The sequence below is a fragment of the Nomascus leucogenys genome, chromosome 19, assembly GCF_006542625.1.
Source record: "Nomascus leucogenys isolate Asia chromosome 19, Asia_NLE_v1, whole genome shotgun sequence".
NCBI lineage: Eukaryota > Metazoa > Chordata > Mammalia > Primates > Hylobatidae > Nomascus > Nomascus leucogenys.
In genome coordinates, this window is record NC_044399.1 from 19,701,853 (window position 1) to 19,769,598 (window position 67,746).

Consider the following 67,746-nt stretch of genomic DNA (forward strand, 5'->3'; position numbering starts at 1 on the left):
ACACCACACAGCACACTCACAACACACACACATCACACTCACAACACACACACATCACACTCCACAACACACCACACACCACACCTCAACACACACACACACCACACCACACCACACCACAACACACACCACACTCACACCACACTCACACACACACACCACACCACACTCACCACACACACCACACTCACACCACACACATACCACATACCACACTCACCAAACACACATCACACTCACCACACACTCCCACCACATACACACATTCATAACACACACTCATACCATACTCACAACATAGACATCACGCACACAGCACACTCACCACGCACTTGCGCCATAAACACACCAGACTCACAACACAACAGACACCACACTTACCACACACAACACACACTCATACTATACTCACAACACACACTGACACCATACACATACCACACTCACCACACACACCACGCTCACAACACACAACACGTGAAACAACACACACCCACACCACAGACATGCCACACAACACACAACACACACTCATATCACAGTACACACAACTCACACCATACTTACCACCTCACAACACACAACACACACTCATTCTATACTCAACATACACTGACACCACACACACACCATACTCACTACACACTCACATCACATACACACCACACACAACACACATCGCACACTCATACCACACAATACAACACACAATACACACTCACACGACACACCACATGCGTATACCACAGTCACCACACTCGCACCACACACAAACTCAAACACACATCACACACACCACACATTCATACCACACTCACACAAAACACACAGCACACTCAAACCATACCCACACCACACACACCACACTCAATACATGCACCACATTCATTACACACTCAACACACAACACACTCATACCACACTCACAACACACAACACACACACCACACTCATACCACACTCACAACACACAACACACTCATACCTCCCTTACAAGACGGATTCACAATACACACTCACAACACACTACATACAACACAGACACTACACACACCCACACTCACCACAAACACACTCATAACACACACCATACACATACACAGCACACACATACACACATGTATTCATGTTCACACCACACCACAGACATACACACATGCACTACACCCCACATACCCACACCATATACACACACCACATGCACATACAACACACACACACACCACACATATGCACCACATATATATACACACTCACAAAACATACACACACACACACACACACACACACACACATTGTTAGCTGCAGCAAAGCAGGACTGACCCCTTCCACTTGCTAACTCAGCTCTTTTCAGGGGATGGGGATCTTCAGCCCAAGACTTCAAGCAGTGCTCCCTGTCTCTGAGCTGAGAGGCCAAGCAGGAGGATGTGGTCATAACTGCACCGGCCTGTGTGCTCAGCTCCCCACCCCGCCCCAGGCCGCTGTGTCTCTGTGCTCTACGGTAGAACCCACTTAAACTCTCCCCATCTCCTGGGGGCTGACCCTGCCTGCCAAGGACATCGTGAGGGAGCAGGGTTTAAATGAGATGCACTCTCATTTAAATTAGACAGCAGGAGCCTGTCACAATCTCAAGGGAGAAAGACCTCAAAAATCTGTGGATGCTCATGTCTGGAAAAGGGTGACTGTGGTTCATACCAAACCAAGAAGAAAGAGATTCATGAGCCCAGCCTGCCCCACGGCATTGATCAGCCTGTTACTCACATCCACAGAGCAGGGTGACACAGCCACTGTCTAATGCTTACTCATGCACTGCCTTCTAGCCTGGGTGTCTGATGTGTGTGTGTGTCCTTCCTGGATAAACTGAAATCCCTCTACAGCAGAGAGACCTCTCCTTCCTCAGTGGCCTCATGGAGATACAATAGGTGCATAATAATTACTGCCTGCCCCGCTCAGAGCTTCTGAGCATTCCAACTCCAATGTGTGTGTGTGTGTGTGTGTGTGTGTGTGTGTGTGTGTACAAGGAAGTCTAGCTCCCATATCTGCTCTTAATGGTGTCACAATTTTTTTTTTTTGAGACAGAGTCTTGCTTTGTCGCCCAGGCCGGAGTGCAGTGGTGTAATCATAATTCATTACAGCCCCAAACTCCTAAGCTCAAGCAATGCTCCACCTCAGCCTCGCAAGCAGCTGGGACCACAGGCATGCGCCACCCCACCTGGCCAGTGTTACTACCACTGCACACCTTCCTGTCAGTCCTCCAGGCACATACAGAGAGCCCTGAAGTAACCACAGACAGTGGTCATGTCGCCCAGCCCATTGGAAGCCTCAGTAGAAGGAGGTCCCCTGTGGCTCTTCCACTCCATTCCTCTCACCCCCTTGTCCCCAGATGTCCTCACAGGGACCCATTCTTGAGATCACAGGGGAGCAAGCCTCCCACTCAGGCCTCCCTCTGTATCCAGGCGTGGCCACTCAGGCCTGCTGCTCCTCTTCTCCAGGCCCTGCCTTGGCTGTTATATCCTATCCATCCTTTCTCTGTGCCCAGAGAACGAGCGAGTCTGACTTCAGATTTCACAGACAGAAGATATCCCAGGAATGTGTCCATCACATCGCCAAGCTGGCCCGTGTCAGCACACAAGGCCAGCGTGGAATGAGGCTGAGTTTCTCTCTCTTCACCTGGAGTCCAATGCCCATCCGTGGCCATCGCTGTGTGCCAAGGATATAGGGGTTGGCCAGGCCCAGGAAAGGGGATGTGGGCAGTGTGGGAAGAAAAAAAGCCCTCCAAATACCTGAAGATGGGCACAGTGGGCTCCATAAGCCAGCCACAGCTCACCTTGCCATCTTTACCTATCCCAACTTGGTGGGTAGGGTGGGGGTGCCCTGAGCACTGCACAGGAGGGAGGGCGCTGCAGGGCCACCGCAGCTGTGACCAGCATTTGGCTGAGAGATAAACCCTCCCCAGCCAAGAATGCCGCCCCTGGAGCCTCCCCTCCCTGAAAGCTTAGTGGCAATTCTAGCAACACGGGGGTCGGGCAGTGCTGGACTGGGGCGAACTAACAGAGCCTCCTCCATGGGAGCCTCATCCCCTAATACCCCCTTGAACAAAGGCCTGAGATAGCTGTCTGCTGGTCCACACACCTATGGAACACCACCCTACCTGCTCTCATGCTTTCTCTTGGACTCAAAGGCCCCAGAGAGAAGCCCCATTCACGCAGCTCAGCCTGCACCTCTGCTGCAGGGCGCTGGGCCACACCTGCCGCCCCATGATGTGGTCCCGTCTCCAGAGCACGGGGCTTCAGGGTCCTCCCTGCATGGCGTGGACAGTTCTGAGGGATGGCTGTGACACGCAGCACGAGGCCACCCTGCTTCCCATCAGGGAGCTCTGACATCAGGGGCCAAAACATCTTTTTTAGATGAGTCGGGGGCATGGAAGAGACATTTGGACATTAGAGTCGTGGTCTCCAAAGTGGGGACTGACCCAGCTGCTGGGCCTCCCTCCAGCAGCCCAGCCCTGGGTGGACAGGCTGCTTTTATGATGATAGTTAACTTTTTATAGATATTCCTCCTGCAGCAAGTTAAATTGCATCTGCTCGGGCAAACATCCAGGCCAAGGGCAGGCAGATGGAGCGGCCGGGCCCCGAGGCTCTGGCGGGCAGTCCTTCCTGCTGTAAAGCTCTGTGTCTGATAGGAAATCCAGGCTGGAGTGTGGGCACAGGGCAGCTTGGGTTGCTTCCTAAGGGTCTAAGAGCCTCAGACGAGTCATCCTTTTCTTCTGCAGCCTCTTCATGTGGCTCTGAGTTCTGCACCCGGGCAAACTTCCTTGTGGGAGAAGTCATGAGTGGGTAGAACGTGCAGTCAGAGCTGTATGACCAGTCAGGGAGGGGGTCCTCAGCCAGTCAGCTGTAATGGGGCAGGGGATCGAAGCCTCACCCGGTTGGTGGGCAGGGATCTGGCCCTGAGGAGCAGGGCCCCAGAAGTGGGACCCTCATCCCACAGGACCGGCAGCACTGGGCAAGTTATTGCCACAGGGATTTGGCCATGGAATATGGGGTACAAACCAAAACAGGACCACCCCCAAACTCAGCCTGAAGTGACAGCACTGCCCTCTAGGCCTCCACTCCCCACAGGGAGAAGGGCTCCCACACTGGTCCCTCTGATGCCTGCAGAGCCACTTTTGATGGGGCCACTTCGCCTCCCGGCCACCCCGCCCTCAGTCCAGGGCATTGGCTACTCGGCAAGATACAGAGTTTGACTTTCAACACACATTTATTGGACACCTAACTCCCCATAGGTTGTGTGTTAAGTTCTGGGGCTTCAAAATCTGCCGAATACAGCCTCTTCCCTGGAGGCTTACCTGGGCTGTGAGGCAGCGAGAGCAGTAAATAGTCGGGGTGACTCCGTGAGGATAACAGAATGCACAGAGCGAGGCTGCGGTCTGAAGAGACGCCAGGCTGCAGGGCCTGCTGGGACCACTGCTATCCCAGCCCAGCCTCCGCCTACTGCTCCCAGTTCCTCCTCATGCTCCCCACCTCTTCCTGGGACGCCTGTCATGACCAATGGCCAACCGGAGAAAGAACACCTCCCTATCTGGTCTTCCCCCACAGGGACTGGTTCTGGTCCGGGGACACACGCCCTCTCCAGAAAACCTGTGGACCCACTGGGCTGGGGCAAATAACCCTCTTCTCCAGAAAGCTCCTAGCAACTTAGATGGCTAAGCAGAAGTCCCATCTGTTCCCAGTTACCCCATCACCTGGTCAATTTGCAGGTCCCATACATTCAGTGTTGCCAAGTACCTGGCATGTGAAAGGTATTATACCAAGTGATGCTTACAACTTCCCTTGAGGGTAGGCAGGGTGCCCAGATATTACCTAACACTGCATAACAAACCACCCCAACACTTAGGGGTTTAAAACAAAAACAGCAGTATTTATTTTGCTCATGAATATGCAAAGTCGGCAGGGCTGGGTGGGCAGTTGTTTCTGCTCCACTTGGCTTCAGCTGGGGCAGCTTGGAGGCTGGAGGCTATTATCATCCGAAGCTGCTCATTCACTCGCATGCCTGCACCTGGGGTGGGAAGACCCGATGGCAGGGGGCAGGCACAGCTGGGGTGCCTCACACACCTCTCTCTATCTCCTTGCAGCCACGCCTCCCTCCAGCATGGCGGTGTCAGGGTAGCTGGACCTCTTATGTGGGCTCAGGGCTCATGGGGTGTGTGTCCTGAGCAAGAGCAAGCCAGGCCAAAGCCGCATTCCCTTTTCTAACCTAGACCCTGGAGTCACGCAGCACCATTTCTGCCTCTATTAATTAGAAGTGTCTCACCAAACCTGGCCCATACTGAAGGAAGGACAATTGGATTCCATCTTTTCATGGGAAGAGTGTCAAAGGATATGTGAACACAATTCTGAGCCTGTTTTTAAATCACCACTTAAGACAAGGTTGTTGCCTTATTTTAGAGAGCAAAAAATAAAGTGGCTTGTCCAGTTCATGCAGCAATTTAGAACTGATGAGAATTCTAAGCCACATCTCCCAGCTCCAAGGCCAAGGCCTCCTTCTAGTCACCATTTAGTGCAATGATAAAGGGATCAGAGTCCCTCGGAGCATCTGATGAAATCCACAGACAATTTTCCTGGAAAAAAGAATGCACATGCATTAAATCTTGGATCTATATGTGTGTGGGGGAGCAGAACAGTATAACCAAAAATATAAGGCTGGGCTAACCAATTGTGAGCTCAGCCTGCCCCTGGTCCAGCCACCGCACTCAGGGCAGCCAGTGCGCAGCGCAACTCAGCCTCGGGTTTGGAGAAGGCCTTGCTGTGGGCAGTGCCCTGTGGACTTGCTGTGGAAGTCCCACGCTGTGCTGTGTCAGCCAGCACCTCCTCCCCATACACACCATGTGCAGGAAAACAAGTGTTTCCTTCCTGCTCCTGACATGGGCGGACTCCAGGGTTCTGGATGGAGAGATCCAGAATCCAGACTTCTCTACAGCAGCCCCCAGCCTTCTCACAGCCCCAGGGGCAGCTGGGCAGGTCCCCAGGGCAGCCACACAACAGAACAAGAGTTCTTGTGGGGCCTGTTAGTCTCTGCATTTGACACAGCGAGGGGTGGCGTGGTGGTCCCCGCCCTGTATTCCTTCTACTCACACCTGAAGGAGGAACAGGTGCATCGGAACTGCAGGAGGAAGAGAGTTTGGAAAAGTCCCTGGAGTGACTGTCATAGATAATTCCCACCTTATCCTTGCCCTCGAGAACCACACATATAGTAGATGACATAGAGGCGTTTAACAATTTCATATAATTTAATTGTTTTATTAAACAATTGTGTTTATCAATTGGCTCAGAAAGTCCCTTGAAAATAGGACAAGCTGTTCTCATGAGTGTGTGCAAGTTGTCTCTAGCACACCGCTGATTCAAACCCAGGACCTCTGACACCAAATGTAACCCCCACTCAACACAGCCAAAGGTACTGGAGCTCCACAGGCAGTAAGTAGTGGGGCTGAGATTTAAAGCTAGTCTGACCCCAAAGCCAAGTGTTAACCATTATCATTTGGATAATGATCTCCATTGGAGGGCCTAATGGGAGAAGAGGAGAAACAAGGACGCCGACCCAGAATGCCTGTGGGCTTTACTTCCCTGATCCCAGGACACTGGGGCAGGTTGAGGTGGGATGGTGGGGGCGTGTCATTAAACCTCAGGCATAGTCAAGCATTGCTCCCTCACTGCAGAGGGGCAGATCTGCCCAGGGTCACACACAAAGCATGGGGCTATGCTCAGACTAGAACCCGGGTCTCCTCAGTCACCCTCAAGCCAAGGCATATCCTCAGCCCTGGTGACCTGTGCCCAGTGGGGACCAACCAACAAAAACCACTACTGCAGACAGGTGTGAGCTGTGAGGAAGTCCCACAAAACAGAAAGGCTGATGCCTGCTGTAGCCCATCCTGGGCCAGACCCTCTTGGGGGTGCTGCAGTTTTAGAGAGGAGGGCACCAATGAATCAAACAAGAGCCCTGTTCACAAGCTGCACTGTCTAACAGAGTTGCTACTAGCCGCATTTGATGATTTATATTTAAATTCATTAAAATTAAGTACAATGTAAAATTCAGTTCCTTAGTCACAATAGCCACATTTCAAGCACTCAATAGCCACCTTTGATTAAAGGCTATTGTGTCAGATAGTGCAGATAAAGAACATTTTCATCAATGCGGAAAAATCTGCCGGACAGCACTGGCCCTAGAGGAAAGTCAGATAAAATGAAAAACAACAATCTCGCCGGCCAGAATGAAGCCAGCTGCCGAGGAGTGTTCTTGAGGAGGAAGGTATTGAGGTTCCAACTCACAGGAGCCCTGCCCACCCCCAGGTCTGGGCCCTCCCTCTTCTCCCCTCCAACCCCAGCCCCAGGCCTGAGCATGCTCTGGTTTCTTTCCGGCTGCTTGTGTGTGGCTGTCCTCCACCACCGGGGTGGAGAACGGGGCCTGTGGGGACCTGCAGAGAGTTGCCCAGGAGCCAGCAGACGTGGGAGCAGCTGAACCTTCTCAGGCCGCCAGGGCCGCGGCCCACTTACCTGCATCCCTAAGGCTCAGAAAAGGAGGGCTCTGGGGAGCTGCTGGGGGTTGGAAAGTCACAGTGATGGTGCAGGCAGGGGCGGGCGCTGTGTGTTTGTCTCTCGGCATCTTTGATGCGCCTCAGAGTCTTTCATGTCGGAGGCTGTCCTCTGCCAAGGGCCCCATGTGCTGTTTGCTCTTTTCCTTTTATTCCTTTTTTTATTCATTTCATTAAATTGGTCTGTACAGGGCAAAAGAAGAGCCCAGCAGACAAGAAATGCTCTCAGGTTATAGGTGAAGAGAAGTGGGGGTGAGAGCTCACTTCTGGCTGGGCAGGTGCAACTGAAAGCAAAGCACTGGCTCATCCACCCACACTTCAAGGCTTCAGCTGCTCACACACTAAGGCCTCTTAGAATCTTTATAGAACCCATGCCTACTTCTTGTGGATGAACATAAAATCCTTATGCGATCTTAATGGAATCCATGTAGAAGCTTCATAGAATCCTCTTGGATGCCACATAAAAATCCTCATAGAATTCACCAAATTGCTCATAGAAGCCTAAATCCCCACTGCCATACGCACAACACACATGCATAACATACACTGCACTCCAGTGGAAATAGCAAATTATCTTGAACTCCATCTCCTTTCCTCAGAGAACAGCCACTTGACAGATCTATTCTGTAGATGGAGGGACTGGGAACATTGCCCAGGGTGAGGCTGCAATGCAACCTTTTGTGGCCTGACCTGGGCAGGCCTCTGCGAAGGCCCCTTACTCTGCAAACCAGGTCCCTTGGGAAGAGGAGAATAATTTGCAAAAGGATCTCAGGGCTTCTGGGAAGAGAGGAGAAGCCAACTCGTGTATGAAAATTCATCATGGTTGCCCCGGGTGCTTGACCTGCTGGGACGGAAGCCCCGTGATGCAGCAGGATTGTTGTTGGTGTTAATGTGTCCCAGCACCTACTCCTGTGCCTGGCACACATGGTAGACCCTCAATACGTAAATGAATGAAGGTGTGCTAGCAGGAGAGGACCCCCAGGGCCCTAACGAGCACCCACCATAGGACAGGGCAAGCAGCAGGCCACCACGAGGCTGCACCAGGTACTGGGCATTGTTATGGGCTGGGTGGGGACCCAGACAAACGAGACCTTTCTGCTGAGTGGATGGATAGCGGCCTGGCTAATGTGGGGAGAAAAGGGGTCCTGACAGCAGGAGGGTGAGGTCTGTCTGGCAGGCATCCTGGTGGTTGATGACCAGGAACTGCACGGCCAGTTGGCCCCCGGCATGCAGGCTGAGACAGCTCCGAGGATTATATCCTTGCAGGGCCTGGAAAAGTTTTCTAGTTGTTTATTAGCTTCATGTCAAGCAGAATGGCTTTCTTTCATTCTTCAGAGTTGTACTCGGCCAGAAGTCCCCAAATTCAACCTTTAGGAGCTTTGTAGGGACTTAGAGACGGGAGCCACCCAGCAAACCTGACTGTGGAGCTCGGATTGTAAAGAGGAAAGAAATTCTGCCTCTTCCAGTTACAGAAGGCAGTTGATCCTTAGAGGGAGCCCTGGGCTCCGAGAAGCCCCTGGGGAAGCAGTGGAGCTGACACTCATCTAACAGGCCGAGCTCTGTGTGTCTGTCGTCTGTCTGTGCGGGGATGATGGCACCCACACTCCCAGCAGTTCTCTCTGCACACCGTGGTGGAGCCCCAGCTCTGTGCCCTGCCCTGGGCATGGCTGAGAATGGACAGGTGCCCTCCGCATTTGGGAATTAGTAGTTTTAGTCTCTCAAGAGCAAAGTACGCCGCGGATACATGTTTTAAAAAAGAAAGGTAAGAAGGAAAAGACCCCTTTCCCCGCAAAAAAAAATCAGGCCAGGTTGAGCCACTTCTAGCCCAGAACTGTTTGCACGGCAAACCCTAATATCCTACTTCCGCCATCATTCAAATTCAGGTAACTTAGAGGGACAGCTAAAATCCAAATGAACAAAAAAACCATATCCAGGTTGCCCACCAGTGCCTCCAGCATGCACAGAGCCATGCCCCATGCAGCAACATCTCTGAGCATCAGGGAGTGGTGGCAGTCACCAGATTCCTTAGGTGATGCAGTCTTCAGCTGGAACCACATCAGGAGGATATCGGAGGAGAAGGCAGGAGCAAGTAGGGGGCACACCACAGAGGGCCTTGAGACTTGGGCTGAGTCGAGACTTTGTATTTAGGTGCTGGGAGCCTTTAGAGGCTTTGAGCAGGGGAATGACTTTTCAGACACATGCATTAGAAAGGGCTATATTTAGGGAAAACACATGCTCCATATGCCTGGCTCAGTCCTGGTTTGCCTGGACAGTTCCAAATTATGCCCGCTTTGCCTAGTAAATTGATTGCCCATTACACTCTCAAGAGTATCCTGGTTTTACCTACTGGATATTTTATGATATTAAAGAATTATTTTTAATTTTTAAAGTATAATAATATTATAGTTACATTTAAAAAAAAAAGAATTCTGGGCCAGGCACAATGGCTTATGCCTGTAATCCCAGCACTTTGGGAGACCAAGGCGGGTGGATCACATGGGGCCAGGAGTTCAAGACCAGCCTGGCCAACATGGCAAAACCCTGTCTCTACTAAAAAATACAAAAATTAGACAGGCAAGGTGGCACATGCCTGTAATCCCAGCTACTCGGGAGGCTGAGGCACAAGAATTGCTTGAATCCAGGAGGCAGAGGTTGCATGAGCCTAAATCATGCCACTGCACTCCAGCCTGGGGGACAGAGTGAGACTGTCTCAAAAAACAAACAAACAAAAAACAGTTCTGCCAGGCATGATAGTGCATGCCTGTATTCAGAGCTACTCTGGAGGCTGAGGCAGGAGGATCACTTGACCCCAGGAATTCTGGGCTATAGTGCGTTATGCCAATTGGGTGTACACACTAAGTTTGGCATCAATATGGTGACCTCTTGGGAGCAGGGGACCACCAGTTTGCCTAAAGAAGGGGAACCAGCCCAGGTTGGAAATGGAGCCGGTCAGAACTCTTGTGCTGATCAGTAGTGGGATTGCGCCTGCTCTGGGTACGTTGCCCAGGCTGGATCCCACTACTCTTACTGTGTTGCCCAGGCTGGAGTGCAGTGGAATTCAGGCTTCACTCCTTTCAGTGGAGCCACTGCAATCCAGCCTGGGCAACATAGTGAGACCTCATCTAAAAAAAAAAAAAAAAAAGAGTTCTTATCTTTTAAAGATAGATAGATAGATTGATCAATCCATCTAGTGCTCTGGCAGCACGTATACTAAAATTGGAATTATACAGAGATTAGCATGGCCCCTGCACAAATGATCACATGCAAATTTGTGAAGCGTTCCATATTTTATGATGAATGTTTGAGAGATGAATATGTCAATTACCCTGATTTGATCAGTACATATTATATGCCTCTCAACATCACTATGTACCCCATAAATATGTACAATTATTATGTGCCAACTAAAAAATCTAAAAAATAAAGACATACACTTAGATATTTATAGATGAATATCATCTAGAATTTGCTTCAAACCAGTCTAGCAGCGGAAGTGGTGGCAGAATGTGAGTGGGAGTAGAGACGAAATAAAATTGGTTGAGTTGACAATTATGGAGTTTTAGTGGTGGATACATGGGGTGGTGGTGTGTTGATGATACTAGTCTCTCTATTTTTGTATTTAGTTAACATTTTCTGATACGTAAGTTTAAGAAGAAAGTGTCCCAGAGTGGACAATAAATATGGTCACTCTAGTTCAATGGTTCTCAACCTGGAGAGATTTTGTCCCTAGGGGACAGTTGGCAAGGTATGGTGGCCTTTTGGTCACCACAACTTGGTGGCGGAGGGGGTGTATACTACTATTATCTATTGGATAAATGCCAAGTATTGGTTTTTATTGCTAAAGGCTGCAATGCTCAGATTGCCCCCCACCCCAACAAAGAATTCTCTGGCTCAAAATGTCAATAGCGCCAAGGGTTACGCCCTGGGTTAGTGCAATGTCTGTGACTTACTTCAAAGCTCCATTGTATGAATAGAAGAGATAGTGTCTCTGTGTGTGAGCTAATTGTAATGTATGCTCTAGGGGCGATGAGTTAACACTTAAAGTAACTCACACCCTAGAAGTGGCTAGCAAGGGCTTCAAATATAGTTATTTAAATCTGCTCCCCAAAATTCATTAACTAGCATAAACAATATCCAGGTAATTTGTTGTCGGTGAGGTGAGTGATGTTCAAGAACTATATTCAGCTGGAAAGATGGTTTAGGCACCTATGTCTTTGCTTGAAAAAGACAGAAGAATCCAGCAAACCTGGGTGCCTGACAAGCAGGGACTGGTGCTCTGGGTCTATTTCCATTTGATTCTGAGTCCCCTCTTGGCCTTGACAACTCTGTCTCCTGGCCCAACCAGAAGCTTGGCTGGTCCTGCTGACAGAACATCACCATATCTTTGAGTTACTGGACTTCCCATGTGAGTGCTTATCAGCATGCCTAGTGGTAGAGAAAGGGGATGCCCCAAGTTTAGTGGAGGGGCCAAATGACTATTTTTGTGACTATTTGCTAATAAAAGTATGTCGTTGTGGCAGAATATGATCTGAAATTTACTTTCATTGTAACATATCTCCTTGTGGCAAGGGTGTGGCCTGAAGACCCTTTCCCATCTTATCTTTGGGGATTAGGAGACACTAATGTTTACCCTAAGAACCTGATCATCATTGAACGGCCAAGTTGGCTGAGATCAGGAAGATGATAATGGTAGTGTGTGTGTAGAGAACAAACTGAAGATGAGACTAGAACCTTCGCCTCCTCCATGATCTGTGTATCTTTCTCATGTGTTCCAGGAACACCACGTACCTCCCTAACACCACCACCATGTATCATTGAACAGCTAGACTGGCTGAGATAGAGAGGATAATACTGGAGGTGTATGTAGAGGATAGATGGGAGAGGAGATTACAACTTTTTCACCTCCTTTAGGATCTTTCTAATATCTTCCATACACCTGTCTGGCACCAACACCATGTATCACACGCACTTTTCCTGCCCCACCAGCGTCTCACCTATGTCCCCCGACACCTATATCTGTGGCTTCAACCATGGCCATGAAGTGTCTTCTTGTGCCCGAGGCCTCTCAGGTGTGTCAGCAAGTACGTAGGAGAGTCTCATGGCTCAGTCTGGCCTCAGAGGCTGGAATGTGTCATGGTGGCCATGACTGGTTTCAGCTGCCTTTAGTCCACAGCCAGGCAAGTCTTCCATCTCCAGCAGAACCAGGCAGGAGCAGGCTGCCTCTGTGTCCTAGAAAGCCAGGGCCCTCCCTGGTCATAGCTGAGGCCATGCATGTAGGGACAGGAGGACTGTCCTTGGAAGGTGAGAGTGGCTGGGAGGGCCACACAAGAGGCCTCATTTTCAGCCACCAACAGCTCAGGAGAAGTGAGTTTCTCAGAGGATATTCTGAGATCCTGTTTGGATGAGGAGAGGCTGAGAAGGCAGGGGCCACTGGGCATTACAGTGAGGGCAGGTGTGAGTGGGTGTCCCCTAGGAAGGGGAAGGAAGGGTGGCATGCCCGTGAGGAAGGGAGAGGTTCCCAGGGCTGTCATGAGATGACCGTTACCAATTTCACTGTTCTGAGGAGGAACATTGCTGCCCTAGCCAGCTCTCAGTGCACATTCATGCACACACAGATACAGAGAGACACACACATGCACGCACATGCACACACACATACACACACGTACACACACACACACATACACACACACAGGTCCCTGAGCCGCATTCCTTGGCCTCAAGGTCCTTTCTTTCCCAAGGTCTCAGATTGCGTGTCTGACATAGATTTTTCCTAGCTGCCTATCCCATGGTGTGCAGGCTCCCATGGGGCCCCACGAATGCCCCACAGGCCCCAGGGCAAGCTGCCTGATGCCTGGAACTCTCCCTCAAGGTGCGGCTCTGAAGTAGACCAAAGAGCCCTCGCTGAGGGCTGGGACTCTTCCCAGGAGACGAGTGTTCCTCCGACAGGGCGCTTAACAGGAGTCTGGCACCTGTCTCTATGGCTGTCTCTACTCAGTCCCAGCTAGTAGCAGCACCGTGGGGAAGCCTGGGGTAGGAGGGAGAAGGGGATTCTAGGCCTCTGATCTCTGCAACTCGCCCCCACCTAAACCATGCCAAATATACACACGCTGAAAAAAATCACACAAATCAAACGCAGTGTGCCGCTTCAAGGCCCTTTTCCCACCAGCTGCCTCCTTGACCCTGCCTGTCTGGGGGTCCTGGAGCCACCTTGGTCTCAGCCATGGTGGTGCTGGGCTTCTGCCGGGCAGTGCACAGCTCATGCTCTCTCCTCATCCATCGAGGGCTCTCTGGGCCCAGGGACTGAGCTGGGCATTGTTGATCTCTGTCTTTCTCATAGCAAACTCAGCCCAGAGCCTCCTCACCACCCCTCTACCCGCCGCGCTCAGAGAATGTCAATGAGCACGGGCAGAATTTAATTGCCTGGCAAGTTCAGATTTGCACCTTTGATCTGCAAACCTGGCAGAGCTGGGTGATGGGGAGAACATGGCATTTGGGTGCAGATGGACCTGGGCTTGAAACCCGGCCTTGTCATTTCCATCTTGTGACCTTCAGCAGCTGCTTCACACGTAACATCCCTCCCCATCCCTCTCCTGATCCCATGTTCTCATCTGGGAAGTGGGGAAAATCGTACCTAATTCACAGGAGAACATGTGAGTGTACAACCAGCCCAGCCCATCATCTGGTGGCCACTCATCTTCCTTTTGGGGATGAGCTGGGAGCCAGGATGAGTGTTTCAGTCTTGGTTCGGGGCAATGGGCCTGGTAAGCACTTTATATATATCCTAATCCTCCCAACAGTCCTGTGAGGAGGGCACTATCATCATCATCAACACCTTTGTACAGCCCAGGAAACTGAGGCACAGAGAGATTATGAAATTTGGCCAAGTTCACACAGCCTGTAAGTGACAGGGCTATGGTTTGACCCAAAGCTTTTGGACCCTGGGGCCCACCCTCATAGCTATGTTACTAAACTGCTGGGGGTTTACCCCAAGACAGGAAACCTACAAAGGGGTGTGCTTTGAGTCTATCAAAAATATTTACTGAGTTCCTCCTAAGGAATTAGGAGAGGTGGTCTCAGCCCCACTGCAGGCTGCTCTCTGTGGGGTCCTGGGGAGCAGCTCCGGCCCTGGGCCTGCTGGCAGAGCTTTGCTGAGACCTGGCAGAGGCAGCCCTGCCCTGTCACGTCTCCCTCCACAGCCCACTTGCCTGCCAGGGTGTTTGAACAATGATTAACCAGCAGCGGGCAGGCCAGTGCAGGCCAGGCTGGGCACGGCGGGTGAGCTCACCCCTTGCACAATGGTGGCCACACCCGCCGTCCGCACCCACCACCCGACTCAGGGGCCAGCCCAGTGGGGCAGGGCCAGGTGAGCTCCCAGAAGCAAGGGACATTAAGCTGGAGGGAAATAAGGGACAGCCCAGCCAGATGTGCAGATGTGACTACAATCACATTTGATGCCATCCCCCCACTCCAGCCCATGCAGACTCCAGCCCCTCTTGCCAGCCATCCATTGCTGGGATGAGACCAGCCTCGAAGGAGATGTTCCTCAAATAGTGTCACCTAAGCCTGTCCCAAGCTGCTCCAGCCACAGAGCATCAGACTCCAGACTGGACTGGAGGACGCAGGAGGACCTGCCCACCCCAGGCCCATGGCAGACAGGGAGCCACGCCTCAGGCCCCTCCTGCTCTTTCTCCATGAACCCTCTGAGCCTTGTGGAGCCTGGTCTCTGGCCCTGGCTGCTCGGGGAAGCACAGGTATGTGCCCACACCCACACCAGCCCCTGGGCCCCTCCCTGGGAGCATCTGGGGTCTCAAGCACCAGAGCCTGCATGGTGGTGGTGGTGGTGGTGGTGGAGAACTCACAGCTCATTCGGAGCCAAATCTGTCTCCAGATTCGCCGATGTTGCCACACCTGTCCACCCCAGCCTCGCCCGAGGCTTCAGCCTTTTATTTGCTTGTTGAGTGGAGCACCAAAGTCCTTTATCCTAAATAAACTGTGTGTCCACTTCAGGTCCGGCTTCACTGCCTCAAAAGCTAGGAGGACTGAAGAAGGTTGGGATGTGCATCTGGGGTTCGGGGGACAGCACTACATGTGGGGGTGAGGAGGGGGAAAGATAATTTTCTGTGAAGGTGGGAGGGATGGAGGTGCCTTTACCCCACCCCCACACCCCCTCCTCAGCGTTCCGAAAAGTCTGAACCCTGCTAGTCTGATGAGGGCTCCCAGCTGATCTGAGGGCTCAGTCAGCCTTGCCGGGTGCCCCTCTAAAAGAACCCAGGAGTCTGGGTGCCCAGGCCTGGGCCTGCCGGAGCTCCCTGGCCCCTCCTCACAGCCAAGAGACACTGTGATCTTCAGACTCTCTGAAGGCCCCTCAACAATCAAAAAAGGGTGGGCTCCTGCTTATTGACAAGTTGTGCCTTTTTTCGTCCTAGATTCACCTGCCCAGCCTCAGGGACCCCAAGCTCTGAGTCATGTGCTTGGGACATCCTCACAGCCTGGCCCGAGAAGAGCTGGGTGTTCTGGCTCCCATGGTGCCCTCGTTCTCTCAGGACACCTGAGGCCCTGGCCCTGAGGCCTGTCACGCGGCCTTCTTGCAGCATTGCTGTTTGTTTCCTGAGCGCCTCTCTGGGCTAAGCCCTGAGGATGAAGAGAGTAGAGAGGACGCACTCGCTGCCTCAGGGGTCTGCACCCTGGTGGGGGAGCCAGGCATGGATGCGGGCTGCATGGGCGCCAGCTACCATGATGGCTCCCTAGCAGCACCGTCTGTATACCACACTTTGTTCTGAGCAGGTCACATGTGTTTGTTTGTTTATTGATTTATTTATTTTGAGATAGTCTTCCTCTGTTGCCCAGGCTGGAGTGCAATGGCGCAATCTCAGCTCACTGCAACCTCCACCTCCCAGGTTCAAGTGATTCTCATGCCTCAGCCTCCTGAGTAGCTGGGATTACAGGCGCACGGCACCACACCAGACTAATTTTTTGTATTTTTGTAGCGATGGGGTTTCGCCATGTTGGCCAGGCTCATCTCAAACTCCTGACCCCAGGTGATCTGCCTGCCTCTGCCTGCTAGGATTACAGGCATGAGCCAATGTGCCCAGCCAATATGTGTTTAATTATTTATTACATGGGCTTCACAAGCCTGTGAAGCACATAGATCATTCCATGACCACCGTTTTAACGATGAGGGAAAGGCTAAGGCATAAAGACAGTAAGCAACTGCCCAGGGATGTACAGCTAGTAGGTGGCAGAGCCCGGCTAAGACCCGCTGCCTCCAGCACCCGTGCTCTCAGTCTCTACGAGATGCTACCTTTGGAGCAACATGCGCCAGGAAGGCAGCGCCAGGGGCAGCTTTCGGAGGGTGTAGACCAGATGGCAGCAGCGCTTGGCCCTGAGGTGTGATGGGATTTTGTGAAACAGAAGCAGCACAAGGCAACGCAGACAGAGGAAGCAGAAGCAGTATCTGCAAGGCTCGGAGGTGTTAATGGCAATCACCCAAGGAAGGAGGTGGGGACAGGGAACTCCTGTACATTCCCCCATACCCTTGCTTTGTTTGAATATTTCATAATGTGCATATATTCATTAATTACAGGTGAATTTAAACACACACAAAAATACAATGAAGACTGAGTTGTGTGTCATAAAGCCATACAACTCAGCAGGAGTTGGCCAACCTTTCCTGTAAAGGGTCAGATGGTAACTATTTGAAAATATTTTCAACTACTCAACTCTGCCACGGCAGCACAAAAGCGGCCATAGACAAGAGGCACACAAATGGGCGGGGCTGTGTTCTAATAAAACTTTATTTATGGACATTAAAATGCCACATTTTCACATGTCACAAAATATTCTTCTTTTGAAGTTTTCAATCGTTGAAAATGTAAAAAGCATTTTTCCCTCGCAGGCCATACAAAAGCAGGCATGGAGGCAATACTGTGGCCTCTGGGCCATCGTTCGTACACTCCTGCCCCAAAAGGCTCAGATAGGCAAGAGAGCAGGGAGGCTCCAGAGAACCAGTCACTCAGGTTGGCTGCAACCCAGGAGTCCCAGGAGCGAGGAGCAGCAGGGCTGGGCCAAGAGTGGAGAGGGCTGAGGACAAACCCATAGGGCCTCGAAGGCCCCAGGAAGAGATGTTGTCACAGCTGACTCAGCCCCATGCTCAGCCTCCAGTGTTACCAGGTCCGGAATGTGAGACGCAGGCGTCTGCTTCTCCGAGCTTCAGTTACTTCAGCTGTAAAATGGGACACTGGCATTGACCTTGAAGGTCATGATGCACACAGAAAGAGAGGGTTAGATCTTGTGAAAGGGGCCGAGGCTGGTGCCTATCCTGCACCAGAGACCCACGGGGATGACGATGGTGTTTGCCATTCATTCACACAATTGTTTTGGTTATTCTCAGGATGTTAAGCAGGCTCATGTCCAGGTATGTTTTAGAAACGTCTCCCTGGTGCTATATGACAAATATGTCTGCATCTCTGTATGAACATCCTTCCTTCACCTTCCAGAACCTTCTCTCGGCTGCCCTGTACTAGGAAGACCAACCTGAGCAGACAGCATCCACAGGCTCCCTCACCCTCCTGTGGACAGACAACTCAGCTATTGGGGACCCCCAGCAGGAGATGAGGGGAGGGAGGAGAGCAGGGTTCTCCCTAACTCCCTCCTGCAGGCCATGTGCAAGCTGGCTGCATCTTTCCGGAAAAGTCACAGCACTCTCCCAGCTCACCTCAGAGATTCAAGGGGTTTTCTTGCCCCTTGCCCACATCTTTGTACACTCTTCTCAAATTATCCAAATTTGAATTCGACCTTCCTGATTGATAGAGGGCATAAGACTGGGGAAAGATACCAGCTAGGAGACTACTGCTATCATCCTGATGAAGGAAAATGAACCAGTAAACCAGGACAGTGGTGACGAGGGTGAAGGAAGAGCTGGAACCAAAGCATATGTAGACATTCAACAGGTGGAACCAGGAGCATTCCAGAGAGGGAGGAATCTCCAGGAGCAGTTGCATCTCTGGCTCAGGCAATGGAAGGGATGGAGATGCTGAGAGAGGACACCCAAGGGGAGAGGCTGGTGTTTGGGATGGAAATGATAACTTTGAGGCAGTGCCTGCAAACATCCAGGTGGATAAATGCACATGTATATCTAGCCTTCCTGAAGCCCTGATTTTCTTCCATGTTTAGCCAGGATCCATCCAGTTCTCCCAGACAAGCCATGTCAGGAATGGCCTGGGAGCCATGGAGAGGGGTCAGTGAATAGATGGCTGCTGGCCTCGTCCTTCCCCTTCGGATGCAGGAACAAGGCTCTCAGATGCATGAACTCAGCCTGGAGTTCTTGGGTCTCCTGCTGCGCCCACAGGAGAGGTCTGGGAGGACTCCATCCCCTGAGGTGCCAGCAGTTAAACAAAGCCAGAGCTGCCAGCCAAAAAACACCTTTGCCCATCAGCCAGGAAAGCTGAACAGGCTGGAGTGCTTCCCTATGGGAGGCACTGGGCTTAGATCTTCCTTTAGCCATCCATACCTTGGGGCTTTCAGGGGGCAGGAGGTCAGTTCTATGCTTTCCTCGGAGGTGGGCGCTGGTGCTAGGGCCTTGGAGATGGGCCCTGGTGGGGCCCTTTGGCAGAGGGTGGGGGCTTAACTCCTCAGGCCTCACTGCTCATTCCTAATTGGACTGACTTCTGATTACAGTGTTCTTTCAGAAACAAGTACTCGATGGCATATTTCTCAATTGAGTCACTGCTCAGTTTGCCTTCTCCCAGGAAAGCAAACACTTTCCAGCTTCACCTCGGGCCATGGCTGTCATTGACCTTACTTACCTTGAAGGGCTCAGCACTGGGTTCCCGAGGCCCTTTTTAAGATCCAATTTCCCTAGTGCTTTGAGGAGGGTGGGGGGCATCAGAAGGCCCTCTTGCTGGGAAGATCCACTTCCCGATGGCTCCTCCTTTAACGTCGTGAGCCACAGGCCACGTGGCAGCAACTCAGAAGAGCCCTCTGGAGTAGGAGAGCCTGGATCCCGGTGCCCAGGGTGGGCACAGCCTGCAAGCAGCTCTGCTCAGAGAAGTCCCGCTTCCTAGGACTCATTCCGACTGTGCACATGACACTTTCGGTAGTAGGTCAAGAGTCCCAGGGGTCATTTGAACAGGAAGTCCTCAGGTCACATCAAATGTTCCATGTTGCCAACCCTCCGTGTAACCCCTTTTCAGGAAGTCATCGGTCTCACTGGCAGGGCGGGGAAGGGCCTGGCAGTGTAACTGTCATGAGTCCTGTCTCCAGTGTCCCTCTGTTCAGTGCATTTGGCTTAACCCCCAGCTGTATGCACTGGGCCCCCAGGGCTGCCTCCCCCGACATCTCCCCCAGCAGCCCAGCATGGGGAGAAAACATCCTAAAATCACCAGGGGCTCCAGGGAAAAGCTGAGAGGGGGCACCTGGCTGGTATAAGAGCCAAGAATGCCCATGTGTTCAGGATGGTGGAGGCAATGAGGAAAGAGTAGCCCGATCTTCTCTCTGTCCCCTGCCTGTCTGTGTCATCCCCACTGGGTTCTAAATCCCCCTAGCATGTTCACAGGTAGCTCGCTGCACCCAGAGACCCCACCAGGCAGATAAACTTCTTTGTCCCACAGACAGAATCCCTCGACCTAGTCCTGCCTTCTTCCCCCTGCTGTCGTCCTCACCCCACTTCCAGCTGTGCCTGAAGAGAATCTGAGGGTCAGAATGGAGGGCGGGGAAGGAGAGGCTGAGCTGCCCCATTCACAGCCTTCAGGACTGTCTCTGCCCCAGGTTCCCTGACTCCTGGAAGTTTCTGGAATCCTAGACAGGTCCTCTTGGCACTTTAGGAACCAGCTCAGGGCCTGCCTCTTCCTGGAACCCTTCCTGTGAGTGCTGATGGTCTTGGAAACAAAGCGCAGCTGCTGAGGAAGGAACTGAGAAAAGCAAAGGCCAGATCTGCAGGGTTGAGGAGGAGGAGACTGAGGAGAAGCCCACAGTTCATCTCCGGGGCTCCTCCAGGTGGCTGGCTGAGTGGCTGAGTGGCCCGAGGACTTCCTTTCCCAGAAGGCTGCCAACACAGACTTGGAGCTGTAGGGTGGGGTGGCAGGTGAGAGGGCAGGCTCTCTCCTGGGCAGCATAAAGGAAGCATCCAGGGGGGCCCAAGACAGCTGTCTCACTGTGCGGTCTGAGCACCCCCAACCTGGGCATGTGAGCAGAGCTGACTAACTCTTGCAGGAAGTGGCCTCAAGCTGGGAGGGAATGGTGGGAAGGCCGCCTGGGAAGCGGGGCTCAGAGGGTACTCCCCAGCCTGGCCCCTGACTCATGAGAGCACACTGTACCCTTTGAGGGTGGCCTGCTCTAGCCATCTCTGTGGGTGCTGCAGGGGAACAGGGAAACGGGGAACCAGCATCTGCCCACAGCCTCCCTTCTCCCACAGAGGCAGGCTCCAGGCCTCAGCTCCCACCCTTCCACCAACTCACCTCCCCGCCTGACCTGGTTTTCCTATTTTTTTTGTTCTCCAGACTTTTCCCATGGGAAAATCCCACCCACCATTCCAGGCCAGCCAGAAAGCCTCTCCTTGACACCTGACCAAGCGTTCCCTGCTGGCTCACAGGTAGCCAAGCCCCCCAGGTCTGATATATGACTTCCCGGCAGGATGCTGGGTTCTCCAAGGGCAAGGTCCCTGGAGGGAGCCGGGGCTGTACAATGTTGGCGCTCAGCGGGGTCTCCAGGCAGGACTGCTTCCTCGGGCCGGCCTATGGTTCCTCCAGCCTGGCTCCCACTCCCCATCCCCCCTGGCCTCACGGAGCTGACCAGGCCAGAGGCCCCTGAATTCCTGCCCGAGGGCTCACCCCTGCCCTCGGTTTCACAGACCACCTTTGTGTAGGTCACTGTTGCTGAGCTCTTTCTAGCCCAGCACAAACCTGGGGCCCGGTCTTAGTGACTGACCCACCGGAGACCTCCCTGTAACTCCCAGTAACTTCTCTCTGCCAGTCATCGGCTGCTGCTCCTGTCCCTTTGGGGAACTAACGACTGTTCTGTGAGTCAATAACCAGGGGCAGAGGGAGGGGTGACAGACTCATTGCAGATATCAGGTGATCACTGCAGGTATCATGTGATCGCTGCAGCCATGGAGCCAGAGGCGTCCCTGTTTCTGCTTCCCCAAGAGGACATTCTCCTCCCATGGGGAAGGCCCCCACTCACTATACATTTGTGGCATCTAACCTAGATGGGCTCGAGAAAGCCACTCCGCACAGCAGAAAGAGCACTGGCTGGGAGCAAGGGAGTCTGGGCTCCCCATGGCTGGCAAGTGACTCCCCTTCTCTGAACCTCAGCTTCAAGGGGGTGGCCCTCAGAAACCCTAAGAATGCTCACAGCTTTGTGACCTCTTGAAGTCCATGTACCTGAAGCAGCTGTGGGCTCAGCCACATCCTGAAGAATCCCATGAGGGATGAGTCCTCGTTAGCATCTGTCTGTCCTGGCTCCTAGAGGAACTTGTGATGCTGTGATGAAGCTTTGAAGTCAGGCAGTCCTGGGTTCAAGTATCGGCTCTGCCTCTACCAGTACATTGTGCACCTTTCTGAACTTGATTTCCAGATGAGGAGATCTGAGGCCCCAGGAGGGAAGGAAAGCACCCAAGATACCAGACGGGACCCTGGGCCTGCTGGCGTGCAGCTCTGCACTCCTTCTCCAGAGGGCTTGCCCTAGAGGGCCAATAATCAGAAGAGGGGCCAGGGTGCTGGGAAGGCTGTTCCACTTTCAAGGGCTGAAATGAATGTGGTTGTGTCTCACAGCCTGGCTGGCAAGACCAGTTCCTCCACCCCGGAGCATCTGTAGATACACCACAGACACAGTGAGGGGAGCAGACAGGCTGGGACCACCTGGCCCTGGAGGAAAGCCCTGGGAAGGCTGGCTGGGCTGCCTCCTGGGGCTGCAGCGGGTCCTGTGCCTTTCATCTGCGGATACCCAGCCTCCTTCCCCACATGGTGCCCAGAAGGCCTGTGGGGGCTTCCCCTGCTGAAAGCTGCTGTCAGCAGATGGCCACGCCTCCCATAGCCCTTGAAGGGTGAACATTTCTGCTTTCATAGCACACTCACCCCAGTCCCCAGTCTTTCACATCCCTTTAAGAGATGTCCATTACCTGAAGGATGGGGAATGGAGCGGCCCTTGGGTGGAGGAAGGGCAGACGGGGTGTGGAAGCAATAGTTGTGTTTGTACAAATGGAACCCTCCCTGCCAGCCACTAGAGGACGAGGTCGAGGGTACAGGTGCGTCTGTGCAGATTGGTCACTGCACCTGTGCGGTGTCTGCTTGAAGCAGTGTCCTCTTTTCTAATTTCAGTAAAAGCCATGCCCACTCACCAAGCCAGGTGCCTGTCCAGAGGGGATCTTCCCCAAGGGAGCGCTGTTTCTAACATGCGCAGAGGTGCTCCCTGTGCGCCTGCCTGCCCTTTGACTGTGCCTGGGGAGAATTTGGGTGGGGAGGAGGGCTCGGAAGGTGCACAACAGGTGGGAACTGAGTTCACAAACAAGCTTCTCCCCAGAACAGAACATCCTTTTTCTAAATCCCAACCCAATTGTTTGGTGACCACTAGCACTTCCAGCCAGGAACCTGAGTCCGCTGCCAGCCAGCACAGTGTCCAGGAGCCCCATGACTGCCTCCAGGCCAGCCCTGAGCCATCTTGAGAAGCCAGAGAGCAATGCTGCCTGGATGAGGCAGGTCCTGCCTCTTCAGTGCCTCCCTCCAGGGAAGGGTGGGGCAGAGGTCCTGGAGCCCAGCCCCCTCCCACAGCCACCCCAACTCTCCAGGCTTCAAAGGCCCACAGGTCATTTCTGGCCCGGAGGCCAGCCCGGACCAGGCCAAGCCCCAGTGGGCTGTGGATCCGCCAAGTCTCTTTTTTGGGATCTCACATGCTCTATCTGCAATATGTCTTGGGCAGGAAGGATGAAGGCTGAGTTCCACCGACTGGACCTCATGCTCCACCCTTCCCGTATTCTCACTAATCAACACCCCCCTCACTACAATCCTGTATGTGTGTGTACTTGCACATGCACACGCACACACACACATACGATTCTGCGGGGAAGACATGGGAGATCCAGGACCTAGCCCAGTCGTGACTCTGATGCACTGTGACCTGGCCTGGAAGCTTCCACAGAGTTAGCATCAGTACATGAGGCAGGCGCTGTGGCTCCGGGATCCCTATGGCCCCTGTGCAGTGCTTCTATGGCCTCCTTAGCCCCTCTTTTTTCCGCTCCGCCTTCTCCCAGGGCCAGGCGCAGGGAGCTGGGTGAAACAAGAGTTCATGAATGAACAAATGAATGGATGGAGTGGAGTCCCTCTCCACCCTCACTTCTGATCCCCTAATCCCCTTCCCATCCCCATCTCTAGGCCTGGCTTGGGGGCAGAGCCCCAGGTGTTTTTCATTAAGGGTTTTACTGGGATTCGCAGGCTCTAGCTGAGGAAGGCTGAAAGAGCCACCTAATCCTCTGCCCCACCCCCAGGCTGAGCCCGACACAGTGGGAGTCAGGTTACACAGTGGCAGGCGGGGCCTATCCTCTCCCACTACCCAGACCCTTCTTGGGCAGCCTCTGGCCGTCTCCAGGAGGTCACCCAGGGCCCAGCTCCAGTCTCCAAGCCCATTCCCCTCCACCTGTTCTTTATACTGCAACAGTCAGGACATCCTTCTAAGGAACAAAGCTAATTATCCCATGCCCTTACTTTAGAATCCACCCAGGCTGCCCCCTTCTTTTTTTTTTTTTTTTTTTAACAACTGGCTCTGATTTGTGGCACTTGCCAATGTCCATGGTATAAATATTTCCATCATGGCCAATTTCAAACTACCTTGTGAGGTCACCGAACTCATGAGCACAGTCAGCTCTCAAAAGCCAGTAGAGCCGGCTCCCTCACGCCTGTGCCCTTGACCTAGAAAACCAGCCCTCCTTTACTGGCTCCAGTTGTCCCTCCAGCCTCACTTCTCACTGCTTTTCCACCCCCAGTACAGATACTGCACAGTGGTGGGGAGATCTTGTGGGTCCCTGGGTGCACCTCGCACTTTCCAAGAATACTTCTCTCCTTCTTTTTTGCCAGGCCAGCTCCTTTGACAAGACCTCATTCACATGCCTCCTCCTCCAGGCAGTCTTCTCTAAGTCCTCAAGCTGGATGGGGTGTCCTTCATCTGTTTCTACAGCACTGCCCTTGGACATCTGTATTGTTTAATAATGCGTGTGTGTCCTTGCCACAAAACCATGGGCTCTTCAAAGGCCAGGGCTGTGCTCCTGATATCTCTGGGTCCCCAGGCCCTGACCCAGAGGAGGCCTCAGTGACTGTGTTGAAGGAGTGAGACGCATGTAGGAACATGCTCAGGGCACAGGGCTCCAAGGGAAGAGCCACTTCGGAGGGCTGGAGCTATTCTCTTGGGCTTCCCCAGCAAAGGCCAGCGCCGCCTATGTAGCCAGCTTCCTGGGAGACAGAGGGCACTGCCCATGCTCCTCCCACCATGGGAGAAGGGAATTGCTCCCCAGCTTCTGGATCTGACGTATTCCAAGTGACATCCTCCCACCTGCCCACTGGCTCATAGGGACACGGAGCTGCCTGGGGCTGGGCAGAAATGAGCTGCCATCTGCCCCCTGGTTGTTTGTGTACTCATGACCATGGTTCCCTGCAGGGCATATCATTATTAACTATGGTGCCAGCACCCAGGCGTGTCAGGGAGGCCACCCTTTCCCATGCCTGGGAACCGCTTTGGGGCTTGCTGGGGCAGCTCCAGCCTGGAAGAGCCTCTCCCACGCCTGTCCAGGTGTCCTCTGGGACAGAATGGATGAACAGGAAGCAACTGCGGCACAGGAGCAGCACAGACCTGGGTCTGCACGTCCGCTTGGCCACTCAGGAGCTGCATGAAGAATCAGTTTGGATCTCAATTTCCTCATTTGCAAAAAGAGGGTGGGGATTCCTGCCTGTCAGGGATTTTGTGACCATCAGAGTCATAGCCACTATTCATGCAATGCTTGCCGAGTGCTCACACCAAAATGCTAAAGAGTTTACCCCCATTACTTTATTTAATGCCCCTAGAAGATGAGTTCATTTCACAGATGAGAGAGCTGAGGTTCTAAGGAGTTTATGGTCACACGGCCTGTAAAGTGGGGTCTAACCCCAAAGTCCCTGCTCCTGCCACTATATTACTCTGTGTCCCTGAAATTGGAGGGTAGGCATGGATAGAGCCTGACACATTCTAGGCACATTGGAAATGGTAGTCCTTATTCACAATTAACCAGAATCTTGGTGCCTGACATTTAGTGGCAGGCTGCGTTTTCTTAAATCTCCTTCCAAGTCTCATCTGCGCCTGAAGGTGAGCACCGGCCCTCCTGCTTTCCCTATAAGGAAACGGAGGGGTAAGGAGATGCAACAGCTTCACGCAGTCCCTCAGCCAGGGTGGGCAGAGCCTGCTGAGCGCCAGCTCTGGGCTCCCGGCCTGGCCTCTGGCTCCTGGGAGAAACTTCCCTTGTCTGGGGTGCAGGCAAGGAGGGAGTTGAACAGACAGGGCTGGGAATAAGGGCTGCCCGTCAGGCTCGGACGCGGAGTGTCTGAGTAGCAAGGCCAGCCCCCTCAAGCTGCCTCCACTTCAGTCTCCACCAGGGGCCACAAAATCAAGTCCAGCAGGTCCCGAAGATCCAGGCCTGCCACCTTGAGCAAACCCTTATCCTCTCCAGACCTGTTTCTTCGCCTGCGAAACAGGAGTGATAATAACGCCTGCACCACCACACAGCTCGAGTTGAGGGAAGGATGGTGATGGCCCCGAGCACTGTGGGTGTGAGCGCTCTCTGGGGAGGGGCCGCCCCTGGCTGGTCAGCCTTGTGTGGCACTGTACCGGAGAGGCACATCTCAGGGACAGCTAAGCTCCCCCTGGGGAGCAGGGACTTTGCCCCATTTCATGCACAAAGCATGCTTAAGTTCCCTCTGCGAGAAGCCCTGCTGTGTGTCTGGATTCTAAGGCCTGAAAGGCCTTACCTTTCACACCAAGCGACCAGTCTTTTCTAATGAGTTCAAGTGGTAGCACATCTGATAGGGCAAAAAGCCTCATTTACAAAGAGAAAAATAAATAAAAATGTTATGTAGCCTTGAGAATAAGGACAGACAGTCAGCCCAAGGTCCCTGGAGCAACACATAGAGAAAAAGAGTTGGTAAAAGTCTTTCTTCTTCTGTGGACTCTGTCCGGGCAGTCATGAGCTAGAACTCAGCCCAGCCCTCGTGCCACGGGATATTTTCCACCCTCAGAAGTAACCGGGCTGGACCCAGAGGGGAGGCCAGGCTGCTCCTGCACTGGGGACCCAGGGGCCCAGTGTGGACCCTCTTCCTTGGCCGTCAGGCTGCAGGGAGCACCTATCAGGAGGATGGGGCTGGGATCTGCATCCTTGAGGCCCCCCGGCCTGGTTCTCACTAGACCTGGTCACCCTGGCCTGGCAGAATCCTGGGAAGTACGAGAAGTCATCTCACCTAAGGCCACATCTGATGGGTGAGGGGAAGCTGAGGATCAGAAGGAGGCAGCCCTGGTTAACGGATGTCACCCTTGGGCTCCACACCGTCTCAGTCTGTGGCCCTGTCACTGGTCCAACAATAACATCTGTCAGGTGCTGAGAGGCAGCAGTAGCCCATGTGCGGCCATGTCATACCTCACCCAGGCTTGCAACAGACACCCTGTGCACTAGTCACGAGGCTGGAAAATGGCAGGACCAGGATTTTGAGCCCAGGCATCTGGCTACAAAGTTTTTCTCTGAACCACCATGCCCTCCCACCTCCCCCATGAGTTCTGAAGGGGTGACCATATCTCCTGCTCCCCAATGCCCACTTTCCCTTTAAGGGCTAACACGGGGGTTAAAAGCCCCACAGAGGGAAGCTGTTCGCCCTTAGAGAAGGTATCCCAGCTGATGGCCCAGGCTCTGTCCTCGAAAGGGTTCTGCAGATTTGGGATTGAAGATGCTGCCTTGGGCTGGGCTCAGGGGCTCTCGCCTATAATCCCTATTTGGGAGGCTAAGTCAGGATGATTGCTTGAGGCCAGGAGTTTGAGGCCAGCCTGGGCAACATAGACCCTGTCTCTAATTTAAAGAAGAAAGATGCTGTGCCAGAAAGGTCTTTCTGAGGTCCAGATTGCCCACAGGGGGCTCTGAGGCAGCCCAGGGGAACCCCAGCAGGCTTGCCCTGAGGCTCTGAGGGCAGCCAGCCCATCTGCTGCCTCCTGGGTCTGCAGGTCTGAGGACTTTTCAGCCTTAAATCTAGTCCAAACTTAGACTGTCCACGTGGCTGTGCAGGCTTTGCTGAGGTCAAGGAGCAAGTAGGGGGGCTGAAATCCTGCTGTCCAGGTGCAAGGCTCACAGGCCTGGAGGACAGAGTGACTTTCTCTTACTGATCAGAGGTGCTGTCTGCTAACTGAGCTGCACCCCACCCGAATGGGGATGTGCAGAGGCACCATGTGGACTGGGGCTAGGCCTGCCCAAAAGAAGACCAGACAGTCAGCCCAAGGTCCCTGGAGCAAGTGTCCTCCTGCCCTCTGGCCCTGCGCCTGTTCACCTTTGCAGGTTCTCCAAGGTTACTTCTCAGCCTCAGGCAAACAGACCGTACTTTCTGGATTCTAAATCAAGATTCGTAGGTGGACAAAGGAAGTGTTTCGATTTATGAATCTAGAAATAAGGAAATGCTCATAGTTGAAGAGCACTTGCATTTTTCTAGTTTTGAGTGGTTACAAAGTCATCATTTCCACACCACGGAACACTACTCAGCAATGAAAAGGAACACATTCCTGATGCACACAGCTTGGATGGAGCTCAGATGCAGTCTCCTAAATGAAAGAAGCCAGACTCAAAAGGCTTCCTACTATATGATACCACTCATAGGACATCTGGAAAAGGCAACACTTACAGAAAACAGATGAGTGGCTGCCAGGAGGCAGGGGTGGGGAAGGGGTTGACTACAAAGGATGCAGGGAAGTTTTGGGGATGATTAAACTGTTCTAGATCCTAACTTTAGTGGTGGTTATACAATTGCATGCATTTGAAAAAAGACTGTATAACAATAAGGGCAAATTTTACTGTATGTAAAATATACCTTAGTTTTATTTTTTTAAGAAAGGAAAAAATTATATTTCCTTTTTAACATTACATGCCTCCTTTTTTCCACTCATTTTGACTGTAGCATAAATTTGAATTATTAAAATATTTCAGACCGGGTGCAGTGGCTCACACCTGTAATCCCAGCACTTTGGGAGGCTGAGGCAGGCGGATCACCTGAGATCAGGAGTTTGAGACCAGCCTAGCCAACATGGTGAAACCCCATCTCTACTAAAAATACAAAAAAATTAGCTGGGCGTGGTGGTGCATGCCTGTAATCCCAGCTACTCAGGAGGCTGAGGTAGGAGAATTGCTGGAATCCAGGAGGCGGAGGTTGCAGTGAGCCGAGATCACGCCATTGCACTCCAGCCTGGGCAACGAGAGCAAAACTGCATCTCACCAAAAAAAAAAAAAAAAAGAAAGAAAAGAAAAGTATTTCACCTAGTGGATACCTGTGAAGCACTCCCTGTGAATCTATGTGCTCTGCACGTAGCAGGGAGCTGGACCCAGAAGGCCCTCCTCACACCTCCTGACCCTGTGTACTCAGGCCCTATACGCCCCTGTTTCCCTTCCTGGGGAATCTGTATGGCTTCTTGCTTAACAGTGACCCACATGGCTCAGCCAGTTACTATGTGCTAAAATACTGGAATTTCTGAGATGTTTCCATGGCTTATGGGACCATAATATTTGAAGTGGGAACCTAGGAACCAGCCTTCTCCTTGTCACCCCATCCCTTCTCCATCAGGGAAGAGGAGAAGCAACACAAGCTATCAGGCCATGGTCCAGCGGGGACTCTGGCCCGCTGTGTGACTTATAGAGAATCCTGTGTCGAGATATCTTAGCTGATGTGCCCCTGCCGCGGGAGGGCCATTGGCAATGTTTTGCTTTATTTTTTTTCATTGAACCAAAGTGCTCTGGACTATCGTGCATAAAATCAACCCACTGGTTGTTCCTCTCAGTCCTCTTTCCTGAGTATCTTCAGAATCCAGTCACAGCTCGCTTCCTGCAGCCACCTCTTGTTCCAGGCCACGGCCCCTCTCACAAGGACCCCGCACAGGCCTCCCAGCTGACTGGCCCCCAAGCCCCTCCCACAGCAGCCAGCAGGATCATTTGGAGACCAAAGCTTGCCATGCTCCTCCCTCAAAGTCATGAGTACATGAGGAACCCACACCCATTAGCAAGAAAAAGAACAAAAACCCCTTAGGAAGAAGGGCCAGAAAACAGGACAATGCAATTCCTCTAAGAAAAAAGTGACCGGGCGCAGTGGCTCACGCCTGTAATCCCAGCACTTTGGGAGGCCAAGGAGGGCGGATCACGAGGTCAGGAGATCGAGACCATCCTGGCTAACATGGTGAAATCCCATCTCTACTGAAAATACAAAAAATTAGCCAGGCGTGGTGGTGGGCGCCTGTAGTCCTAGCTACTTGGGAGGCTGAGGCAGGAGAATGGCATGAACCCAGGAGGTGGAGCTTGCAGTGAGCTGAGATTGCACCACTGCACTCCAGCCTGGGCGATGAGCGAGACTCAGTCTCAAAAAAAAAAGCAATACAAATGGCAAAAACGTATGAAATGGGGCGGTGTGGTGGCTCACGCCTGTCATCCCAACACTTTGGGAGGCCGAGGCAGGCGGATGACCTGAGGTCAGGAGTTCGAGACCAGCTAGGCCAACATGGTGAAACCCCATCTCTACTAAAACTACAAAAACTAGCTGGGCATCATGGTGTGCACCTGTGGTCCCAGCTACTTGGGAGGCTGAGGCACAAGTATTGCTTGAACCTCACTGGAGGTTGCAGTGAGCTGAGATCGTGCCACTGCCCTCCATCCTGGGCAACAGAGCAAGACTCTGTCTCAAAGCAAAACAAAACAAAACAAAAAACATATGAAATGATTCCTAACCTTATTTGCAATTAAATAAAAGAAAATCAAAACAACCATGTGATACCATCTCTATCCTCCACTCCAGTGCAAAGAAGAAAATTGAACCATTTGAAGGTGTGGTCTCTGGGACTCCCACCCGAAATTTGGGCACAGTGACAGGTGTGGCCAATGGGTGAAGTTTTTGGAGGACAATTGCAAAGAACACTCCTTTCCATCCAGAGTCCACTGCTAGAAAAGCCTCTGAGGTGTTTACTGATAATGGCTTACTAAAATACCCACCCAAGACCTTCAGTCCTGCACTGTGTACAATAGCAGAAGCCTGGAAATAAGGTGCTCACCAATAGGGAAGAATTGGGTCAATTACAGTCTGTCCGCACAACTGAATGCTCCGCAGTCATTATACGAATGGGGTAGAACTGTCTGCACGTGCCGAAATGAAACTGGGTCAGAAAAAGGAGCTGTAGGTCCCCCTGGATAGACCCATCCCTTTGGTGTAACTTTTTAAAAGCATAGACTTATCCTCACAGGTATGTGCATGGAAAAAATTTCTGGAAACAGCAACCAAAAACCTATTAAATGAAATTGCCTTTGGCAAGAGACAGGTGGGGAGAAGGAGGATTTCACTTTTCATTTTGGACTTTTCTGTTCTGCTTGGATTTCTAATCATGCGCACATGCATATTTTAATTTTTTAAAGGTCATCAGGAAATATCTAGTTGGTGAGATTTGAGGTCAATTTAATTTTCTTTTTGTACTTTTCTATTTAAAAAAGAATCAAAATCAATGTGTTTAAATGTTTCAAAACAAATAAAAACCTCCACTGCTCTGGGGATAAAGTCCACAGTCCTGAGCATTACACCCAGGAGGGAGGTTCTTCCGGCTTCACCTCCAACCTCCTCGTGCTGAACTCCTGGCCCCAACCCCAGCCAACCCCATCAACTCTCTACACTACAAAGCTCTGTGCTGTCTTACCTCTGGGCCTTTGCCTATGCTGTTCCATCTGCCTGGAATGATCCTTCCCCTCTGGGTCATCCCTTCATTTGACCTTACGTTTCCTTTGGCTTGATGCTAGGTGCCTGCCAAGTGCTCGGTGGTATGAGCCTGCCTGATGGCTCCCCCTGGCCTCACCTCCATACCCTCAATGCTCCTACTATGCTGCCAGCCTCCCTCACTACCTTGCAACAGCCTTGAAGGTAAGGACGGGGCCTGGGTCACTGGCAATGTACAGGGCCTGGTACTATGCCTGGCACATAGTAGGTTTCATAAACATTTGTTGACGGAACTGACAGATGACTGACTGACTGAATGAATAAACAGTGGCACCCCAGGCTTATCCTTAAGCAGTCCTGTTTGTGGGGTGAGATTCCTGGCCAGGCCCCAGACGCCGGGCCTGGGCACCTGCGGAGGCAACCTGGAGGGGCAGACACAGCCGCTGGCAGCAGAGCCGCCCGCTCGACTCCAAGGTGGCTTTTATTTCCTCTTCTTTGGGTGCCAAGTCCCTGAACAAATATTTTCCTGGAGTGGAAGAACGGCTTAGCTCCCAGCCTTAAGTGCTGGAAACACCGGCTGGGTAGGGCAGGTTCCAGGAACCAGAGGAAGCTAAGGCCTGGCTGCAGCTGGGGGAGGGGGTCCCGAGGGCTGCCCTCCAGGCAATGCCCACCCTCCCACTGTCTGAAGAGGGGGCCCGCTGTGCCTTCCCTGTCAGGCTCAGGGAAACCACCACTCGCTTGCTCTGCTCAGCACACAGCTGCGAGAGGCTTTTGCCCCGGGCCTCTCTGCCCATAAATCAGAATCCTCTGGGATTCTGGAGAAAAAGTACGCCATGTGGGCCTCCCTCATTTTTGCTGAAAAAGCTGCAGTGAGATTTAAAGGAACTAATTCGAATCTCAGAAGCCCTTTTATAAGCGTTTTTCTTCCCTTTAACTTTCTTATTGAGGAATAACATACACAGAGTGCACTCATTTAAGTGTATAGCTTGATGACTTATTTACATATATGTTCACCCTTCTAATCACCACCCACATCAAGCCAGAGAACATTTCCGCACCCCAGAAGGTTTTTTGTGTCCATGCCTAGTCAATACCACACCCTCAGCCCGAGGAACCCACTGGCTTCTATTATCATCAATTAGTTTTGCCTGTTCCTGAACTGCCTACAAATGGAATCATGCAATGTCGGCTTTGTTGTGTCTGGCTTCTTGTGCTTAATATACATACCCATGATGTTCATCTCTGTTGTACCCGTGTCCATAGCTTGTCCTTTTTTGTTGCTGAGTAGTATTTCACTGTGTGAACACACCACAATTCATTTATCTATTCCCACAGCGAAGGACATTTGGGCAGTTTCTGTTTGAGCTCTGATGAATAAAGCTGTTACATGCATTCTTATACACACCATTCAGCAGATATATGCTCCCATTCTGCTTGGATCATTGGGTAGGTATATGTTTAGTGTTAGTAGGTATTTCCAAGTAAGTTTCCAAAGAGCTCCTATCAATTCTCACTCCCTCTGACAGCTTAGGGACGTCTCCCCACAACACAACGTTGCCCATCCCTAAATGCAGACTTTCTGGTGGTGGGAGGTGGGTGTGGTGGTGACTTGCACTGTTAAAAATCTTCTAAATGTTGCTTGACTTCCAGAGCAGGGTAGCAGTACCAGCCAGCCTCAATGAGCACCCCAAAAGCAGAGCCCCCCTACTTGCAGTGAGCCCCTGAATGCCATGCCTCCTACCAGGCTGCACAAGGAAACATCTGCCCTCCAGGAGCACCCAGGGTGGCAGGAAGCCAGAAAGATACCTGCTGTCATGTGGCAGGAGGTGTCCAAGAGGCATGACCTGAAGTTATGAGAACACAAAGGACTCCAGTGCCTCCCCCAGCCTCGAAGGAGAGCAGGTGTGGGGCGGACCTGCCGAGGACCTGCACTGGGGCAAATCCACCCTTGCACACGTGCACGCCACGAGTGGGCGTGGCTCACGTACTGGGGAGGCGCAGCGGTGTTGGGGGCGGGAGGAAGGGAGAAAGCCAGGGGAGGGCTGGTCCCATGGCCAGGCAGAGTCTGCAGAATGGGGGCCTCCAGCTCCAACAGCTTTAGGGCCTGTGGGCCCAAAGCAGTTTCTAAGCCCCTCTAGGCTCCTCACTCATTCAGCTCCAGGTGCCAGAGGCTCACCACCTCCTGAGGCAGCCCAGCCTCCTTTCTCTTCTGCCAAGCTGGAGAGAAGGGGCAGGGGATGAGGGTAATTGGGGTGAGGGAAAGGGCGCCTCAGCGGAGGGGGCGTGGTCCTGGTCCCGGGTTCCTCTGCACAGTCGGTACCTGCAGATCCATTTAAAAAACCCTTTCTCCCAGATGCTGTGGGGGTCCCGTGCACCAGCAGTGCCTTACCTGGGAGGGAGCCTGAGATGGCCCACCTCAAGGCCCAGCTCTGGGACTACTGTCCCTTCTGCCCTAGATGGCCCACTCAGAGCACAGCCTCATCCCCAGGCTCCCCTGTAGGAGACCAAGGCGAGGCAGGGGCACGCCGCCCAGGTGCTGTCAGTTTTGCCTCTTACCAGCCCCTCCTCCCCACCCATCCTACACAGTCATCAACCCTCACCTCTGCTCCGTGGCCAGGCCTCAGGCCCCCAGCCCTCTGCATCTTCATCTTTCCTGCAGCCTCTCAGAGGCACCCTCTCCCTTGTGGGCAGCCCTGCCGCCCCGCATTCCAGCCCCTCCCTCCTGCACCTGCCGGCACTTCACAACCTCTATTGACATCCCTTCCCCGCGTGAGAGACTGACTTGAATTTGTCCTTCCAGATCCAGTTCAGCCACCCTCTGGCACCTCCATGACCCAGATGCTGTGCAGGTTAGGTGCCTTGTTGCCCCACAGCCCACACAGTTCTCTGTCATTTGTCTGCTCCCTCTGGCCACAACCTCCCTGAGAGCAGAGCAGAATAGAAGGCAGGGTCTTTATTCTGGCTATGAAAACGTATCCCAAGCAAAACCCCCGAGGCAAGCGAGGCAAAAAAAAATGCTATTTAAAACAGAAGCTGGCTGCACATTGAGAGTGCAGCACGATCTGAGAGAAGATGGCTCGTGCGTTTAGAAGATAACTTGGGAGAGGTCTTAGTAGAAGATCCAGTGAGTCGCCCATGCAATGTACACACACACTCTCCCCCACACCCAGGCCAGACCGTGGGCAGGATGTAAAGGGGTCGGAAAAAGGAAATAGCACCCACTGCTCCCCTCCCAGGCAGGGCAAGTGGGAAAGTGAAGAGATGGGGATTAGGCTTTGCGACACAGGACAGCAGGCTGAGGCCCAAGGGGAGGTGGGCAGTCACTGCTTGAGGAAGGGGTGCCCAAGGATGACATTTAAACACCTCCACCTTTTTTACTGTTAGTCTCAAACATGCGGCAAAGTCTGTTTGATGGCACAGCCCTGTCCTGGGGGTGCCCTGGGGTGGGGGACTCAGAATGGAAGCGCAGAGTTGCGAGAGGGCATTAAGAACGAGCAGAGCCAAGAGGTGGGACGGGGTGCAGTTTAATTGATTCGGATATATGGGGACAGGCAGCCCAGGGGGCTGGGGTCTTGGAAACTTGCAGGTCCCATGTGGAGGGTTATTAATACGTTATTAATAAAAGTATTACTATCTGATGGCAAATTCTACAAGTGGGCCCTCCCTGTCCAGTCCAGGAACTGGCAGGAAATAGGCACTGGTATTTTCAGTGTTCGTTGAATGAATAAATGACCTGGAGAGCTTTATCTCAGCCTCCAAACCCTTTGGAACACAGTGTGTCAGGGAAGAATAGAATTCTCCATCCTGCAAAGCCACCTGGAGTCAGCGGTCCCTGCTCCATCAGCAGGTGCAGCGGCAGGGAAGAAATGGTCCCTCCTGCTCTGCAGGGCCCAGGCCACGCCTGGGGTCTAGGGTCAGGGGCTGACCTCCACCAGGGACACAGTTGGCCAGCAGCCTGGACAAGACTGGGCAGCCAGCTATAATAGATGCTCTAGGACACTAAGGACCCCTGCAGTGCAGTGTGCTGCATCAACCTCCAGGTCTTTCACTGTCATTTTTCCCTACTCTGCACATGGTTTTTTTTAGGCCTCTGGCACTTAAGACTGTTGCTAGTGAGTGTACAGAAATCACAGTGAGCAAACAATAAACAGCAAGCTTTGAGAATCAGTAGGGAGCCCATCACGTCCTTGAGGAAGGGAATGATCCAGTTGGAGCCTTAAGGAACAAAGAGTGCTGGGCAGGAGGGCCGAGAGCCCCGGGAGGAGGAAGGCGAGATGCTGAATGCCTGCACAGGGGTTTGGGGGAAGAGAGCAGAGATGGACTCTGTCTTCTGCGACAGGAGGGACCAGCATGAATTCTGCTGTTCTGTACCAAGCCAGAGCATTGCCCGGAACCAGGCTCCCACCCCTAGAAGGTGACACAGCAGGACATCGCCAGGCCAGGAAGAGACTCAACCACCACCACAGCAGCCGTTACCCGAAATGACAAGTACCGTTTATTGTCGTTACACAAATGGACCCAGCCTCTGGCTTGGGCACCGTCCCACGTACCAGCAGATGAGCATGGTCAGCCACCCCCGAGTCACATGCCGTCATACACTCCAGGCAGAAAGTTGCAGTATCGAATACCGGGCACAGGTTCCCTTGGCTTGGTGGTGCATCTCTGATCCACAGACTGGCCCACCTCTCGGAGTGGCCAACAGAGCCGCTGAAACGTTGTCAAATAAGCAAGTGCAGGAGCCCTGGGCTGGGGGCCTCTGGCCTCTGCAGTCGGGTGGGAGGATGTCCAAGGTGTCTGTGGGGCAGGCCTCGGCTCCACACCTCCGCTGTGACCACAGCCTCAGGTCAAGCTGTGCTGGGGCCATCCACCTTCCTTTGCCATTTAGAAGATGGGGCTTGGAGCTTGGCAATACAGAAATTGACATCAGCCTTATAAAACCTTGGCTGAACCTACCGACCTCCAGGAGAATTTCAGCCAAAACAAAAAAGCAAATACACAGAGGGACCCTGGAACCAGAATCCCTCCCCATGGGAAAGACGAAGGCACAGAGATTCGAGCCAAGTTTCCCAACATGTTGGTGTTTGCAGAAAAGTCTGGTCACGTCACACACAGCACAGAGGCAAGAAGCGAAGGCAGTGGCATTCACAGGACTACTTTATATTAAAGTTTATTACATTTGGAAAATCTACTGTACAGGGAAAAACCCATTGGATTAAGTAGAGTTTTGCCAAAAGCAAAAGACTATCACTCTTTGGAAAATATTCCTGATTCCAGCCCAGGGCCCAGGGCGGGGCCGCAGGAGCTAACAGAGAACCTGGCCTTGGATGGAGGCGCTCAGAGCCAGCTCTGCCCAAGACACCCCTTGTCAATTTCCAGGAGGAAGCAGCCCCCGGAGACGGCGCCACAGGCAGGACGGGTGTGGTCTGCAGGAGGATCTCCAGGCCCCTGCCACCCTCCCTACAGTCCTCTCTGTCTGAAGGCTGAGTCTCAGCATTCACTTCTCACACGGACTTCTCCAACGTGGCAGCGGCCCAGGCCTCAGCATGGCCCTGAGCTCATGGACACAGGCACAACTGCTTGAAAGAGGCGGCGGCCCCACGGCAGCCTGGACTGGCCAGCCCGCCGATAGACCACCAGAAACGGGGCCACCAGACAGTCCATACCCTGTTGCACACATGAGCAACAAACTCAGAGACAACACACAAACTAAGCCTACATTTTGGCTTCCAGATTTGGTTCTCCTAGTTTAAAAAAAAAAAAAAAAAAAGTCTTCTTAACCCTGATGCTGTCTCCCGACCATAGATTAGGGAAGCAAGATGGGGGGATACTGAATCAACTTACTTAACTTACCTCAGAAGTAACAAGGTCTACTGGGCTATGAACAAAGAACTAGAGGAAACATGTGCAAAAACAAGTCGATATCTAGATCAGACCTCCCCACGAAACAAAGTGGACTCCTGTCCCCTGCCACTCAACGGCCACCCCCACAAGATGCTTGGTCCTACCAGTAAGTGCTATAGATGTGTGAGCCCCAAGCCCCACCCGCAGGATCTTCCAGCCACATGAGGCCATTTAGGTCCAAAGCAGTCAGATCCCCCTCCCCTCCAGAGCTGGGCCTGGGGAGAGGCTGCTTCAGTTTGGAGAAACCGAGTCAGAATGGTGCGATGCCAGGTGCTGGCTGTGGTGGAAAGGTCCTATGCGAGAAACCCCTGGTGCCCCAAGTCTCCAGGCAGAAGTCAGAGAAGCAGAGTGGAGCTCCCAGCACACCCCAGGACTCCGTGGGCAGGAGCGACCAGAGGGGCTGGAGTGCTGGGGAGGTGGCCTGGTGGCAGGGGAGGCCAGGGTCTGCAGTTCTTCAAGGAAGAGGCAAGTGGGGGCCTAGTGAGTGGCAGGGCGGAGGGGGCGCATGGCTCCCTTGTCAGGCGTAGAATTCCTCCTGTTTGGTGGGCTTCTGGTAGGCCCCGCCGTTGGCTTGTTTCGGCTCCTCCAAGGAGTAGCTGCCTTCGTCCTTCTTCTTCATGCGGTACAGCATGAAACCCACCAGGCACGCAGCAAAGATGAGCCCCACGAGGCCTCCGGCAATGACCCCTAGGGCAGGTAGACGGGGCCAGCTCAGCTCAGCGGCTCCTTGGGCTCTGCTGCAGACCCTCCCCCAAGCGGGTCTGCGGTCAGCCCCACCCTGACCCCACAGCAGCAATTCACCCCAAACTATCCCCCTGAGAGAAAACTCACCTCCCAGCACCTCCTTCCTGTCCAGGAGGCCCTGTGAGGCCCCCGTGGCCCCCTGATCCACTGGGGACTGGTTCCGGTGGTCAGGCTCCATGGCCACTACAGCCGTGTTCTCCCCGGAGGTTTCAAAGGTGAAGTCCTATGGGAGGGCAGGGGCAGATCGGGTTGGCCAGGTCACCACCAGCAGCAGCAACCAGCTCCACTACAAGACCCAGAAGCAGCTCCTGCCTCCCTGATCTTTGCCACCACCCACTCAGATGCACCGAAACCAGGATCGCACAGGGCCCGAAAGCCAGGCCTTCTTGCCACATCAACTCTGGACCCTGGCTGGACCGTGGCATGGATATCACAAAAAGTGATACAAGGCACACATTTTTGTATGGAAATAAGCAGGCTTATTTTAGTGTAAAGCGTAAAATTCCCACGAAGCTGTAAGATAAAAAATAGGACTTGGTATAACGTTCACTCTTGCAGCAGGGGCTGCAAGTTTGGATTGCAAGTTTGGGGAGCCCTCTCTTGGGTGATCTTTAAGGATGCTTTTGCTCTGATCTCATAATTAGTCTGTCCTGCTCTGGGCGAGGCCCTGGGGGTAGAGGAAGGTGGGCCCCTGTGCCCTGTCTTCCTGGTGAGGAATACAGGATGCCCGCAGGGCACAGGTGTAGGGCCTGCCAGGTGCCAGGCATTAGGACCAACCCACCCAATGTCCCAAGGAATGCAGAGGCCACTCACCTGCTCCCCAGAGCCCTCTGCTGCTGGGAGCTGACTGGAGGCTCCATCCTCAGCAGCCCTCTCGGTGGCAGAAGGACCTCCATCCTCTGTGTGGGGAGTGTGAAGGTCAGCTTGGCTGGGTCCTGCAGGGGCTGAGGTCTCATGGTGGCCAGGCTGCATGTCCCTGTGGGGGTGGGAGGTGGTAGGCTCCTGGGCCGTGGTGGCTCTGGCCGTTGAGGCCTGATGAGTGGTCGGGAGCTGTGTGGTCTCCCTGGGTTGGGGGGTGGTCTCCCTGGGTTGGGGGGTGGCCTCCTCCTCCCGGGCGGTGAGGCCAGGCTCCACTTCTAGCAGGACTACAGCCTCTCCCTCCTTGGGCCCCTCTCCAGCTGGCAGGGTGGAGGTGGAGGCAGCTGTAGCCTCCAGGCCGGTGGGTTCCGGAGACGTGGGAGTAGCCGTCAGGAGCCACATGTCCTTCCAAGTAGAGGGGGTCTGCTGTGACAAGGTGATATCTTGCAAAGTACCTGCAGGACCAGAAGCAGAGTGTGTTGGGGAGGTGGGGGGGGTGGGGAGGACCAGAAGCAGAGTGTGTTGGGGAGGTGGGGGGTGGGGAGGACCAGAAGCAGAGTGTGTTGGGGGTGGGGCAGGGGGGAGGAGCAGAAGCACAGTGTGTTGGGAGGGTGCCCGGGGTGGGGGCAGGACCAGAAGCAGAGTGTGTTGGGTGGGTGGGGAGGCCCCAGAGCACCTGGGCCAGCCAAGCTCAGGCTGTGAGGGAGGCTAGTACCTGGGCAAGGCAGCTGAGGCTAAGCTCCTTGGAAAATGGACAAGGAGAGCTGTCCCTTCCCACTGTGTGTGTCCAGGCACAGCTTGGTCTCTGGAGCCACAAGACAGGTGCCTAGGCCACCTGGGAAAGCTTTTCTGTGACCACAGGGGTGGGGTGGGCTTCCCTTAGGGGCATAACTACTTCAGTTATCCTACTTATCCCAAGGCACACACCTCTCTGGCCCCACCCTCCCTGAAAAAAGGCCCCCACTTCCAACAACAGATACTTCCAACAACAGATATCCTACCTTGCAGCTCTCAGGCCTCTGCTAGGTCACTTCCCCAGGGATGACCTCAGCCTCCTTCCTTAGCTCTCACCCCTCTTCTGAGGTCCACTCAAGAGCCACCTCCTCTGTGAAGCTTCCCTGACCACCTCCAGCTCAGGGACTTCTCTCCCCCAGTCCCCCGCAGGGAAAGGGGAAGTAGGGAAGGGAGCTTGGGTGGAAGAGCTATACCCCAGCCAGCTCTGTGCTGCCTTACAGTTCCACAAGCTTATCAGGTCAAGGTATTATTCCCATTTTACAGATGAGAAAACAGAGGCTCAGGAGTCAAATAACCTTCTGAAGGGGGTTCCAGAGGTTTCCTAGTGAGTAAAGGTATTCCTAGTGAATATGAGCCTGTGTGCAGCAGGCGGCCCTGGGGCCTTCTGGAGCTCACAGCCTTCACCCCACCTCCGAGCATGAGCTCTCCTTAACCAAGCAGCTCACGGACCCCATTCCTCTCCTCAGCATTGCCCTTTGGAGCCAGCTGGGTGGAGATGGGGCAGGCAGGGTGCATTCAGTACATGCTCAATAGACACAGGAGACTGCCTGACTACTGCCCCCAGGCATGACCTGTTGCCGTCTTGGGTGTGGGGGCCCCCAGGACAACCTCACCTGCACCTGAGCCGGAGAAGTTGTCAGAGTCATCCCCAGAGCCATCTTGATCTTCAGGGGGCAAATTAGTAGCCACAATTTGCTGGAAAAGGATCAGAATATGGTATGAGTAGAGGCTTGGCCGGGGCTCTGCTGCTCCTGGGTCCTCTCCTAGACAGCTGAGTGGACTCACCCTACCCTGTGCTGCACAGGTACACAGGGAGAAGCCTTCTCATGTGGCTCCAAGACCCTCAGCTCTGGGCAGCACTTTGGTCCCCATGCCCCAACCCCTGATGCTACAACACAGCCTGGTGCTGGGTGCAGGGGTGCAGGGGCACAAGAGAGTAGGCAGGGCCCTCACCCTGAGAAGCTCAGTCTGGTGAGGGAGCTCCAGACCTCTCAGAAGGGCAGACAGGGACCTGTTATTGGGAACATGGGCTGTGGCCCCCATGGGACCTCATCAGCCCACCCTACACTGTGAACCAGCTCTTGGGGGCCATCAGCCAGGGAGCTTTGGGGCCAAAGATTGCCGACCCAGCTCCACTGGGGGGCTTGCAAAAACCCCCAAGAACAATCTCAGGACAACCTGGATGCAGAGGCAGCCTCCAGGCATGCTGGCCCCCAGGTGTGGATACCGAGGATGGCACAAGGGGCAGGGGCAGGGCTGGGCACAGGGAACTGTCTGTTCTGAGGCAGGTCTGCCCACGCAGGGCAACCCCAGGCCTGGCCCTGATGCACCTTCCCACACTCGGCCCAGTTCCTGTCTACAGTAAAGACTGGGTGCAGGCCCTTTGGTCAGAGTATCATCCTCCTTGGGGAAGGAAGGGCAGGGTGTCCATCAGGCTGGGGACATATAAGGCTAATCTGGAAGGGGCCCTGCACTGAGAAGCCTCCAAGAAGTGGGCTGTGGGCCTGGGATGGGCCCTGCTGGCAAACAGCAGCCCCAGGAATGCTGCCTGCCTGCCCAGCTCCAAGAGGCAAAGGGGCCAGAGGGCAAACATATACACATCTCTCCAGTTCCTGAGGCCAGGGCTGACTGGCAGGACCGGGGGCGGGGTGGGGGCGGGGAGGCGGGATCACGCCACACACAGTGAGCAGGCCTGTGCAGAACCCTGGTCGGCAGGGAGGGCAGAAAGTCAGGACTGCCTCTGCCCTTCACACTGGCCCCAAGACCTCAGGTAAGGAAGTGAGAACCCCGCAGCCAGGTGGCGAGAAGTGTGGCTTTGAGAGCCCCATTCAGCTGCGAGACTCAGACCCAAGGACCCCACTCACTACACAGTCTATCTCGAGAGGGCCCCAATGTCTGGGACCAGAACAAAGAATGAAAAAATATGCAGAACAGCACAGTCCAGAGCACTAGCTTTAGGAACTCCGGATCCTGCCACTCACTAGATGCGTGGTCCTGGGATGTCATTAAACCGCTTATGGCTTCTGTCTCTCCGTCTGTAAAATGGGGAAATAATAACATCTACATTCCAGGACTGCTGCCAAAATTCGATGAAGCTATGCCTAACATAGCCTGGCATGCAGTGGGCACCCACAAACAGTGGCATTGTCTAACTAGGGGAGCCTCAAATGCCAGCAGGCCTGTCTAGAAAGAGGGTGAAAGGGAGGTAGATAAAGTTTCATGAGAAGAGGGGGGCAGGAAGAAGTCTGTTCACCAGAAGCCTCTGCAATGACTTGTCACAGGGGGCCCACCTGAGGCTGGGCTCCAAAGGAAAAGGGCCTCCTCAGCCCAAGAGGCCTTGCCAGGCCCTGGCCATAGGCCCATGGGTCTCACGCCTGGGTAGTGCAAAGCAGAGAGGGACAGACAAGACCTCCTGCCTCCTGAGGCAGCCCTGGGGCAGAGCCAGACCAGGTGGAGGCTCTGCATCTAGGGGCCTAGGTCAGAGGGAAACGTCAGACACGTGTAGAAACCACAAGGTCAGAAATAACACTGAACTTCCTTCGAAAGGACAAAAGCTAAACTGTATCTTCCTTCCCCCAAGAGAAAGGTTTTGACCCTAGAAGGGCGATTCATAGCCCATCTACAGTAAACAGTCACATTCCACCAAGGCTCCCCTGCAATGAACAGTCACAGTCCACCATGGCCCATCTACAATAAACAGTCATTGACCTGGCTGGTGCAGTGGCTCACGCCTGTAATCCCAGCGTTTTGGGAGGATCACTTGAGCTCAGGAGTTCCAGACCAGCCTGGCCAACATGGTGAAACCCCATCTCTACTAAAAACACAAAAATTAGCCAGGCATGGTGGTGTGTGCCTATAGTCCCAGCTACTTGGGAGGCTGAGGCAGGAGAATCCCTTGAATCCAGGAGGCAGAGGTTGCAGTGAGCCGAGACTGCGCCACTGCACTCCAGCCTGCGTGACACAGCAAGACTCCGTCTCAATCAATCAATCAATAAAAACAGTCATAGTCCATGCTCCCCCCGCCTCCACACAAGGCCACATCCGATCTACACCATCTCCATGTGGTGCTTCAAACACCTGTGCTGCCTTCCCAGAGCTCTGAAGCTGCCCTGGCCTCCCTCAAGCCTGTCTCCTTCATCAACAAAGAATACTGCCCACGGCGGGCGGGGGGGGCACAGAGTGGGCACCCCCACCCATACTCACTGAGATCATGGCTTCACTCTCATCCAAGGACTCTGCCCTGCCGTCTCCTGCTGTACCGCCTCCCTCAAGAGAAGCTCGAGATGGGGCAGGGATGGGGCAAGGCATTGGCAGCACTTCGACCCCATGAGCCTCTGCTGCATTGTAGAGTGCCGAATCTTTCAGCAGAAGCCAGAGCCATTGGATCCATGCTCCATTCAACAGAGGAGGCAACCACAGCCCACAGGGAAGACTCACACACTGGGGCCCAGGTACAAACTGGGAGGCACCACCCAGTGAGACCCAGGAACGCCAGGGAGGCCCCAACAGGTTAGCAGTTTCCCAAGAGCAGGGCTTTCCTCCTGACTAGATAAGCATTTCAGTCTGCCCCATCCCTAAAAACAATTTGTTCCCTCAGCTGGGCCGGCTTATCCCTCTGCAATCTTGTTTACACAACAAGCTCTTAAGCAAATGTTTTCTCCACTGAAACCAGCTCCCTGGCCTCCGGGGCCTCTCCCCTCCCTGGGCCTTCAGTCTCCACTAAAGGGATGGGCTAGAGAGACCTCCCAAATCTCCTCCAGCTTGAACCTTCTGTGACAGCCCCTCAGATGAGGAGAAGGTGAGATTTCAGCCCCCTGGGGAGGAAATTAGCAGAAACTGCTGAGTCTGAACTTGGATTACAAGGTGCCAGCTGACTCCCGGAGTTTCTGGTGAGACTTCCGATTTCCTTTAGCAGGACTGCTGTGCTGACAGCCGGCAGCAAACTGCCTCTGGGCCTCCTGGGTAGCTCTCCTCAGCATCATCTCCAACCTGGGTGCTTCCGAGGCTGCTTGGCCACTGCTCAAGGCTGCTCAGGAACAGGTGGCCTCAGCTTGGAGCCCACCTCATGCCCTGCCCAGGAAGGCAACAGGCTAACCGGCCTTTAACCTCTGTAAGTCCCAGGAAAACCAACTGTTCATAGAACGAATCAACAACTTTGTGCTAGGTAAGATCTAGGTTTCCACTCATTCTGTTGTTCAAAGCAAGGGATGCCTTGCCCCTTCCCCACTCACAGCGCAGACCCTAGAAGCTCACTGATTAGAAAGCCCAAGGTTTGGCTTGCCTGGGGGCTGGGGGATCAAGAGGCAGCTGCCTGGAGTCTGGGGACAGGGAGTAAGGGAGTAACGGTCAGGTCAGCCCATCTCCATCTCAGCCATGCTGGTCTCCTGGCCATACCCTGGGGACCCCGGAGAGAATCCTGGGGTCAGGGCTCTGACCCAGCAAGAAAGAGGGTGTGAAGGAGTGCGGCCTTCTGTAAGGCTGGAAACACTTTCCACCCATTCCTCTTCCATCCCTACAACTCCCCTGCAGATGAGGCAGCGGGGCTGAGATCACTCTCTCTAGCACATAAGGACTACAGCCTCTGAAAGGCGAGGGACTTGCCCAAGGCCGCCCAGACACTACAACTCCCCGTGCAGCAGCACTGCTCTCCTCACCTGCCATCCCCTTCTCTCTCCCTAGCCCTACCAGCTGAGCCCATCAGTTTTAAGGAAAACCTGTCTAAGGCTCCTCAATGGGACAGAGTTTCACTGGGTTGGAGTCGCTGAGCCTGCCCCAGCGGTGAAGCTACCCAGGGACCAGCCCACATTTGAGAGGTGGAGAGGAAATGGCGTAGACCAGAATGGGACCTGTGCCACCAGGGATGGGGAGTCATCATCACCGGCTGCCAGCCACTACAAAGAGCACATCTGAAGTCTGTGGGCAGAGAGCTGGCAGAGAAGCTTCCAGAAGGCAGCCTCAAGCCAACTGCCAGCTTTCGCTCCCATACCAGAGGTAAAGAGGGCCACTCTCCTTGGCAACCTCCATCTCAGCAGAGCCCCTTGCCCTGGCCAGCCCTGGGGCTAAGGGGCAGCTGCGCTGCAGCTCCTCTGCAAGACAGCTCTGAAGTGCCTTGGCTGCCTCAGAAGCCAGGATGTCCAGTGGGCATCTCAGACAGGTTCGAGGCGGGGGAAAGCGGGCCCAGTCGCTAACCCGAGAGGTTGCCCATCTACCCCTACCCCATCAGCCTGAGGCCACCAGGTCAGAAGGCCTTTGGTTTCCAGCCCGCACCCTGAATCACTGACATTAGTCACCTGCTGCTTGAAGTGAGTGATGGGTAAAACACAAACCCCTTAAAAAGCATTACTGCCAGGCGTGGTGGCTCCCACCTGTGATCCCAGCACTTCAGGAGGCCGAGGTAGGTGGATCACCTGAGGTCAGGAATTCAAAACCAGCCTGGCCAACGTGGTGAAACCCCATCTCTACTAAAAATACAAAATTAGCTGGGCGTGGCGGTGTGCGCCTGTACTCCCAGCTACTTGGGAGGCTGAGGCAGGAGAATCACTTGAACCCAGGAGGTGGAGGTTGCAGTGAGCCAAGATCACGCCAGGAGCTTTTGGAGAAAAGAGGGAAGAAAACAGTCTGGTCCTGGCCCAGCAGAGCTCCCAGCCCCCCAGAACATATGGCCAGGTGTCCTTCTCCAGGGGAATTTAAAAAGGGGGAGCTTCAGAGGCTGAAATACAGAGGGCTGCCCTAAGGGGACTACTAAGGCCAGGCCTTGAAGCCCCCAAACCAACTCAGGAGAGGATAAGACAACGCTCACCCCAGGCACTAACTTGGGCAGCACAGGGGGCCTCTGATTCGCAGTCATCAGTGGTGGAGCAGGAAAGGGAAGCTGATCTGTCAGCTGTACCTGCCCCGTGTGGCCACGAAATCCCTGGCTTCTGTGGGAGCCGAGTCACTGAATCAACAAGCCCCAACAAACCAGGGATAAAGAGCTGCCCCTTATCAAAGGAGCTAGGTCACCGCCTTTCACAAGCAACCTGGACCAGGGGCCATGGCACTGGCTCTGGGGCCAGTGGACAGGAGAGACCCAGACCTGTTCCAGGAGCCCTGGCTGCAAGGTCATGAGGCAGGAGGGCCCATGGTCATGGCAGGCTGGACACCCACCCTCCCCATCCCGAGATTCCACACAATGGCAAATGTCCTCGGGAGGCTTGAAACAGGGTCACAGTTGTTTAGAAATCTTTTTTCTCCCCTCGGTTTCTCAGTCAGATCTACACATACAAGGAAAACAGGCTGACTGTCCCCTCCCCTAGACTTCAGGACTCTTGGGGGCTGATATCTCTGAGCTGCAGAGCCCCAGCCTTTACCCCCACCTCTGCATCAAGACACCATACTGGCTGAGGGTGATAACCAAACCATCACCTGCATCCAGACTGGGGGCTCTCAGCTTCAGGGTCCCCAAGAATCACCAGGAGACCACTACAAATGAAGTCTTCCGAGCTCCCCACCCAGAGGCTGACTCTGTCATTCACAAGCCCCAGGTCCTGTCGGGGGTCTTCAGACTGCACTTTGAAAACAATGAGGGGAGGAAAAGGCACCCACCAGAGTGGCCCAGCCTGGAGGAGGCAAGAGCTCGCTTCACTTGAGTCCAGTGTTCAAAGTCAAGGCACTGAGTAGCAACAGAGCCCTGTGAACAAGCTCTAGTGGCAAAGGGACCAGGGAAAGCTCAGCAATGTCCTCTACGTTTCCGACATGTCCACTCGCATAGACAGCACACCACGGTGGCGGCCCAGCCTCCCTCCCCCAGGGGCTGAAGGCCCACTGAACATCCAGAAGCACCTACATGACTGGGAAAGTGTCTACTTGAAGCTGGGCTGAGGCTCCTTCTTGCCTGGGGCTGAGCCCACTGGCTTCCCACCAGCCGGCCTGGCTGGACCCAGCAGGCGTGAGCAGAAGACAGCTGCTGGAGCTGAGAGGCAGGTGGGCTCCAGAGACAAAGGCTGGGCCTGGAGGGCAGCACAGACTGCAGGGCCTGGTTCTGCTCTTCCAGGGGTACCAGTGGGAGGGCAGGGGAGAAAAAGCTGCAACACTCTCTCCCAGTCCTACCGCCTTCTGAACGCCTCAGTGCCCTGCAGCGTGGATCTGTGGCTGCCTTCCCTCTGTGGGGAGCCCTGTGACCCTTTCCTTCAGCCTGGACTGAAACAGCCTAAGCACTGAGCAGGCAGGTCAGATCCGAGCACCCAGGAGCAAGGGTCTCTGGGAAAGGGCTGGAATCCACCATGCGGCTCCCGTGCTGAGGACCTGGAGAGCTTTCAGCCTCTCTCTAGAACTGTTCCCCACCTAGATGCCAGAAGGGGCTTGGTGGATAATGCTAAAGTGCCTTACGGCTGACAGGCTGGCCCCGCCGGCTTTAGCGCCTGCTGCTGCTGTGGGAACTAGACAGGGGTTCTGTCCCCCAAGACTCTCCAAATGCCCCCTCCTCAGGGACGCACAGCACTGATCACCAGAGGGTGGCCCAGGGAAAATGACCAGATCCAACATGGGGATAGTCTGGTGATAGTCTGGCCTCTGTCCCTAAATTACTGTGTGGTGCTAGAAACACCTTGCCTCAGGTTGCCCATCTGTACAATGGGGGTTTGGCCAAAATGGTGGGACTCGTGGGAGTAGGCAGCAGGGCAGGGCCACAGGCCAGGAGACACTGGGCTCCCCCAGCCTCGGGGTTGTGGAGGAAGTGCTAGACACATCACTCCTCTCCTAAGGCTGGTTTCCAAACTCAGGAGCCGGGAAAACACAGCCCGCCAGGGAGGCAGGCTGAGGCTGCAGATGGGGTCTGGGCCTCCAGACCCGAAATCCCCCACTGAAGCCATTCCCAGGAGGAGGGGCCTCACCGGTGCCTCAAGGCAGCATCAGCATTTCCGGTGACAGGCACGGCAATTTATCAGCTCACTGGCTCTCTACTGAGAACAAGGCAAGCCGCAGCCTGCCGAGGGTATGACAGGCAGGGAGTGATGGGCCCGGCCCAGGGCAGGAGGGAGACAGAAATGGGCAGGAAGAGGAGGCTGTCCCCAGCAGCACTTCCGAGAGGAGGAACGCCTTTCGGGGACACTCTGGACGGTACCCCAACACAGCCCCACCCTGCCACTCGGAGACGGACCCCTCACTGTCCTGGGGGCTTCCAGGGCAGGGCCAGGGTGGAGGGACGGCATTCACACTTGGCCTTCAAGACCACTTTCGGGTAATATTTTCCATTTAGTGTGAGGTCAGGGCTTTACAGATGGGAAGCCTGAGGTCAAGGTCGCAGAGCCGAGCCTCTCAGCCCTGGGCTTTTTGCCCTGCAGCGCACTGCCTGTTCACAGTACACCGGGGGCGTTTATTGAAACAGGAGGGATCCTGGCAGCCTCATGCCAGCTCCGATGCCCAAGCCAAGCCAGTGCTGCCCCCAGCACCCCCATACCTACCCTTCCACAGAGCTGGCGCCTGCCTCGGCAGCCCACATGCCAGGACTGGTCTCAGAACAGGCTCAGCTGAGGGCTGGGTGTGGAGCCGTGGAGCTGGAAGACCAGTTCCTCTGCTTTTTCCCCCCTGGCAAAACCCGGGCCAGGCCAGGCAGGGCAAGGTTTCACCCAGGCAGGCATTGAGCAAAGCAACCCAACCCAGGCCCTGCAGCCTCAGTGCCTAGTTCTGCTCCGGGAGCCAAACAAGGGATCTGTCCCCCAAGACTCGCCAAACACCCCCCACTTAGGGACCCACAAGGACACTCGATCACACTGACTTGGTATCATCACCCTCAGCTTCCCAAGGGGAGTCATGGCTTAGGCAGGATGCCAGAGATATCCTAAATCAAGGTGACCGTGGGGCAACTGGCACCCTATGGGGACAGAGAGGGCAGCCAAGCCTCCAAAGCACTGTCCCTCTCCCAGCCCTGGCTGCCCTAAAGAGCCCACCAAGGTCAGAATCTCAGCCAAGATTTCCCCAGTCGGCCCCTACTGAGAAGCCCAGCCCTGTCAGTCCCCACCGGGTCCCCTGGAATGTGTATCCACCGGACCTGGGGACCGGGGCACCTCTGCCATATGGACTTCTAGGGACATCCTCCCCCTTGTACTTGCTAAATAAAGTGTTCTCAAGTTCCACAGAGGCAGAAACTGCACTTTTGACACACCTGCAGCCAGCCAGGGCTCCAGCTGTGTGTGAAGGTGGGGGAGGGGAACAAGCTCCAACTGTATTACCAAAATCTCTCCTATCAGTGTCCCTGCCATTGCACAATATCCCCTTGAAAACAAGTCCTCTGGGAGGGCTAAAGGGTGCCAGCACTCACACTACAGCATAAATCACTTCCAGGTGGGGAGGGGCTAACTCTGGAACTAGGCCACTGCGGGTAGGTGGGAGCTCTGGGAGACGGAACAGGATTACACAAGAGAGGCTGGAAGATGTCAAGGGCAAAGTTTTTAACCTTTGTCAAAATGTGGATGCCAGCAATGCCATACCCAGGAAAGGAGAAAGAAATTCTCTTTGCTCTTCCTGCAGTCACAGATGTACACGGTTTCTCCTCCCGTGTACAGAACAATGGGCTAGCCTGGGAACCCGCCTCTCAGATAAAGAACAATTCAGACTGAGTAGGCACTGAGGCTGCTGAGAAGCCCAGAGACACGGGAAGGCAGAGTGTCCCTGAAGGAGTCCCAGGGGAGGGGGGGCTGGTACCTTCTGGTTTGGGTGATGGGAGACAGAATTTTCTGTGAAGGCTCTCTCTGAAGAGGTTAGGTGGATCCTCCAGATTACTGGTGGGGCCCCAGGTCAAGTGGCTTGCCCTCCCTCTGATGGGCTGGCAGATCTGCACAGCCTCGAACCCCCAGCACAGAGCTCCTAGCCCTCTCAGCCTCTGCACACGGTTGGTGCTGAGATGGCTGAAAGGGAGACTGTGGATACAGCTCCAGTCTGAAAAGCTCAGCATGACCCTGGGAAAGGGAAGTAGCCACATGCCTTGCCCAGAGCTCAGGAACTACCAGGGGAGTCGAGGGGCAGGGGGGGGTGGTGGAAGAAGAGTCTAAGCCTCTGACCTGGGCTGGAGATTACTTGAAGAATAGAAACAACTGAATTAGGCTCTAGGGGGAAAAAGTGATCATGGCTAATGTTTATTGAGTCCTCTGGGCCAGAGGAGCTGGCAATCAGTTTTTTCCAAGCACTTTCTCTGAATTAATTAATTTGATCTTCACAATCACCTTAGGTTCTAGTTCCATGCACATTTTACAGATGAGAAAATTGAGGCAAAGGAGCTATGTCATCTGTCCCAAGGCACACAGCCACTGAAGCCAGCAGTCTTGCTCCGGCAGGCATGCCATGAACCACCCACCACAGTGAAGCCCACAGGGCTCTTTCACTCTCAGGAAGACAACAGCCATCGTTTCCACTGGCGGCACCCTGCAGTCTGGCCCAGCTTTGTCGGCATCCATACAGAACCCAGCTCCCTCTGCAGGACAGTCATCAGTCTGAAGTTCTGGGGACAGGCCACTGTGCCCCATTGCTAGGGGTCCTGCCCAGCAGGCCTGAGCCCCTACCAGGGTGCCCCAATGTCTGACTTTGCCTGGCCTCCTCTCCCATCTGTCAGCCCAGCCTGTACCTTCTCAGGTCAGGAGGCAGCCCCTGGCAGAGGCTCAGGTGGAAGAGAGCAAAGTCTAGCCTGCTAGTGAAGGCTCATGTTTCTGAGAAGGGCAAAAGCCATGTTTGCAGGCCCTGTTAACGTCAGCAGCACTGGGGTCAGACCAGCAGGCCATTCACACAGAGTGACTCCACACTCAGGCTGGGTCAGACTGCACCCCTTCCCACAGGTCAGCCTCAATGCTCCCCTAGACTTGCTTCTCTGTGCTCTAGGCAAGGAAGGGGCCCCAATCATATCACATATGGTATTTCATGGAATCTCTGCAAAAGCCCTCTGGGGCAGGATATGAGAAACTCCATTTTACAGATAGGGAAACTGAGGCTGGGGGCAGGTGAAGAATCGTGCTCACGATGACACAGGGAGGAAGCGATGAAGTCCGGATGTGGTCCAGGTGGGCTAGACTCCGTGTCCTGCGCTCCTCCTGGCCTCCGCAACACCTCTCCACTAACCAAGCCAGCTAGTTCTCAGTGCCACCTCCCCTGTCAAGCCCCAAGGTCTCAGGACTCAATATTGGGCCCCCCAAAGGCAGGAAGGCCCAGGCCTTCAGGCTCAGGTGACTGCCTTACACAGGGAATGTCCTGTGTAAGAGTGCCCACTGCACGCCCAGCCTCCAGACAAGATCTATAAGAATGAACCTCATTCACAGGAGGTGGGGAGGGAGGCAGGGGGCTCTATGTCCTTCCTACAATTCCCTGAGCCCAAGACAACCAGTCACTGCTGCAGATTCACCCAAGGAGACTCAGGGGTGAGCTTCCTGGACTTTCCAGGACTGACCCCAGGGAAACTCCTCCTGTGCTCTTCCCCCAGGCCCCAGGTCTCTTTCAGGGAGGAAGGTGGGGGGCAGGGCCTGAAGATCTCATGCAGCCCAAGCGGGGCCCATGCTTCCAGCCTGGCCCTCAGCCCCGCAGGTCCTGGCCAGCCTTGAGGTCTTGCCGCCCGGACCCTCCCCGATACCCCATCCTGGGAGAGATATGGTCACCACCACAGCAGCACTGCACCCTGCGATTTTCTCTGGGAGAAGCTAGAATGACACCAGCCTCTAGGAAGGTCTCAGAGGCTCCTGAAATGCCCCACAACCTCGGGCCCTGGAAGCCCAAACCTGACCACCATATTCGCCTGGAACACTCCAGATAGATGGGCCTTCCAAGGCCTCGGACAGTTTCCTGGGCAGCAGGGATGACAGGAAGCTACTGGAGGTAGAGTCAATGCCACTCTGACACAATCAAGTCCCCAACCAGGTAAGGTCCCTGGAGCATCAGCAGCCACCACTGGTATTGGTAGCATGGGAAGAGCAGGGCCAGGGCCCAAGTCCTAAAGGGCTTTCTGGGACCCAGTTCATGACAAATGCCATAGTTGGCCACGAGCTCCTCGGCCCTCCAGAAGATCCTCCAACCTCCCCACATCCCACCCTGGCAGACGTGCAATCCTCACCATATGCATCCCAGGCCAGGCACCAGAGTTCTGTCTCTCAGCCTGCTGAGTAGCACAGAAGATCCACAGAGACAGCCAGGCAGCTCCACGTGGACATGACTATGAACTCAAGCTCACGCCACTGTGGGGAAGAGTTCCCTGAACACCTTTAGAGATCCATGGTGCACACGAGTGGTCCTAGAGCAGGACTGGCAGCCTCTGCAGCTCCCTCAGGGAGACCCCCTGCCCTGACACTTCCCATGGCAAGAAGGCAGCCCCACAGGTTTGGAGCTCCATAAAATGTCCTGCCTTACAGCCCAGGCTCCTAGTTCGATACTGCTGTATCGTGGGACTCTGGGACAAAACCCTTCCTGTGGGGAGACGTGACAGGTGCTGAATCGCGAATCCCGTTCATTGTCACTGCAGAGATCACCTCTCTCGTCTAGTTCCAGTAACAGCCACCCTCTATTACAGGAATCCCCTGGACCAGATATGGAACTCTCACCACTGCACAGGACTATGCACACAGCAGGTGCCCAGGCTCTGGGCTTTAGATCTGGTCAAGCCAGATAGGGCTCATGAAGCCCTCAGAACTCGAGGCAGCAGAGCACAGGCAGACCCCCAGATACCCACCAGTCACACGACACAGCCACAAGAGGCCATGCACACCCAAAAGCATTGCCTCACCTCTGCCTCTCAGCCCCTTCCCCCTATGTCACAGATGGGTTCACTGAGACCAAGAGAGGCCTCTGTACACAGCCACTCGAGAGTGAGGAGGCAGGGCCAGGACAGAAAGCCAGGCCCCTGAGCCCCGGCCTGTGTCTTGCTGCACTCTCTGCCTCGTGCCGGCCCCCAGAGGGCTTGCAGTGGATCAAGGTTGGTTGAGTGAGTCTCGGGGAGGACCCGTGGGCCTGGCACCATGACTCAGCTGATGAGTGGACTGATCAACACGCCCGCCTTCCCCACTGCCCCAACCTGCCCGCCACGGCTTTCATTCCTGCTGCTGAGCGGACCTCGGGCAGGTGCCAAGACTCTTGGGTGTGTGTGCGGAGAACATCACACAAGCCCCAGCCCCAGCCCAACCTCACCCAGGAGCCTCTGTCCACTCCAGCTCCCATAAGGAGCTCAAATCCACCCCTCAAGCAGCCTGCCCTGCCCTCCACTGGCCTGGCCCATCCCACTGATGACCCCTTGGGCAACCAACTCTCCTTCGAGTCCCTAGAAGGAATATTGGCAGAGAAATGTGAGCCCCCAACAAGTCCTTCAGTGCCACCTCCGCCCTTCCCAGGATAAGGTGTCTCTGTAACCATGTGGCTCTCAGAACTGAGGACAGGAAGAACGACCCTTTGGCAGAGGAGGAAACTGAGGCCCAGTGGGGCAATGGCCTGCCACAGCCAAACAGTTGGGGCTCAGCTGAACCAGGAAGACCAGGTGACCTGACTGCCCATCTCTGTAGGAATAACTTCCACAGACTTCCAAGGCCAAGGCAATGATGAATGTCAGAGCCACAGTGAAAAAGAGAAAAGGCCACCAGCAGAGGGGGGAGGCAGAAAGGAAGTTGGTGTCTGAAAAGGAAGCTGCAGCCAGGTAGTGAACAGGCCCCCCAAAACTGAGACTGCAGCCTGACAGGGGAAGGCAAGTCAGGAGTGCCCAGGCAAGGCCCAAATGCAGTGGCAACCTGTGCAGTTAAGCACACCCTCACACACACACGGACACACACACACACACACACGGCATCTCATGGTGCTGCAACCCTCGGGTGAATCACTAGGCAGAGAGCTTTTCCCAGGGCTGACAGCCAGAGGAGGCCCATCCTCTACACAGAATGAGGCAGCCACAAAGCCATAAAAGCCAGGAGGTCAGAGAACCTTGAGGGGCTCCCAGTGGGGAGAGGAACCAGTGGCAGCCTCGCAAAGCCTCGAGCGCAGCAGGAGAGGTTGCTGGGCAAGTGACTGAGTGCAGGAGCAGGTCCAGCCGCCGCCTGTTCCGCTCTCCTGACTCAATGGCCCCAAGACCCAAGATTTCCCACGGCACACCCCCCTTGCCCCGTAAGCTTGCCCCCACCCTTACAGGCCCTGCCAAAAAGCAGGACACTTTCCAGGGGAGGCTCAGACCACCCCTCCCCAAGATCCCCACAGTACTGACCACAGGCAAGCTGACCCAGTGCACCTGTCTCAGGAATGCCAGGGACCTTCTCACACTGTCTCTCCACCTAAATGAAAGGTTCCTGAGGGCGGGCAGAAGCAGTAACATCACAGATAAAGCTCACTCTTCCAGGGGAGGCGATGGCATGGGCCCCATGACCACCTGCAGCTGGACAAGACAGTTGCTGAAGTAGCCCCAAGCCCAGGGTCTTGCCTCTGCGGCCTCACCTCTACAACCTGCACCCCAAACATACCTCCTTGTGGTGAGGGGCATACACACATCAGCCTTCCCCTGGAGCCTGTCAGGGCATGCATGTCCCATTCAGTGGAAGGTTCCAGAATGCATCTCCCATCCAAAACCCAACCTCTGCTGGAACAGCTGAGAGAGAAGTGACAGGGTTCAGGATCCCAGCACCAAAGCCCTCTTTCCACAAATTCCCTAAATCCTATTCTTCTCTAGACACACTTAGGCAGGGCCTCAAGGGCCCTTTCAACCCAAGACTCCAAAACTGGTTGGTGAAAAGAAGGCAATCGGGCAACAGTCGAAGCCCGGCAATCACTTAATGACCAGTTCCTCATGGGCTGTCCCCACCCCCAGCAGGACCTGGTGTTGGAGGGGACCAGGAGGTGACTGTGGCACCAGAGCCAGGAGTCCTGGGTTCTGGCCACCACCCGCGCCATGCTGCCTACTTCCCAGGCTTACAAAAGAATCTGCTAATTCCACGAATGTTTCCCCAGTGCCCAAGGTAAAAGATGGTGCAAGCTGGGCACCACCGGGGGTCTGGCCTGAGGGCACCATCCCAACAGGCCCCTCCACACCCAGTCCACACGGTTCCCACCCTGCTCTCTCAGGTCCCCATTTACTTCCTGTGAGGAACTCTCGCCTGTTCCTAAGGGGCCATCAGTTGAACCCAACACAACTCCAGAATGTTACCCAGTGCTCAGTTTGCCTGATGGCACTGTTCAGGCCAGCTCAGCCTGGCCCAGCCCCCTCTGCCCAAAACGCTCACATCCATGGTCTTCAGGACGGACCAGCAAATGCCCAGTAGAGCCTTGTAGGGTTCAGCCAGCCCCCAAATGCCAGGCTTCTTAGGGGAGACTTGACAGCCTTGCGATGTATTCGCACCATACCCATGCACGTGCGCGCACACACACACCGCACACACACACAAATCCTGGCTCAGCCATCGGAGGGGCCCGCCACCCTAGGCCTCAGCTTCCTCATCCACAAAATGGGGCAACGATATATATTGTAAAGGTTTGGGGTAAAGTTCAAATAAGAATGAAAGAAAAGTACTGAGCACTCAACAGTAGGCGCTCAAAAAAAGGTAACCTCAATTATATCGACAGCTAACTTTCCTCAGGCAGTTTCATCACAAAGTACTTTCACATATCCATTATGAAATGAATAAGCAAATGACAGAATGAGGACAGGGAGAACAGGTATCATGATGTCCGCTTTACAGATGAGGACAACAAGACTTGGAAGGAAAGTGACTCACCCCAGATTATGGAGTAAATTAGTGGCAGAGTTGAGACTCAGTCCTGGGGCGCTACTTAATCCAAAGCCATTTCTGGCCTGTCACACAGTATGGATGCACATTATATAGAAACAGGAACTAAAATCCAAATCAAACACGTGGTGAAGAGATGGGGGCATGACCGAAGCTGAGAGTAACAGTCAAGGCTAAAGAATAATGGCCCTCAGCTGGTCAGTCCAGCTACCTGTGACCAGCAAGTCACTTACAAGTCAAACCAGGTCGAGGAACTTAAAACATGGGGGTCAGCAAGCACTTCCCCCAAGAGATGACTCATTTTTCTCCACTGAGAGAGGCCCCTAAAGACCTCACCTTGGCAGCACCTCTTTGTTACTCTAGGTGGGGTGCAGGGAGGTAGAGGGGAGACTGCAAGAGGTCTCAGCTGAAGTTCATGATGGGTACAAAATCCACATATCACAGATTATCAGTCTCACTCACAGGCGAGGCCCTTACCCAGAGCCTAAAACTCTCAGCTTGGAAATAAGCCTAACTCATCTGATTAGTTTCTTAGTGCCACTGGAGAAAAGTAACAAATTAGAACTGATCAGAAAAGCTGCTGGCTACACTCAGGCACACAAATGTCACTTCTGGCTGCTCTCTGGAAAAAGGAGAAAGACCAGAATTCAAAATAGAGCAACCTGGGGCACCAGGCAGAGGGGCAAAGTGCTCTTCAGAGCACAGTAAATCCAGAAGACCATGTCCTAACCCAGCACAATGATGAGGAGGACGACCCTGGCATGCAGAGATTAAATCATGCCTAGCATTTTTTGGTTGATAAAGGAAGGGAAATAAATATTTCAGAGAGTCCTGCCCAGAGTAAGAATACTTGAGGGTAACAGGGATTCTTAGCTTGATGAAAAAACATGAATACACAGGACACCTCATTCCCAAGGGATTTCAGGAATCCAAAATTCTGCTGCAACAGAAAAGATTCCTCTAAAAAACTGCAGAAGTCAAGCTTTTCATTAATTCTTTCCAGGCTCTCTCCTTTCTTACTGTCTCCCTACCAATGTGTGTTAATGAGGTTTTACTGGAACCCATCATGAGCCACAGGTAGAGACTTAAACCAGCTCCACCCTCCCTGTAGAGCTGAAGCCAGGGGTGACATCACTTCTAGAAGGCTCTGAGCCTGAGCGGAGGCAGCTAGTGCCTCCCCCCATACCCTCTCTGCCAGGCTGTGGGAAAATGTCTCTACTAGCCCCCATAATTAGGGCAAAAGGCATTTTATGCCTTTCAAGAAAGAGAAGAGAGAAAGAAAGAAAAACAGCAAATAACTATTCCAGAACAAGCCATTTTTCTTACACGGCAGAAACAAAAGACCACAGTAAACACACACACACACACACACAGAGAGAGAGAGAGAGAGAGAAACCTTTTTAGACAAACCTGTTTTAGTCTCTTGGGAGTGGTTTTGAGCAACCTCCTCTCCTAGCAGCCTCCCCTCACCCATTCAGTCACTCCTTGCTTCCCTGGTCCCCAGGGGGTTTCTGACCTGCTTCCCACTGCGGCCAGAGTGAACTTTCAGAGAGGGTCAGATCTCTGCCACTTTCGGATACCTTCTCCCATCTTAAAGCAAATCCCAGCTGCCTGATTTCTTTTAGGAAAGGGGTATCAGAGCTTTGGGAAGGCACTGCATGCCCCCACCTTTAACCTAACATGGACATTCACTGTAAGAGGGAGAGGGCAGAACTGGGAAAGAGAAAACAAACTAATCTTTGTAAGATCAGAAAAAGCAAAAAGAACACCTAAGCTTCAAGCCAGAGTCTGACCCCAAAGCTCAGGTGGGGCTTTCAGGCTCAGCTCGAGCACCTCCAGGAAGCCTTCCCTCCCTGCAGATCCAGGGAGTTTCCCTCCTTTCCCCTTTTGAGACTCTCCTGCCTCCTGGGCCCTATGTCCAAGTTTCTGGGCAAGAAATAACGTCTCACACTGCAGCATCTGCCCCAGCCCACAGACGACTCCAGGAAAGGCAGTTCACAGAGAATGCCAAACTCCACCTGCCTCCCCAGCATTAAGGGGTGCAGTGGGATCTCAGGGCTCTGGAATGTCTGCTTTACCCCAGGCAGGCAAGGGAACCAGCAGCCCTCCTAAATCCAGCCCGAAATAGGCGGAGGACCCAACTTCAGCCGCCCCGCTGAGGCCCCATCATGTGCGAGAATGGGGTAGTGAGGTGATGCCCAGCGGTCCAGGGAGGTAAGCCACGCAGCTCCATTCTCTTCTCCAAACTCTGAGCGAAGACTCCAAGCACAGTCTCAGTTCCACAGAAACCACCACCCTAGAGAGCAGCTTCTTGGACCTGAAAGCCAGGAGTGCATGAGACCCAGCTCGGAAATCATGGCCCTCCTCGTGCTCCCAGATACCCCTCACAGTCCAGCCCATTCACAGTTCAATAGGCACAGGGACTTCTCCTGGACCTGAAAATGTCTGGAAGCACGAGTCACCTGGGAAGCAGGGAGGGAGCCTTACACATCAGCCTCAAAAACGACTGTCCCTACCTCATCTCCCATGAGACAGACTCTATAAAGAAAAAAAAAAAAAAAAAACCAAAGCGCTCAATAACTAGCAGCTATTACAGTATTACAGGAGGCAACGCTTACGGAGGGTCAGCGCTGCTGAGACTTGTCCAGATGCCACATTAGCAGTGGAGGACCCGAGTGCCCACCCCGCCCCCGCCCCTTCCCTGCCCACGTGCCTCCCTTTGCCAGAGCTGGGGAAGTCGAACTGTCCAGATGTGGTGGCGAGACACCGCCACTTCCGGAAGGGGAAGCGCCCCTGGCTCCGCACCTCCCCTCTGCATCCCTGGCGGATGGCCGAGCCGGCCCGCAGGAGGGACCCCGGGACACCAGCACTGGGCGCGGGGGGCTGGGGAGGCGGACTCGGGCGGCAGACTCGGGCACCGGACGGCCCGCGCTGACACCTGGCTGCAGCCCAGGTCCCAGCCCCCGTCAAGGCTGGCGTTACGGGGCGGTTCCCAGGAAAGGGTTACAGGGGCCGAGAACAAAGCGCCCCCATTGGGGAAGGCGGGCTAGCGGCCGGTGGCCGGGGCGGGAGAGCCACTTTCTGGGGACCCTCAGGCTGCTCTTTGTCGGCCACGTCCCTCTTTAGTGGAGCCTCAGCCCCGCCGAAGGTGGATGCTGCATCCCACCCAAAGGCCTCTTCCAGCCTCGAGCTCCACATCTGCCCCTCTTTTCCCCCAGCTGCACTGGGCGGGCCAAGGGACCCGCCTTCCCTCCGCGCGGCTTCAGCACAAAGCCGAGCCGGGGAGCGGGAGGCCATTCCCGGGTCCCCTCGCGTGGAAGGCGCCTGCGCCTCGGCCGTGCCCGGCACGGGAACGCGCCCTCCCGGGCCAGTTCAACTTCAGCAGCCCAGAAGTTGGGCTCCTCCGGGTCTCCAGCGTTCCGAGGCCAACTTCCTGGAACCTCCCGCTGCCGGGCCGGCTCGGCTCACCTCGAGCCGCCCACGGCAAGCCCGAGGGCCCTGCAGACACTGGCCCGCGCCCCCTACGCAGCCCTGGCCCGGCTCCCCGGGCCAACGCGGCCGCCCGCCCGCTCCCGCGCCGGCTGCGCTGCGCCCAAACTTGCCCCGGCGCAAGGGGCCGGGCGCCCGGGCTCGGCGGCGCTGGGGCGCAAGCCCGCGGGTCTGGTTTGAATTAGGGTCTGCAGGAGGGGCGTTGTGGCCGCGGTCACTGCATCCCCCCGGGTCACCGACGGGGGCTCAGCCGCCGCGGTGGCCGGGGCGAGGGGGGTGGGAACGGACAACCCCGGGCGCCGCTGTGGGCTGGCGGGCTCCGACACATGTGGAGACGTTTTACATAATTGAGCGCGGGGCCCCGGCCCCCCACCCTCCCCAGCGCGGGACCGGTGCGGCGCCCACCGACAGCGGAGGAAATTGGGGCTGGAGCCCTGGTCTCGGGGATCACCGTCCCGGGACCCGCTGGGCTAGCGCGGGAAGAAGGGAAGTCTCCGCTCCCCCTCCCCCTCCACGTGCACCCGCCGGCATCGGCGGGTGACCAGTCCCGGCTTCCCGCCGCCTCCCCGCCTGGCCGCCGGCCGCACTCACCGGCAGGGCCGGCTGCAGGCTCAGCGCCAGCGCGCACAGCCAGAGCCAGAGCGCCGCGCGCCTCATGCTGCCTGAACCGGCGGCGGGAGCGCGGCAGGCTGCGCGGGTTGCGGCTGCGGGCCGGCTTCGCGGGTTCCTCTGCTCGATGCTCTCTTGGGCGCCTGCCCAGCGCGCCGCTGTCCCAGGCGAGGGCTGCAGGGTCCGCCGGCTGGAGTCCGCTCCCTACTGCCGGATTCCTCTCCGCTTGGCTCGGATTCGGCCCGCACCTCTCCCGCCGAGCTCCGCCTTATAATAAACCCACAGGCCCTTCCTTAGCCGTTGCAAAAACTAGCCCCCCACCCCCAGCTCCGCCAGGTCTCCTGGCCAGCCCCTGTCCACACCCCCCAGGACCCCGCCCCCCCAGCCACCCCTCCCGGCGCCTTCGGAACGCCCCACCCCCGGCCCTAGCCCCGCCCCCTAGGGTTACTGCCTGCCTGGCTCCCGCTCCTCCGGTGGCCGAACCTTGCTTTCGGGAGCTGTGGTTCCCGCAAGCCGTGGTTCCCGGCCTTTCAGCTCGGCTGCTCCCTGGGTGGTGGGGCCGAGGCGCGCCCCCTTCTGCCCGGGCCCGGGGTTCGGAGGCGCAGCCCGGGAGAGGGGCTGAAGGGGCGGCAGTCAGTCCTCGGGCGCGAGTTTGCAGCGCCCTCTGGGCGTGGACTCGGAGCGCGCTCCAGGTGCGCAGGACTCCTAGCTCTCTTGGGGAACGCTTTCTGGGGCAGGGCGGGGACCCGGGAGCGATGGGACCTTCAACCGACGGGCAAACACACACAGACACACCCCGGCTCTCCTCCAGCTGCGATGGGGCTCGCTGCGCCTCGCTGGCCCAGATTCTCCCGTACGCTCGCGTTCTTCCAGCACTCCACAAAGTGCTGGAGACTTGGGGCCTTAGTTTAAACAGCAGCACCCGCACGGAAGGGCTGTAAGAAAAAGGGGGACGGGGACGGAGTTCGCAGCGTCTTTCTGTGGAAGACAACGCCCTCTCTCTTCGTCTGAGCTAAAAGGAAAAATAAGTAACTTCTTTGTTCCCCGGTGACCTCGGGCACGCGGATCTGAGGAGCACCGTGCAGTGGCTGCTCCTTCGTGATTCCCTACGAGGCCCTGGGCCTCAGTCCAAAAAGCTATGGAAGGCCTGCGGGTGTAGGGGAAACGGCCGGCCGGCCGAGAGAGCAAAGGGGAAGAACCGGACGGGCCCTGCCCACATCTGGCAGGCAGGAGAGATGGTGCCAAACGACCTTCGCACCTGGGCCCGGAGACCAAAGATGGCGTCCTCCTCCCCTGTCTTCCCTAGACGGAAGGCAAGAACTTGCGTCGGCCTGAGCTGGGGACCAAGAAAATATCGGAAAGTGTCCAGTGTTTCTCTTTAAAAGAATTAAACCTTCCTGGGCCACGCAGGGACTGACCATGGGACCCTGGACTCTCCTCCACCTTCCACCATGGCACAGGCTCTGGAGCTGAGCAGCCTCCTGCGTCCCCATCTCATCCCGCCACTCCTCCTCACAGCACTAAAAGATGATGGCCTGCTTGTGCCCCTGTTCCTGAACACCTGTTTGACCTCAAAGAGCTCTCGCTTTTGGGGTCTCCGTCTCCCCAAGTCTGTCTAGGGGGCAGGAAGACCTTCATCAGGGTTCTTGGGGGCCGATGTGGGCTCGCTGAGTGCCTGAGTGATGAGTGGTCTCACAGCACGGCACCACGGAGGTCCAGCCGAGCTCGAGGAGTCCCTGTGGATTAAAAATGCCCTTTTCGAAGGCTCTGACTGCCTCTGCCAGAGGGTGGCTCCACAGGTCCCTTCAACCCAGTATGGTGGAAAAATAGGAATTTTGGAATCTTACCTTTCTCTACTGCTCAAAACAGAGAAAACTGTGGTCAGGGAGGATTTGGTGGAGTCTTTTCATTTTTTAAAAGTCACTCATGGCCAGGCGCAGTGGCTCACGCCTGTAACCCCAGCACTTTGGGAGGCCGAGGCGGGCAGATCACCTGAGGTCAGGAGTTCGCGACCAGCCTGGCCAACATGGTGAAACCCCATCTCTACTAAAAACACAAAAATTAGCCGCACATGGTGGCGGGTGCCTATAATCCCAGCTACTCAGGAGGCTGAGGCAGGGAGAATCACCTTGACCTCTCGGGTTCAAGCAATTCTCCCGCCTCAGCCTCCTAAGTAGCTGGGATTACAGTCGCAGGCCACCACAGGCCGGTTAATTTTTTATTCATTTATTTATTTTGTATTTTTAGTAGAGACGAGGTTTCACCATATTGGTCAGGCTGGTCTTGAACTCCCAACCTCAGGTGATCCACCCGTCTCGGCCTCCCAAAGCGCTGGGATGACAGGCGTGAGCCACTGCGCCTGGCCCTTATACTTGTCTTCTTGAGTGCATGTGTGAGGCTTTCTCTAGAAGTAGAGCTCTGGATTATAGGTATAAACATCTTCAACTTTCTCAGGAATTGTCGTAAGCAATTGCTCTAAGCCAATTGCTCTCCAAGGGCTTATAGCAATTTACACTCCCAACAGCAGTTATGAGCATTTCCATTTTTCTACATCCTCCTATGACTTGGTGTTGTTGGACCTTTTATATTTTGCCAGCCGATGCAAGTAAAATTATATCTTATTGCTGTTTGATTTTGAACATCCCTCCCATTAGGAAATGTTTTGCTGAAGCCTTTAGTTGCCGACTGGTTGGGCAGACACTTCTGTTTACTTATCACATCTGTTTTCCTCTTTCTCAGTAAGAGATTCCTTAAATTTCAACTGGGCTTATGGCTATTTAAAATAAAGATTACCTTTCCCTGCCTCTATTACAGCCATGCGTAGCCACATCATTAGGGTTTTGCCAGTGGCACATGAGTAGAAGTGGCACATGCACTTTCAGAAAGGTGTCAAGAGAAGGAGGCATGCTCTCTCCTTCCCTTTTCTCTTTTCTCCTGGCTGGAATACAGATCTGATGGCTGCCTCTGGAGCAGCCTTCTTGGACCATGAAGTGAACATGGGAACAGAAGCCATCCACAGCAGAGGAACAAGTTAAAGGAAGCATGGGTCCCTGCCCCATGGAGTATAGCGTCATCCCTGGACTGCCCACGCAGACTTGATACGTGATGGGAAAATGTCTCTTTTTGTTTGTTTAGGACACTGTTTCTCTGAATTTTCTCTCACTTGCCAGCAGTTCTAATCCTAAAAATACACTGATGAATTCATTCTTCTGTATAAGACTAAGTGGATCATCTCAGGAGAGTATGGGGAGGACAACTGGAAAAGGGAGGAAGAGGTGCCTGAGGAGGAGAATGAGAGGAATGGCTTTGAAGATGCTACTACAAAGAGCCTCTAGGAGGCAGCTCAGCCATCTCCCAGCCCCAGACTGTATGTTAAGTTTGGGGACAATTCCTGCCCAAAAAGAGGTGTAGGCTAGAAGGAGCCGTGTTGGAGAGGGGTTTTCAGAGAACTGTCTGAAGGCCACACCAGCGTATGTCTCCTCTAATGCACCGTAGGATTGGCTCTCACTGGGTCCCAGTGCAGGGGCACAGCCCTGAGTGCCATCGGGGGACTCCAGAGGAAGCCCCTCACCCACCACTGCTGCGGAGCTGTCCTTGGGTCTGTTGTGAGACATGAAGACCTAGAGGCAGTGGAAAGTTTTGGTTTTTTCTAAGGAACGAATATGTTCATCCTTTTTTTTTTTTTTTGAGACGGAGTCTCGCCCTGTCCCCCAGGCTGGAGAGCAATGGCACGATCTTGGCTCACTGCAAACTCTGCCTCCTGGCTTCAAGTGACTCTCCTGCCTCAGCCTCCCAAGTAGCTGGGATTACAGGCACCCACCACCAACGCCTGGCTAACTTCTGTATTTTTAGTAGAGATGGGTTTCACTATGTTGCCAGGCTGGTCTCAAACTCCTGACCTCAGGAGATCCACCCACCTCTGCCTCCAAAAGTGCTGGGATTACAGGCGTGAGCCACCATGCCTGGCCATATGTTCATTCTTAGATATTGAGAAATGTGTAACCAAGTGTGTCTGCACTTTTGTGCTTAGGCAGCTCCAAATCATCTGGGGACTCAGTGTACAGCAAGTGGATTGGACTTTATGTCCTGCTTCTCTGCTCTCAACCTCAAACCTGCCTTGCCCCTGTGCCGACTGTCTCTTTCTAACTTATAATTTGCCTTGCCTTCTAAGTTGCCTGTAATATTTAGTAGCAGGAAAGAGAGAGAATAATACACCTTTTGTAGATATCATTGGAATTTACACATCCAAATCAGAGTATCTACTTCACCAAAGCGATCCCCTCAAGGGACCACCTTTATCACCTCATGGTGCCCATCATCCTAGGGAGACCTAGGAACCCTTTGTCTATGGGAATAACTTTTTTGTTTTGGAGGAGAAGAGTGGAATATAGTTCATTTATTTGATAAATATGCTAGAGATGGAGCGTTACCCGGTTCCAGGGAGCATGATTCAGTGCCTTCCATGAAAATGGTATCCTGGCCGGGTGCGGTGGCTCATGCATGTAATCCCAGCACTTTGGGAAGCCGAAGTGGATGGATCACTTGAGGCCAGGAGTTCGAGACCAGCCTGGCCAACATGGTGAAACCCCTCCTCTACTAAAAATACAATAATTAGCCTGATGTGGTGGCACATGTCCATAATCCCAGCTACTTGGGAGACTGAGGCACAAGAATCGCTTGAACCTGGGAGACAGAGGTTGCAGTTAGCCGAGATCGTGCCACTGCACTTGAGAGAAAGAGACAGAGAGAGAGAGAGAGAAGAAAGAAAGGAAGGAAGGAAGGGAAGGAAAGAACAAGGGAAGGAAGGAAGGGAAGGAAAGAGAGAACAAGAGAAGGAAGGAAGGAAAAGAAAGAGAGAAAAAGAAAAGAAAAAAGAAAGAAAGAAATGAAGAAAGAGAAGGAAGGGAGGGAGGGAGAGAGAGAGAGAAAAAGAAAAAAGAAAGAAAGGAAAGAAGAAGGAGGGAAAGAAGAAAGACAAAGAGAAAAAGAGAAGAAAGGAAGGAAGGAAAAGAAAGAGAGAGAAGAAAGGAAGAAAGAGAAAGAAAGGGAGAAAGAAAAGAAAAAAAGAAAGAAATGAAAAGGAAGGGGGGAGGGAGAGAAAGAGAGAAAAAAGAAAGAAAAATAAAGAGAAAAGAAGAAGGAGGGAAGGAAGAAAGACAAAGAGAAAAAGAGAGGAAAGGGAGGAAGGAAAAGAAAGAGAAGAAAGCAAGAAAGAAAGAGAAGAAAGAAAAAGGGAGAAAGAAAAGAAAAAAGAAAGAAATAAAGAGAAGGGAGGGAGGGAGAGAAAGAAAAAAGAAAGAAAGAAAGAAAAAGGAAGGAAGGAAAGAAAGAAAAAGAAAGAAAGAGAAAGAAAAGAAAGAGAAAGAAAAGGAAAGAAAAGAGGGAAGGAAGAAAGACAAAGGGAAAAAGGTAAGGAAGGAAGGAAGGGTGGGTGGGTCCCGTGGAATTGTGCTCTAGAGATTCACAGTCCATAACATCGGGCATGAATGGTGCCCGTGGAGTTGTGCAATGCAGCAGTGTTATGCTGCAGAGACCCTACTGGGAGCCAGGCCCAGGGCTAAGTGCCAGAGATACCAAAATGAAAACATAGGGTTTTCATTTTCTGAGATTTCACAGTCTTTGGGGAAAAACTGAACTAAACAATCATTATAAAACAAAGAAGTGCATGCAATACTAACCTGTTCATCAGCAGCAGTAAGGAAATGATGGATTCCGGATGCAGTTCCCAAAGGTTTCAATGATGAGGGAAGGTTGACGGTGGGTGGGAAGCCATTAGAACCTGCCCTTGGATCAAGAAACAGGATTAGGGCAGTGTATTAGATTCCTGTGGCTGCTGTAATAAATTTCTACAAATTTGGTGGCTTAAAATAGCACCCACTTAGGCTGGGTGAGGTGGCTCATACCTGTAATCCCAGCACTTTGGAATGCCAAGGTGGGTGGATTTCTTGAGCTCAGGAGTTTGAGACCAGGCTGGGCAATATAGTGAGCCCTCATCTCTGCAAAAAAATAACAAAAAAATTCGCTGGGTGTGGTGGCATGCGCCTGTAGTCCCAGCTACTTGGGAGGCTAAGGTGAAAGGATTGCTTGAGCCTGGGAGGTTAAGGCTGCAGTGAGCCAAGATCATGCCACTGCACTCCAGCCTGGGCAACAGAGCAAGACCCTATCTCTAAATAAATAAATAAATAAATAAGTAAATAAATAAACACTCACTTATTCTTTTATAGTTCTGGAAGTCAGAAGTCCAAAATTAGTTTCACTGGGCTGAAATCCAGGTGTGGGCAGGTTGGTGCTCCCTCCCGAGGCTCTAGGGAGAATCCGTCTCTTGCCCCTTTCAGCCTCTGGTGGCTGCTGGTATTCATTGGCTTGTGGTCCCATCACTCCAGTAATCAAAGCTGGCATCTTCGAAGCTCTCTCTGCTCCATCTTCACATTGCCTTCTTCTTTGTGTATAGTGAAATCTCCCTCTGCCTGTCTCTTTGTAAGAATACAGGACTGCATGCAGGGCCCACTGGAATAATTCCCAATAATCGCCCCCATCTCAAAATTCTTCACTTAATCACATCTGCACATCTGCAAAGACCCACCACCACCACCTTGTATTGGTTGTTGTTCTATAAGTTAACATTCACAGGCTCCAGGGGCTGGGATATAGCTATCTTTTAAGGGTAATTATTCAGCTTACCGCAGGCAGATAGAGCAGGGAAAGGACATTCCGAACAGGAAACCCAGCAAAGAGCAGGCAAAGAAGCAAGACAGAGCTTCAGGATGTTCAGGAACTGGAAGGAGTCTGAGGTGGGCTGGACTGGCCGGGGCACAGGACCTCTGGCAAGGGCTGGGTCAGAGGGGGAGAGCCTGAGCAGCGTGTGCCAGTAATGGGCCGTGCCTAGGCTGGAGGAGCCAGTGGTTTGCATTTTGAAAAGATCCTCTGGCCATTGCGCGAAGGGCAGGCTGCAGGGAGGGAGACTGTGGTGGGCTGGGACACCCTATGCAGGGGCCGTGAAGGTACAATTGTGGGGAGCCAGGATTGAATAATATGGAGGAGGCAGGATGCGATGAGGCTTGGAGAGGGATGAAGGAGAGGAACAGTGCAATGTGGAAAATCCTTGGTGAGGGCATGTTTCCACCTGGTTTATGTAAACAGCTAGCGTCAGAGGGGCCAAATCAGTGTGCAAAGTGGCTGCCTAGGCTGGGGCAGCGCTGGGTGCTGAAGTCCTGTGGTAGATCCCACCCCGGGGCTCGTGACTCAGTTGTAGGCTGCCTCAAGGACGAGCCTTTGTTGCCTTTGTTGGAAGCTTGGACAGGAAGCTCTCCAGCGGGAGGAGTGCCAATGCCAGCCACACCCTCCCAGGTGCAGCTAGGCCCAGTCACCCTGAGCCATTTCCTGGAGTGAGGCCACTCGCCACTGGCTCACACTAGCCCCTGCCCTGCAGGGCATCATCAAGGATCTGGAGTCTGAGCAGCACCAGGCTGTCTGTGACTCAGCCCCTGTGGGGAAGGGGAGCCCGTGCTGGTGCTGTTCGGGCTGGAGCAGGGAAGTAGGTCCCCCTGTCCCACCTCACCTGCTCAGCTAGGGACAGACTTTTTTTTTTTTTTTTTTTTTTTTGAGACAGAGTCTTGCTCTGTTGCCCAGACTGGAGTGCAGTGGCACAATCTCGGCTCACTGCAACTTCCGCCACCCGGGTTCAAGCGATTCTCTTGCCTCAGCCTCCTGGGTAGCTGGGATTACAGGTGCCTGCCACCACACACGGATAATTTTTGTATTTTTAGTAGAGGTGGGGTTTCACCATGTTGGCCAGGCTGCTCTTGGACTCCTGACCTCAGGTCATCCACCCACCTTGGCTGCCCAGGGACAGACTCTACAAAGCCCCTGCTAATTGCTGTATGCAATATGCTGTTTG

The 67,746-nt window shown here is 54.1% G+C and overlaps 1 protein-coding gene and 1 pseudogene across 2 annotated transcripts; one reads left to right on the plus strand and one right to left on the minus strand.

Annotated features, from left to right (window-relative positions):
• Positions 1-10,778: 10,778 nt before the first annotated feature.
• On the plus strand, positions 10,779-10,879 carry LOC115831699 (annotated as a pseudogene).
• A 25,126-nt stretch (positions 10,880-36,005) lies between these two features.
• On the minus strand, positions 36,006-60,472 carry SDC1 (syndecan 1). Of its 2 annotated transcripts, XM_003275979.3 has the most exons (6): positions 60,301-60,472; positions 59,832-60,116; positions 40,662-40,743; positions 38,989-39,488; positions 38,263-38,398; positions 36,006-38,118 (listed from the first exon to the last, which is right to left on the minus strand). In XM_003275979.3, the coding sequence occupies exons 2-6, from the start codon at positions 59,895-59,897 to the stop codon at positions 37,949-37,951; spliced, it is 954 nt and encodes a 317-aa protein (XP_003276027.2). In that variant the 5' UTR covers positions 59,898-60,116; positions 60,301-60,472; the 3' UTR covers positions 36,006-37,948. The 2 variants fall into 2 exon arrangements, with proteins under 2 accessions (XP_003276027.2, XP_003276026.2); XM_003275978.4 differs by lacking the exon at positions 60,301-60,472 and having other exon boundaries at positions 59,832-60,160.
• Positions 60,473-67,746: the final 7,274 nt, after the last annotated feature.

What these genes read in the sequence shown, in the direction of transcription:
- SDC1 (XM_003275979.3), bottom strand. Translation starts at nt 59,897, where the DNA reads ATGAGGCGCGCGGCGCTCTGGCTCTGGCTGTGCGCGCTGGCGCTGAGC. An exon ending in GCCTGCAGCCGGCCCTGCCG is followed by an intron (nt 40,744 to 59,831) that starts GTGAGTGCGGCC and finishes ATCCTTTTCCAG; the next exon opens with CAAATTGTGGCTACTAATTT. An exon ending in CAGAGGGCTCTGGGGAGCAG is followed by an intron (nt 38,399 to 38,988) that starts GTGAGTGGCCTC and finishes GCCCTCCCATAG; the next exon opens with GACTTCACCTTTGAAACCTC.